This window comes from Diadema antillarum, unplaced genomic scaffold (genome assembly GCF_040938485.1).
Source record: "Diadema antillarum isolate AM-2024a unplaced genomic scaffold, OU_Dant_1.0 seq00000079_RagTag, whole genome shotgun sequence".
NCBI classification, from domain to species: Eukaryota; Metazoa; Echinodermata; class Echinoidea; order Diadematoida; family Diadematidae; genus Diadema; species Diadema antillarum.
Genome location: NW_027271172.1, coordinates 4,738,229 through 4,806,329, shown reverse-complemented (window position 1 = coordinate 4,806,329; position 68,101 = coordinate 4,738,229). Strand labels below are relative to the sequence as shown.

Sequence of the window (68,101 nt, the reverse complement as noted above, 5' to 3'; positions counted from 1 at the left end):
GGTGTCCTACGGCGTGAAAGTCGGAAGGAAATGTGTCCTTTATCACCGTTAATAGCAGTCGTTTCGTCTAAAGCACGTTCCACTGAGGGTCCGTCAAGACGATGTCGGGCAGGCCGGTCTCGAGCCCCAAGGCCCTGTAGACCACTCTCACAGCGGCCTCTATCCCCTCCACGTGTCTCCCTATGTTGACTCTTCTTTGTTCCAGCTGTTGTTGAGTCTCTCCCCTCAGAATAAATTTGATGTACTCCAGGAAAAAACCGCACTCGACGAGATCTGGTCTCATCCAGAGCACCCTGCCAACGTAAGGGTACACTCTCTCCACAGTCATTGGGTCCAAATGATGAACCGCCTGGAACACTTTGCGCTGTGGATCTTCGGGAGTACCGTCTATTGGAGAATCTGGCACGTTTTGCACCCGTTTCAAGACTTCGATGAGAGTTAGATACTCCGTCAACATCAGCAAGTCCACCTTCTCCACCGTCCTCTGCATTTCGGGACACCAGGTGTTGGCGATGTTCGGCTGAGACATTCTGTAACATGTGATGCTCTCGGAAGGTTTCAAATTGAAATGTGTCCCTCTCGCATGTTCTTCGAGTTTTTATTCTTTTGCTTTCCAAAGGACGCCACCATCTCTTTGAATATGTATGAGGCATTTATTGTTTTATGCAGGACGAGTCCGAACCCGTCACTGGCTCCAGGTCCAGTTTATGTATTTCTTTATTTAAAAATTCTTTTGTCTTCGCTCGCGTACAAGCGTGGGTCAGAGGACAAGTCCGAACTTATCGTGAACTTGAGGTCCAGTCTTATGTATTTCTTTGTTTTTCTAGTCTTTTGTCTTTGAGTGTGCGAGCGTCGGTCTGAGGACAAGTCCGAACTTATCGTGAACTTGAGGTCCAGTCTTATGTATTTCTTTGTTTTTCCAGTCTTTTGTCCCCGAGCGTTGGTCAGTGGACACGCCCTCGTTTTTTAAAGTTCTTTTGTTTTCGATCGGGCGAGCGTCGGTCAGAGGACAGGTCCGAACTTGTCGGAGTGACGTCATCAAATCAAACAAATGTCATGCATACGATTGCAATCGTCATTATGACCATTTCGACCATTGCCTTCGAAAATATCTCTCGATGTGAGAACAAAAGAATATGATGAAACAATGACGCGGATTCTTAAAACAATAGCATATTTTTCATAATTCATTCTTCATATTTCATATCGATCCATAAATATTCATATTTCATAATCATCATCCATCGTCAATATCTATAATTCATATCTCATGAATATTCATCTTTCATTTTTCATATTTCATACATTCTTTTGTTCTTTCCTATTTCTATTGTTATGCAAATATCCATAATTCATATCTATTATCATAATTCATCGATTTATCATAATCCATATCATAATCCATCTTTTTATCATAAATCATATCATAATCCATATTTTTATCATAAATCATGCCATAATCCTTCTTTTTATCATAAATCATATCATAATCCATATTTCATAATTCATAATTCTTTTGTCTTTTCATATTTCTTTTGTTCTAGAACAATAGAAATATGAATCATATTTTTATGACGCTATACGTACACCTATACTACTAATATACTCTTCAATAATGAGACTCTATATCTATGCTATCAGTATTCAAATGTACGTTATGAAAACTTACCGAAATTGATCATCATATCCAGCATGTCCACACGGTACACAATCTTTCACGCCAGGCCAAGTTTAGATATCGGGTGGTCACGTGATGTGAATGCCCTTTCAAAAGGTCTCGCTGTCGACCGTGCTGCTACACAAAACAAATTATCTTATGCAGATGCGGTCCAGCACGTACGGAACTCAGCACAATCTGCCCATAACTCTCCTCCCGAAAACACAGCTTCTCAAGTCATCTCAGACCCCGTCACTCTCCCCATGCCGATTAACCAAGAACCCTCTTCTTCCCATACGAACCCATCACTTACTGCTACATCGTCAGCCACCCCTCATCCTCAACACTTTCCCGCTACAGCCAATCACCCATCTCGAGTCCTCCCAACCCCAAACCCTCCCCCCAAAAGACCTTCGACTTCAGACGCCTCAACACAAGTAGACAAGGTCAACCAGTCTTCGCAATGCTCTCCAGGTTCTCCACTTACAGTCGAAAACCTGGTTACCTTCCTTGTTTTTGTTATCAATAACCTAGAGACCGCCAACTCGAAGAGCAACAGGATAAAGTTAACAGTACAGGCCGCCAACACCTGATTTGGCACAATAGTACCACCTGAAAAAATCCATGAGCTGTTAACATCCATTACTCAATAATGGATATACTGCTACTCTGTCTTATACTGTGTTCCCCTGCCCTGTTCAATATGCAGTTTACCCTCAGCAGTGGAACGCCCGTGGAATATCGTCCAACGGGCATGAACTAGTCCACCACATTAACACCTCTACCGACCCCCCCCCCCCCCCCCCACACACACACACATCATTTTGATTCAAGAGACTTGGGGTCATAAACACACTGATTTTTTCATTCCTCGTTTCCATCTGGCATCACCGTCCCAACTCCCGTAGAGGAGGATGCGCCATCTTTTTACGCTCCGGTATCACATACGACATCATTAACTGCGCCCCCTCGCTCGAGGTGCAACAAGTAAATGTCTTGTTAGGCACCGCTAAACTGTCTGTTGTTAATTCTTACAATCCACTTAAAAAACTCACTTTAGATAATCTCAAAGCACTAACCTCCACTTGTCTCCCAAACTTTATATTAGCAGGTGATTTTAACGCTCACCACCCTATGTGGGGCGGAACCACTGAAGATCATAACGGGAGATTAATAGTTGATTATATATTAACCAACAGCATATCTATATTGAATGATTCTTCCCCCACACGAATCGACATTTCACGCGGGACATCGTCTTCCATAGATTTAACTCTTTCAAGTCCCTCTCTAGCCGCACGATGCAACTGGTCTGTCTCTACTACCACTATGGGAAGTGATCACTTCCTGATCAATTAATGTGATATAGCACTTAATGCACCTGTACCTAAAGTAGTGCACTATGTGCCCTTTCTAGGTGAATTGCGGCTTTTTTTTTCCTGTGGTTATGCCGCTGAAACAATAGAATAATCCCCCGAGAACAAAAGACTTGGAGGACGAGAACAATAGGTGGCGTCATTTTCAGCGGTTATGTGGGATGAAGAGAACAATAGAAAACGATGAGAGAACAATAGGCGGCTTTCCATTTGGTGGTTATATCCAGGACTAGCATCCTAGCATATCATGACAAGTCTGGATAGGTGTATCCGCGTGGCTGCGAAAAAGGTGATGCGTACACAGTTTGAGTGTTGTTAAATACATTTTGCAGATGACACAAAAACCCAGCTTGTGCTTCAAAATGGTTCTTGAATGTGAGAAAGGGATATTAAAAAAATATATATATATACAAATTGTAATCATGAGGCCTATTATCAGCATTAAGTATTGTTAAATATATACAGTGTGAAGAATAGTTATGATGAAACTATTTGTAGACCAAACCATCTTAATTTATGATTTAGTGAGAATAGTGATATCTCCCTATATTCTAGGTATTGTTGTATTGATTGTATTGTATTGTATCTTTTAGTGATACAACTGACCTACACATATGCATCGAATGTGACAACTCGAGCATATTTTTGAATCACTGCTCCCATTGGCGTATTAAATCGCAATACTGGTTTATTGTCAAGCTCTGACACTGGTCAATGTATTCTATCAGGGCATGGAAGTTTTCTCTCTTGGCATTGGTAGGTCGAGCGATACCATTCTAGCTCCTTACTTGGTGTGATGCACGTAAGGTGCTAATGTTGTATTATCGATCTATACACATGTACCAGTCCAACAAAACGACTGGTGAATGTAATAATAATAATCAATGCGAGCTCAAAGTCCCTGTCAACATCATTTTGTTTTCTTCAACAAACAGAAATCACGTGATTATGAAAGTGGGTTCGACAGTATTAGAAAGTGAGATTTGGTTCTTCCTACGTGGTGTTCTTTTTGCAGTAACAGTCTGGTTGCGCACTAAGAAAACAAGAACATCTGAGTATGAGCAGCATGGTTTTTTAGGTGTAGAGTAACTATTTGGCCTACAGTAATGATGTAATCCAATGCATGATAACATAAATCATTTTATACAGATGAAACATCTTTGGCAGCAGCATATTGCTCCAGCGTTACGTCTCACATTAATTTTGTTGTGTTTGATAAGTTTGATCCTACACACTTTCAAAAACAATTGTTTTCGTCCCATATAAGATTCAGCGGTCTGTGGCAATATGAATAGTTTCTATGCTCCAAGCTACATGAACTTCCGTTACGTTAGGTAAGACATGGCACAACACCCATCCTGGTGCATATCTTCAAGGCATAGGAGACAATAGTCATGTACAGAGGCTATAAACTTTGCTATTTCTAGGGCAGTGTAGGTGAAAGTATTAGCTGACAGAAATTTTACAACAGAAACGATATACATGCTTGAGTTTTTGGTCCGGACAACTAATTCTAGTGTATGGATCACCCGATGGAGTAAAATGTCAGGACAAATCTATATCCATTGTTCCGCTCTGTAATATAGATGTATCTTCTAATGTTCTTATGCAGTAGGCGTGCAGCAAATGTAGGGAAACAACCACTTTTAGTCTACCAGTTTGCCGTTCATGTTGGTACAAGATTTTTTACAGGTGGAATACCTGAAATGGTAAGTTAAATAAGTGAACGTTATTTGCGGATGCTATTGTTACAGCGATGTAAAGGAATGTGTATGCCAACAAAGCAGACAGACAGACAGACAGACAGACAGACACGAAGAGAAAGAGAGAGAGAGTGAGAGAGAGAGAGAGAGAGAGAGTGAAGTTACTGATAATGATCTTTGAAGGACTGCGCTCAAAGAATATCAAGTTGGATACTTACTATAGGTTTGAATGAATTTTGTAACTGTCAGCTTATATTTCTTTTCCAACATACAGTAATTTTCCAGTATACGTCCATTTGAAACATTATAGATTCCTATAAACGAAATATAGTTCATGTTCTCTTAGAATTCTCTCTTAGAAAGAGATATAGTGGTCAACATGTATCTATTGTAAGGCGCCGAACAGTTATTAAACACTATGTCCATATTAGAGGCTACACACTATACCAGGAACACCTCCCTGCCTCTACAAACCACATAGAGAATAAGGAAGTCCAATCGCGCACAAATGCTTGAGTGAGCGCGAACAATGGGTGCGATGATGTAATGTTATTAGCATAACAGTACATTAATTTGCATAGGAGGTCACGTAGAAAGGTCATGGACGTCTCTGGTAACTAGGTAACGGGTAAACAAACAAATCGGGTGTTGATCGGTCGTCACAGCAACAAGCAAACACACCTCAAGATGAAAAAAGGTTTTTGCGTGTCTCTGCTAACTAAGCAGCGGCTAAACAAACAATATGGCGGTTGATTTTAGGCGGGAAATATATGTTCTTCGAATATTGGTGGGCTTTGAGAGTTCACAACAAGAGTACAGCGGTTGATGTATGGTGGGAAAAATGCTTGAGTGAGCGCGAACAATGGGTGCGATGATGTAATGTTATTAGCATAACAGTACATTAATTTGCATAGGAGGTCACGTAGAAAGGTCATGGACGTCTCTGGTAACTAGGCAACGGGTAAACAAACAAATCGGGTGTTGATCGGTCGTCATAGCAACAAGCAAACACCTCAAGATGAAAAAAGGTTTTTGCGTGTCTCTGCTAACTAAGCAGCGGTTAAACAAACAATATGGCGGTTGATTTTTGGCGGGAAATATGTTCTTCGAATATTGGTGGGCTTTGAGAGTTCACACCAAGAGTACAGCGGTTGATGTATGGTGGGAAAAATGTTCTTCGAATAATACAGCTACCTTTGAGATATCGGTAGACAAGTGTGCAGACGTAGAGGATATGCTTACATGACAGAATTTAGTATCCTAGCCAGCCATTAGATACGACTAATATTACGTAAGCGTCAGCTGCTTTGTCAAAAGATATTACTCTACATGATTGTGAAGATATGTTTTTGTGGAGCTGTTGAAATGTATTGTTTGTTAAAGGGGACTCATATCTCGACACATATCTACACCTATAAGTTAAAGGAGAACCTAACTCTGACACGAGTTATCCGTAGACAAGAGATGTAGCTATGATTTAAAGGAAGTTTCCACGTTGTAGAGCGTATGTTTCCATGGCAATGAGACGTCTTCGTGGCATGGTCAGCATGAAACTGGTTGCACCGACGTCACTATCTGCCGAACAACCTGTAGTGCTCTTTACTGTGTCAGGCATATGGAGCAGTTAAGAGCTTCTTGCGAAATAGCTTTCAGATAGATATGCAGGTAGCTTCTGGTGTATAAACCCCTCCGAAGTGATAGATATGTAGTTTGTATCTAAATATCTCTGTATCATAAAACTCGATATCCTTATTGCGAACAGGTTCGCCTTATTAAAGCAACGTACACACGATACACGCACATACACACCTACAGACATAGGCATAAGCTTGCACACACACACGCACACAATCATCACACAGTCACACTCAATCACGCAAGCATACCACACACAAGCGTCTTCATGATGTTATTCACTTTGCCGAGTAAATCGCATTATCACTTTCCTTTCACACTTCCACCAATTACAATTCACAAAACACACGGTGAATTGCCGTTTCCTGTGCTCAAGTTTATTTATTGATTTTGCTCGGGTCAACGCAATAATGATCATCAAAAGGTACATAACAAGGACGACATATTTATGTACAGAATATATATTATAATAGTACTGCAATGGGTACGTATGAATTATATCATCTGTCATATATCGCAGTTATCAGTGACTTTGGTAAATTTGGTCACGTACACAATAAATCAGTTTCAGAGACACAGCTCTGTGATCGTCATAACAGAACGTTAACTGATCCGCCCATTCAGAATAGTGGGTTAGAGCGCGATTTGTCAAATTGAAATTGAAATGACAGATACTACACAAACAACGGTCAATTATTGCAGTAGCGTGTTTTCTTTCGGTAAAGTTGTTTTAGAAGCAAGAAAAATATGAAAGAAGCTGTCGAGTAATAAATAAAAGACAAATGCGAATGACAGATGACGAATCCAGAGAACCTCCTCTGTAAATATATGTAAACTTTGTAACTATAAAGGCGCCTCCCCTTTATGGAAGCTCTGGATCCACGCCAATTTGCACGAATGAGATTACGTCCAGTGCGATAAGTTAACGCTTGGATTAACTTCTTTAGGTCGCCAACCATTACTGTACCAAACCTTTAAACTAAATACACTGCAACATATTGCTACTATGTTTATCCTACGACAGTTAAGAACACAGCGAGCATATGGCAATATTTTACGTCATTATCAATCTGATGTCAAACTACGATAAATTCATCATCGTTAATCTTGGAATACCAAATAAAACATAAATCCAAATTATCAAACTGTCGTTGATGCAATTGTTGAACAAATTGGACATCATGCTCACTAGTCACACCATCACACGAGTTTTAAATGTCCAAATAAGTTGTTGACACTCCGTCCTCGAGGACTTTTCGTTTGGGATAAAAGTATGAGAAACCTTCTCTCATCTGGTTATACGTGAAGACGACATTATTTTTGATGATGAAACCGCGATTTGTTCGTGAGGCAGCTTCTCCTTTCTGCAAGACGTCGAGGTACAGTTGTTTGCTAATGTCGTTCTGGCGTTTGTTGATACCTTTACAACTGTATTTATCACCATCTCCATCTTTGAAACAGTAGTAGGTTTTGCTACAAAGTCCAATGATACCATCTCCTACCCACTCAACCTTGAACAGACCGGGTGTTCGTTTGTCGTAACGAGCATGTTCTTGAGTGTCATCTCGCGGTAACCAGTTGCACTTGTCTCGTTCAAATTCCTCTCGCATGTCTGGTTTGATGAGGGTTTCGATGGAATTCCCGGCTAGAGCCACGTACGCCGAGTCCGTGTCCATCTGACACATCTGAAAATCACAAAGATCCAAGTACTTGACCAGAAAGCTGTAGTAAAAATCCAACATGCGGAGCTTCGCGTATTGATATACAAAGAGACCGATCTGTATGGGTAAATTCTCCGTGATAGTCTTCTTCGCCATCTCAATTTCGTAACAGTCGTCACTGTTAGGAACAGCATCCCTAAAGTTGATATCTTGCACACACTTTGATGCGTCCATGAAATTGCCAACTTTCACGGTGCGATGCCTCTCCTTGTTGGTAATGGTTTTACCATACGACGAATTGCCGATCAATTTCATGGTGTCTGCGATAATAGCTTTGTCTTTATCCCGATCACCGTCGCGTCGAGCATTTGAGACCGCCTCGCCAAAGTCTTGGAAACATCGCTGTGGGGTGTATTCGACGATTTGGTGGATCTTCGATACTACAAGTCCGTGCTGTAGGTACCACTTCAGGAGAGGACTTATGATCATGGCTTGAGTAGCGAACATACTCCCGATGAGGCTCCTTCTAGGCGACATCATAATATCACGGTCTTCGGCAAACGCCTTCATGAATTCCCCGATGTCATCTCTGGCGATGTTTGCGTTCTTGCATATAGGACACATCTCAGAGAATATATCCTTGAGATGATCAGGAACATAGATGTCGCATTCTATGATTCCGAAAAACGTATCGGTTTTAACAGCGTCCAATATAGCACGTTCAGTCATTTTGTATTTCTTGTCAAGTGGTCTGTTGTAGTGAGAGAGAAAGTCACGCAGGTCCGCATCATTTTGACGTTTCTCCCGGTAATCGCACTCCCAAATTTCAACAAGGTTGTAACCAGACTCCTTGATGTAATCGCTGGTAGCCTTCGTCTCGGTAAGAAGATCGGTCATACGTCGTTTTCGCCTTTCGTTGAAATCTTTTCCTTGCGTCAGGTGGCAATTGTGGCCGTGCCACCAGCATCCGTGGAATTGGTAGACAGTGTTTGACGAAGCGTTGAAACCATCCACGGGTATGTTTCTTGGTCCAATCCTCTTTTCACGATTAATCCCGACATGTTGAATGTAAATTCCCTTAGAAAACGCCGTATAGTCTAGCCATTCTTGGGCAACTCGACGTCGAGATTCTCGTTTAAACTGATGCTGAGACTGACGCCTCGTATATGGTCCAGTAGGCATCTCCTGCATAATAGCCCACAAATACAACGCATTAGCATCGTACCCTACCACCTTCTGACATGTTTTGCCACCGCGTATTTTGGGGACACCTTTCTCGTGGTATCTGTGAAACACAATGGATGGACCACCAACGAGATTTGCCTTCATGGTTCGGAACAGGTCTGCATCGTTGTTGTGAATCAGGCTGAAGTTGGTTGCGGAGGGAGTGGATGCCATGAGGTACTTTAGCGTCAAACCTGGAACGGATATCCCATCCTTGAACATGTCGATAGCCCTCTCTTTGTAGAAATTCATCATCTTTTCCACAGCTTCGACAAAAGGTTGTGTATCTCGGTTATTGTACCATACGAGAAAATCTCGCATGGTGCGCATATGACACTGGTCCCAAACGTGTTGACAGTAGGCATACTCGTCAGATGTTATGTTAGTACCTTTTAGACGAGAGTAGAAAGCTTCATGCGGTGGTAAGCTAGGGTGGTCAAGTTTTTCAGGGGAGTCGAACCATTCATAAGGAAAATATCCCTTCGTCTGCGAACAGTGGTAAGCTTTCAGAAATACATCGTAGGAGAAGCCGGGTGCCAGATAGTTGACAATGTCAAGGAAGAGTAGACTCTCTGTCTTGATGACCATGTGGTTGTTGTTCTTCTTGACAACAAAGGAAATAGTATCTGTAGACAGGAGCTCGGGGTATAGATATCTCTTCACGACGTTAATGTCATACTTGCCGCTGTTGAAGCCTATGACGGGAAGTTCGCTAATATACGCAAGTAGTCGTTGTTTTAGTCGCATGAGATATTTAATTTGAGGAATGGGTTTATCAGAAGGATACTTATGGTTTGATGAGTCAGCCAGCTTTTTGATGAGATCGATTTTTTCATCGATTTCATTGAATGTGGAGGAGAATCGATCAGCCAAGATCTCTCTACTTTTGTGACTAATTTCGTGGAGATATGCAGTCATGTCGGTGAGGAGATCATGCGGGTCGGAGGAGACGAAGCACTGGGGAGATGCGTAACCCATCACATTGCTGGTGACTGACACACTCACGGGAACGTGTTCCTGCGCAAATTCCATCATCGGGGTGTCTTGAACGTTGTCACAGTGCTGTAGGTAGCACTCAAAGTCATGCACAGCGAAGAAAGGAAAGTATCTCTTTTCAGCAGGTACGTGGATCCCTTCACCGTCTAAGTCTTCGAAGACAGTGGGCGGAGTGACGTAATTACCGCCAGAATACACGGTGCGTGTTCCACCTCCTTCGCATCGAGACTCGTGACGTGTCAGTTGTTTAGCGCGCTTCCAGAGTTTGCCACATTTTCTACATTCATAGCGCTTACAGTATAGTTTGATGTTGGCAATGTAAGCAAAGTGATTTCCATGTAAGTTCAGGTACATCGTGTCAGAGTATTTGTTTAGGCTCCTTCTGACGAGGCGTGCAACGATTGGTTTTTTCTCGCGTTCAGCTGGTTCGTCTTCTCTAGGGACCAACTCATAGACCACAATGTTTAGTCGAAATGTTTCCTCAATCTCATCCAGCTGTTGAAGTTTCACACCGCGGAAAGTCGATGGATTTTCGGAAGAGTATCTACGGAAATTTTCCAAAGTCCTTCTTTCCAAGTATTTGCGGTTGGTGGTAATGTGAGTGGCGAGCCATCGGAAAAGACATAGATTATCCATCGAGTTTGTATGGGCATGATTCACGATGGCTCTGTTCTTGGTGATGTAGTCAGGAAGATCGGTTGAAGATGCGCCAATGGGGAATTCTCGCAGAGGGTAAACGTAGAAGGAAACATTGGTCACGCGCTGGACTGTCCATTTCGAATTGGGTCGTTCGTGTCTGGCATACTCCAGATAGTCCGCTCGCTGGAGTTCCTTTATAAATGACTTGTGTGAGCCGTAGTCCGTGACTTGGTGGGGTGACGAAAACAGACGATTGTTGGTGGAGGCATAATGGTACCATAGTTCCTGCGTTTCGTTGTGTCTTAAAATGAAGCCAAATGCCACGTTGATTTTGTACGACGTCTTCTGTCTTTCGAAGATTTCATTAGCGAAAGCTATCACTTCGTTCGGATGAGTGGATTGCAATTCAAAGTTATAAAGGTGCCGCACTTTGTTATTTAGTCTGGAATGCGTCTGTATGAGTTTCCGGTGTTTGTCGTAGATATCGGCCATGGTCAGTGCTTGGTTTGAATTTGATGGTGGGATAACGGGGGCCTCCGGCGGTGTTTGGTTCTCTTCAGTTGGAACTCCAGCATCGTCTTTCTTGCCACCTTCGTAGTCATTACGTTGTCTTTCCTCATGTGTTTTGAGATGCCGTTGCAGGCTATTTCTCCTGGTATATTCCTTGCCACACACTTCAAAGATATGCGCCAACTGCTCGTGAGTGGATTTCTCATGGCGCCGTAGGTCGTGAGTGTGCTGAAACACACGCCCACAATATTCACAGGTAAAGTCTCTATTCTGTGTCTGCAAGTCGCTCTCCTTGTTATCCACGTGCTGTTTGATTTGTCTTTTCAAACTATCTCGACGAGTGAACGCTTTACCACATTGATCGCAGAGGAACAACTCGTGGCTTGTGTGATGACAGCGCTTATGACGATAAAGCCCCGCCCATTGCTGAAACGTTTCTCCACAGGTATGACACTGGATGGTCTTAGTGATTGCAGGCATGTTGTTCACTTAATCTATGATACAGCCAAATCTTGTATGTATATCTGAAAATAATAAAAAGAAAAGTATACATCAGCATTGATGTAACCCGAAATCTTTGATAGTATTCAATTTAAAATTACCAGATTTCTGATGACAACATTGACAAATTTTCATGAGAAACAAAATGAAATAAACACGAGGAAATACACCGTTATTACGTAATGTATTTCATATTTGCTCGATATATATAGTTTTACGTGTCAGTCAATATTGTTTTCTGTTTCTGTGGCTTACCTTGTCGTCGTAATAGGTCTTCTGCTCTACCAGGGTATCAAGCAGTGTTTCAATGGTCAATAGAGAGCCGGAATCCTGAGGAAGAGATGCGAGTAGTTCGATGATGAGAGCAAAAATGATTTGACCATATAGCCGCTTCTTCTTTTATATCAAAGCGTGTGTTTATTTCTCCTAGCAACAAACCAAACAAAGGAGATCGCGTTGCTATGACCATCAGTTTCGCTACATTATACAAGGAATGGTATGACAAGTATACCGGTTGAAACCGGTTTATGGTGTCTACCAGCTGGGTCTTCCAAACTCATTTTTGTTCCGAGTTTTCTTGAGAGAATCCCAGATACAAGCCCTATTATTTATTATCATTTTAATATTTTATCATTATCATTATTATCACAATTATTCGACAAGGTAAAGAATACAAGATACGGATCACAAACATTACAAACATGAAACAAAAACTAGAATGAACATTACAAAGAAATACATTATACCGTACACGTTACACAACATGAAAATGAAATAAATGGAGACAACACGAGGGTCAGGGCATACAAAAGTAAAGACATTTACTATTGCCCATGGTTTAGGGTTTCACGCATTTTTCGTACATGACATAATTTTCGTGCGCGTAATTTCTGGTTTCTTGCGTTATGATAACATTTTACTACATGAAGTATTATGTTTTATCTTTCTCGCAATGTTCTTTATTCAATTCAATTCAAGTTTATTTCCGTTCTACATAAAAGCGTCAAACAATTCATACAATGAAAACACATAGATACAAATATAAGAATATCAAAAGGAATACACACACACGTACACAAAACAACAACAAGAACAAAAACCGATGCGTTAATTCATGTGAATGGGGGATCAGCACAGAAAAGTACAGGTAATAAGCTTGTAAATCGCTGACCCCTAGAAAACATAAATACTGTGTACGGGAGTATAGAAAAGAACTAAAAGAGGAAAAGAAGAGGACAGAACAAAAGAACAAATCAAAAGACATAATAGGGGCAAAAATTTATAATTCCTTTTAAAACTATTCAATGACGGTTTCATTTTCAAATCATATGGTATTTCGACCCATAATAATGGACCTTTATTAAAAAAAACTGTATTCTTAGAAATATTTCGTCTCACGTAACATAAATTATATTCATTAATATAACGGGTGTTATAACATAAACATTACGATTCAATAAAGATTTAGAAGAAATACTGGAATAATAATAATGATAATAAATCATTTATTAAGCGCAGAAACTATGTCTATATATTCTACTGCGCTACAAGAACTTTTAAATTCCTATTTGCACAATGCTGCATAGGAATTTAAAAAAAGAAATAGGTCCACGCTAAAACAAACAAACAAAATAGTTTTCACCTTTTGATTTAAAACTGTCTAAAGTCTTACATTTCCGAATGTCTAACGGTAATCTATTCCACAATCTAGGGGCTGCACAAGAAAATGATCGGTCACCTAAGGTAACTTTTGTTTTGATTTGGGGTATCTGCAATATCAATCTATCATTTGTATTGCGGAGATTATAACCATGAGTCTGAAATTTAAAGTTTAATAATTCACTGATATAACTAGGGGTCTGACCAGTCAGGGCTTTATGAACCAGCATCAATATCTTGAAATCAATTCTTTGGCGAATGGGCAGCCAGTACAATTTCCTTAAAAGTGGTGTAACATGAGAAAATCTTGGGAGATTACAAATCAATCTTGCACGTGTGTTTTAAACCCGGTGCAACTTAACTATCTATGAATCCGGCAATCCGTATACAACAGACTTTTACAATAGTCTAATTTGCTTGTAACACATGCGTGGACAACAGTCTTCATGCTTTCCTGATCGAAATATTTACGGATGCGTCTCAAATTATATATCATATAGTATGCTGATTTACATACACTAGTAACCTGAGATTCGATATTCAAATGGGTATCAAAAACACCCCAAAATTTCTCACATTATTGGATGGTTTTATAACAGTATCAGCGAGTGATATGCCATTTGATTCGAATTTAGAGACTTGCCGTGGAGTGCCAATGACTATAGCAATTCCGTTTTCTCATCATTCAACATCATTTTGTTTTGTAATGTCCAGGTTCTTGTGTACTCGATACATGACTCTAACACAGTTATGTAGTAGTCTTCGTTTGGTGTGTTAGGGCAGAATGACAAATATATTTGTGTGTCATCTGCATAACAGTGACAAGTGATAGCAGGAAACTCCTTTTGAATATTTGTGAGGAGTCTACTTGTGTACAATGTAAGCACTAGGGGACCTAAACGTGACCCCTGCGGGACACCAAAAGGTACCATGAACACATGTATCAGAGACAATATCTTCCATTTCAATTATCTGTTTTCTACCAGAAAAATAAGACTTAATCAATTCCAGAACTTTACCGTTAATCCAAAAATGGGTTTTCCGTGTTTTTCGATGGGCAGGAATGATCAATAGTGTCAAAAGCAATACTGAGATCAACTAAGAACAGTAAGTTGATCTTCTGGTCACACATTGCCATCAGAAGATCATTTTATTTATTTGTACAAGTGCTGTCTCAGTGCTATGAAAATTTCGGTAAGCAGATTGATAATGGAAGAAGTGAGTTAGACTCAAGGTGTTCAAGGATTTGTTGGGTAGCAGCGCCTTCTACTAACTTTGAAATATTAAAGATTGCTAACATACCTCACATACCTTACTGAATTCTGCTTCAACACCAGACTTCTTCAACAGTGTATATGTAATAAACCTTTTAAACACATACATGTATACATACAAATTGCAAGAAAGAAATTTATACGAAAGAGAGAAATGACTGTTGTTATGATACATTGCTGATACATAATAACAAACAAAATTTGAACTAAAATCTGACACTGTACGGATGAGCTATTTGACTGAAAATAATATGTAAATATATATATATATATATATATATATATATACATAGACATCTATAGACATACACTACACATGTATGTATCGTCATCTCATACAACAGAGATTCATAGTTCTCTTGCGTTCCGTTGTACAATTTGTTTTCTGTGTGTGCAGATGGTATATTGTATCGTATACTTTTGTCATTAATGAAATAAAAAATACTAAATGTCTTGTATTGTTACGCAATGTGAAATTCTCAGTGTTTCGTGTTTTGATAATAGTAAAATAATCGTAGGCCTACTTGTATCCATATAACTCTTATAATACATATGTACGTTCCCAATCGCATTAGACGGGTAATGAAACAAATTAAAATTGAAAACATCAGGGCAATACAGTATGATTAGGGAACCTAAAAAGGGGGACATCCCTGATGTGAGTTGGGAGTTTATTCCGTAACTAGTTTGGATGTAATAATGGAGAAAGCATTGTAACCATGGTAACAAGGATTTGTTCGATCGTTGCCCGGTGGAAATTCACAGTTATTTGTTTTTGTTTACGCTTTAGTTTTTCTTTTTATTGTCTATAAGACTACTTTTGAAAATTATCTCTCCTAAAAAGGACTACCAACGCACTATTAACGTGGAAATGCTACCAACGGACACAAAGGTAACGTTTTGATCAAGGTATTCGTTGAGCCATGATATTTGACAGAGATAACTGGTGATCATCGAGATGATAAACCCAACTGGAATGTCTGATTATGGCTACGGGCAGCAGTTATAGCTCTCTGTAGTTGTGATTGAAATTCTTGAAGTAATTGTTTCCACATTTTGATATTGCAATACTGAAGAATGTCAACAGTTATATCACTTTAACTCTGATCCTTATGCTTTATTGAAATTATTTTGTATGATATGAATTAGACAGTCAGGTTAACATGATGCCAGCTAGCTAGGTCATATTATTGTAGGAAATTATTGCGACTATGGTTGTCCGTTTTTAGCGGAAAACACCTAATCTACATATATATACCAGGAGTAAATAGACAACACAGAAAACGAAAGAACAGCTCAATTTTGAACAAAACAAGCGCATTTTGACGTATAACGTAATTCAAGATTAGGAAGAAGCACCGAAACAGTCGCTGATATAACAGGATTTGTGTCCACTTTACACCGCTTTGCCACGATGAACTTTGATGTTTATGGCATGACTTTCATAAATAGCGTATGTGAGATTATACTGAAGAGCAGATCTGAAGAAAGCGTGGAACCCGAATATGTCTATAACATGTCAGTTCGAATTGTCTTATGTCCTGTGATACCAGGTGAACTGACAAACACATCATTGCTAGACTGTGGTACATAACCCCTGAATGTATAGCACTCCGTGTTAGATGTGATGATACAGGATATAATGATAATGGCGACGAAAACTAATTGTTGGTATACTGTGATACTTACTATATTCTCCGAAATGCATTGTTACATCTCCTGAGCAGATGATGAGGTGAAGAAGCTCCCGCAGTGGTGTGGTGCATTCAAATGCACTAAGTTCTTCGGATGTTTAGGCTCGAAAACACCATTTACCCTCTTCGTCTTCATAGGAACTTTCATCACAGCCATACATTTCTTGACAAGTTGCTTCTGTCTGAAACATGCACTTAAGGCTTATGCCCCGTATTAACAACAAATACAGGGAGCAATCATTGCATGCATGCTCTCCTTTGTAAGCGATTTAAGGATTAGGGCCTATTGATGATCGCTCTCTGCTACACAAAAAACTCTGCCCTCCATGTTATTTACACAGAAACCCTTTGCCGACCGATGTCTGTGTTCGTCCCTATGATCCCTTCAGGAATTTAATAGAGACTATTTGCGATATTGATTACTTTCTCCTTGGTCATTGCTATTTCGCAAGAAGCTCTTAATTGCTCCATATGCCTGACACAGTAAAGCGCACTGCAGGTTGTTCGGCAGATAGTGACGTCGGTGCAACCAGTTTCATGCTGACCATGCCACGAAGACGTCTCATTGCCATGGAAACATACGCTCTACAACGTGGAAACTTCCTTTAAATCATAGCTACATCTCTTGTCTACGGATAGAGTTAGGTTCTCCTTTAACTTATAGGTTTAGATATGTGTCGAGATATGTGTCCCCTTTAACAAACAATACATTTCAACAGCTCCACAAAAACATATCTTCACAATCATGTAGAGTAATATCTTTTGACAAAGCAGCTGACGCTTACGTAATATTAGTCGTATCTAATGGCTGGCTAGGATACTAAATTCTGTCATGTAAGCATATCCTCTACGTCTGCACACTTGTCTACCGATATCTCAAAGGTAGCTGTATTATTCGAAGAACATTTTTCCCACCATACATCAACCGCTGTACTCTTGTGAACTCTCAAAGCCCACCAATATTCGAAGAACATATATTTCCCGCCTAAAATCAACCGCCATATTGTTTGTTTAGCCGCTGCTTAGTTAGCAGAGACACGCAAAAACCTTTTTTCATCTTGAGGTGTGTTTGCTTGTTGCTGTGACGACCGATCAACACCCGATTTGTTTGTTTACCCGTTACCTAGTTACCAGAGACGTCCATGACCTTTCTACGTGACCTCCTATGCAAATTAATGTACTGTTATGCTAATAACATTACATCATCGCACCCATTGTTCGCGCTCACTCAAGCATTTGTGCGCGATTGGACTTCCAACCGCTGTACTCTTGGTGTGAACTCTCAAAGCCCACCAATATTCGAAGAACATATTTCCCGCCAAAAATCAACCGCCATATTGTTTGTTTAGCCGCTGCTTAGTTAGCAGAGACACGCAAAAACCTTTTTTCATCTTGAGGTGTTTGCTTGTTGCTATGACGACCGATCAACACCCGATTTGTTTGTTTACCCGTTGCCTAGTTACCAGAGACGTCCATGACCTTTCTACGTGACCTCCTATGCAAATTAATGTACTGTTATGCTAATAACATTACATCATCGCACCCATTGTTCGCGCTCACTCAAGCATTTGTGCGCGATTGGACTTCCTTATTCTCTATGTGGTTTGTAGAGGCAGGGAGGTGTTCCTGGTATAGTGTGAAGCCTCTAATATGGACATAGTGTTTAATAACTGTTCGGCGCCTTACAATAGATACATGTTGACCACTATATCTCTTTCTAAGAGAGAATTCTAAGAGAACATGAACTATATTGCGTTTATAGGAATCTATAATGTTTCAAATGGACGTATACTGGAAAATTACTGTATGTTGGAAAAGAAATATAAGCTGACAGTTACAAAATTCATTCAAACCTATAGTAAGTATCCAACTTGATATTCTTTGAGCGCAGTCCTTCAAAGATCATTATCAGTAACTTCACCTCTCTCTCTCTCTCTCTCTCTCTCTCACTCTCTCTCTCTCTTTCTCTTCGTGTCTGTCTGTCTGTTTTGTTGGCATACACATTCCTTTACATCGCTGTAACAATAGCATCCGCAAATAACGTTCACTTATTTAACTTACCATTTCAGGTATTCCACCTGTAAAAAATCTTGTACCAACATGAACGGCAAACTGGTAGACTAAAAGTGGTTGTTTCCCTACATTTGCTGCACGCCTACTGCATAAGAACATTAGAAGATACATCTATATTACAGAGCGGAACAATGGATATAGATTTGTCCTGACATTTTACTCCATCGGGTGATCCATACACTAGAATTAGTTGTCCGGACCAAAAACTCAAGCATGTATATCGTTTCTGTTGTAAAATTTCTGTCAGCTAATACTTTCACCTACACTGCCCTAGAAATGGCAAAGTTTATAGCCTCTGTACATGACTATTGTCTCCTATGCCTTGAAGATATGCACCAGGATGGGTATTGTGCCATGTCTTACCTAACGTAACGGAAGTTCATGTAGCTTGGAGCATAGAAACTATTCATATTGCCACAGACCGCTGAATCTTAGATGGGACGAAAACAATTGTTTTTGAAAGTGTGTAGGATCAAACTTATCAAACACAACAAAATTACTGTTAGACGTAACGCTGGAGCAATATGCTACTGCCAAAGATGTTTCATCTGTATAAAATGATTTATGTTATCATGCATTGGATTACATCATTACTGTAGGCCAAATAGTTACTCTACACCTAAAAAACCATGCTGCTCATACTCAGATGTTCTTGTTTTCTTAGTGCGCAACCAGACTGTTACTGCAAAAAGAACACCACGTAGGAAGAACCAAATCTCACTTTCTAATACTGTCGAACCCACTTTCATAATCACGTGATTTCTGTTTGTTGAAGAAAACAAAATGATGTAGACAGGGACTTTGAGCTCGCATTGATTATTATTATTACATTCACCAGTCGTTTTGTTGGACTGGTACATGTGTATAGATCGATAATACAACATTAGCACCTTACGTGCATCACACCAGGTAAGGAGCTAGAATGGGTGCACGTCACGAGACCGACACCCACGAGTCATACAGCCCACAAGTTATACAGCTCACAAGTCATTAAGCCCACGAGTCATACAGCTCACAAGTCATACAGCCCACCAGTTATACAGCCCACGAGTTCGACACTGAGTAAATAAAGCCCACGAGTTCGACATCAAGTAAAATAAGCCCAGGCGTTATACGGCTCACGAGACCGACACTATACGCACAAAAGGCTCATGAGACCGACATTAAGCAATCAAAGCCCACGAGACCGACACTACACTTAAAAGGTCCACGAGACCGACGCTACGCATACAAGGCTCACGAGACCGACATTACGCAAAAGAGGTTCACGAGACCGACATTAAGCAAAGAAGGCCCACGAGACCGACAGGATGAACAGCGCCACCTATAGACCAATAAATTGTATAGGGTGTCCTGATAATAGCATAGGAAGATATGAGAGATGGAAAAGAAGAGTTGCCATCTCCGGCAGGGTGTGACCCCATCAGTTGCCCCCCCCCCCCCCCCCCCCCCCCCCCCCGAAATGATCAGGATCTTTAATTGTGTTTGCATGGGTGTTTGTTTGTGAAAAAAAAATGAACAAAGTACAGTAAAAGTGTGTAACAGATCTTTCCACAGTAAACCTGCGAGGGTGTTGAATTAGTATTAATTAAAAATAAAAAAATAATGTAATCGTCTATTAAGGTACCGTAAGGGATTCGGGAAAAATTAGATGCATCCAGGAAAGCAGCTATTGTATTTCACGAAAAAATGTACTGTTTGGAGGAGAGCCACAAATTGAATTGAATCCCTGCGATACAAAACGTTTTAATCAGTAGCATTACACTATAGTTACAGAGAAAATTACAAATAGATCTTACTGCAAAACTTCCAAGCAGGAGGGTAGAATATCTGAAATAGAATAAGTACAAAAATGTAACTAGTGAATCGGGAAAGAGAAGAGGTAAAAATTATATCCTGTCCATCTTCTAGCGAAAACCTGGGAAAGCCTAGTAAAATAGCACGATGGCATTATTAAAGCCCTAAAATTAATCCATACATCGTTCTTGCCCTCTTTTTAATTCATTTGTGGGTTTTTTTTTTCTCTTTTTTTTTTGGGGGGGGGATGAAGAATACTAATTCTTCTATTTTTTTTTTTTGGGGGGGGGCATGAAGAATACAATTCTATTTTTCTACTTGATAACAATGTCGCTCCCTGACACACTCCCCCCCCCCCAGAAGTATGTAGAAATACATGTTTGATGTCGTTCATAATTATGTAGATGGTCACCATCTTTCAATTGATAGCGTGACGAAATTACAACCGCCAGTATGTTATTTTTCCGTTCATGGAACACCCTGTACAGGTGATTGACATGACGTAGATGGCGCTGTTTATCCTGTCGGTCTCGTGGGCCTTCTCTGCCTACTGTCGGTCTCGTGGGCTTTCTTTGCTTAGTGTCGGTCTCGTGAGCCTTTTTAGCTTAGTGTCGGTCTCGTGGGCCTTTTTTGCCTACTGTCGGTCTCGTGGGCTTTCTTTGCTTAGTGTCGGTCTCATGATCCTTTATTGCTTAGTGTCGGTCTCGTGGGCTATGTTTGCTTAGTGTCGGTCTCATGAGCCTTTTGTGCGTAGTGTCGAACTCATGGGCTGTATGACTCCTGAGCCGTATAACTCGTGGGCTGTATGACTCATGGACCTATTATTGATGTCGGTCTCGTGGACCGTATGACTCGTGGGTGTCGGTCTCGTGGGATGCCCCCGCTAGAATGGTATCGCTCGACCTACCAATGCCAAGAGAGAAAACTTCCATGCCCTGATAGAATACATTGACCAGTGTCAGAGCTTGACAATAAACCAGTATTGCGATTTAATACGCCAATGGGAGCAGTGATTCAAAAATATGCTTGAGTTGTCACATTCGATGCATATGTGTAGGTCAGTTGTATCACTAAAAGATACAACACAATACAATCAATACAACAATACCTAGAATATAGGGAGATATCACTATTCTCACTAAATCATAAATTAAGATGGTTTGGTCTACAAATAGTTTCATCATAACTATTCTTCACACTGTATATATTTAACAATACTTAATGCTGATAATAGGCCTCATGATTACAATTTGTATATATATATATTTTTGATATCCCTTTCTCACATTCAAGAACCATTTTGAAGCACAAGCTGGGTTTTTGTGTCATCTGCAAAATGTATTTAACAACACTCAAACTGTGTACGCATCACCTTTTTCGCAGCCACGCGGATACACCTATCCAGACTTGTCATGATATGCTAGGATGCTAGTCCTGGATATAACCACCAAATGGAAAGCCGCTTATTGTTCTCTCATCGTTTTCTATTGTTCTCTTCATCCCGCATAACCGCTGAAAATGACGCCACCTATTGTTCTCGTCCTCAAGTCTTTTGTTCTCGGGGGATTATTCTATTGTTTCCGCGGCATAACCACAGGAAAAAAAAGCCGCAATTCACCTAGAAAGGGCACATAGTGCACTACTACCTAACATCACTCTCACTGATTTTAGATCAGCTAAACCATCCCGATCCTTTCACAGGGCCAATTGGGAGCTGTTTGAAAAGGAATTACGCAATACCTATAAGATGAAAAATGTTGACATTGAAAATATTTATGATTTCTACAACTTTTTTATCCTGTGCATCCAGAAAGGAGCGGAAACCGCCATCCCAACTAATAAAATCAAAAATGTTCCTCCTAATCCGTGGTGGAATTCAACATGCACCCAGGTCACCAAGGCTAAACACACAGAGCCAAAAGAAGATGGAAAGCTCATATTTATATACTGATCTCTGCGAATACCTCAAAGCCTCCGCTCTGGCGAGGAAAACGATTACTAAATCTGCCAACGTGCTCATTTTGAACAGTTTTGTAATACATTAAACCGTTTTACTCCCCTCTCTACAATATGGCGTAAGATTAAAATACTTTCCAATAACCGCCAACATGGCACTATACTTTCCCTCCCTCTCCATATAATGGTTCTCTTTTTTCTGACCCTCTAACTATAGCCAAACGCTTTAGCAGCCTCCTTCTGTGAGAAGTCCGCCTCTTCACCCTTCTCAACACGTGAACTACCCACTTTGGCTACACCGAATATTATTTTTGATAACAACTCCCCATTAAACTCCCCCTTTACACTCAGGGAACTGAAAAGAGCCATCCGCATAGCCAAAAATTCCTCACCTGGAGATGACGGGATCAAGAAAGCTCTCATATCCCACCTGACTGATAGCATGATTCATTCGCTGTTACGAATGATAAATCACATATGGGACACTTCTACCCTACCACCCCAATGGAAGCACTCTATTATTATACCCATTCTGAAACCCGGCAAGGATAAGCACGACATACATTCTTATCGTCCTATCTCTCTGACTCCCTTTCTGTGCAAGACCATGGAACGAATGATATCCAGCAGATTAACTTATGTTATAAACAAAACACCATCTGGTGTCTCACACTCAGTCCGCTTTCTTACCTCACCGCAGAATAACCAACAACCGTCTTCTTCTTGAATCAGATGTCCGTAAATCCCTAATCATTAAACATTACACCGCAGCTATTTTTTTTTAGACCTCAGCCAAGCATTCGACACTGTCGACCACATTGCCCTCATTGCTAAACTCAAATCCATCGGACTACAAGGTAGATTCCTTGACTGGATTCGCAACTTTTTAGACTCGCGGACTCTACAAGTACGCGTTGATTCCTCTCTGTCAGACACTTATCACCAAAATAGCGGTCTTCCTCAAGGAAGCGTTATTAGTCCAATTCTCTTTACTCTTTTCATCAACGACGTCTCTTACTGCAGCAGATCCAATATATCTCTTTACGCAGATGATATAGCTATCTGGCGCACTTCCACCAACCTACGATACATCAACTTCAAATTACAAGTGGACATCGACAACATCGCCTCTTGGCTGAAACAATGGGGCCTCACCTTATCAAGCAATAAATCCAAAGTAATGATTTTTTATCCTCGATCAGCTGCCGCCAGAGATTTCAAAATACATGTATCTGATACTCCTTTAGAAATTGTGCAAAATTACAAGTACCTCGGTGTCATTTTTGACTCCTCGTTAACGTGGTCATCTCATGTAAATTACATACTGAATAAATGTAATAGACGTCTTAATCTTCTTTGGTCGGTCTATATCCGGCACGTCCTGGGGTGCTGATACTAAAATCTTGCTATTGTTATATCGTTCATTAATTCGTCCCCACCTTGATTACTCATGTGAAATCTACAATTCCATCTCCCCAACGCTCGCCAAGAAGCTGGACTCTATCCAAGGCCACGCCCTACGTATTGCCACTGGTGCTCTCCCCTCCACCCCACTACACTCTTTAGTGGAATGCCATGAAGCTCCTTTAGACATACGCCGTGAGAGGGCCGCTTTCAACTACTGTGCATATTTTGTTTACTCTCTCCACCACTCACCAAGCCCGGGTCGCCATCTCGGACTGCTGGCAGTTTTGCCACAGTCAAATGGCCTGAACACAAAAAAACCGTTTGCCCTCCGTACCTCATATTTATTTTCCCACTTTCAGCAAACTCATCCCGTTAGCTGACTGCCCGTGTCCGCCATGGTCAATATCATTTCCAACAATTGATCTCTCTATTCATGACCACTGCACAAAGACTTCCCACCCTGAAATGCAAAAAACAAACTGCTCTCCAGATAATCAACACTATTTATGCTAATCATCTTCATCTCTACACAGACGGCTCGTACGACCCCACCAGCAACAGGGTTGGTAATGGGATTTATATCCCCCGCCATGAAATCAAAATTTATGAAAGAATCTCCCGGATATCAATATGCCGTGCTGAACTCACTGCAATTTTAGAAGCGCTCATCTGGCTAGAAACTATTTCCCCGCAGAAAGCTGCGATATTCTCAGACTCCCTCAACGCTCTGTCTTTATTAGAAAATTACTCTTCAAATAAACTCGACCTAACATGCGATTATTTTTATTGAAATGTTCAAATTTATTATCAAATGGATTTTCTCTTTCCTTAGTCTGGATCCCCTTACATTGTGGTCTAAAAGGTAATGACTGTGCAGACTTTTTGGTGAAGCAAAGCTTAAAAAAAGATTACATAACCATTATGATTCCTCCTACCGTCTCTGAAATTAGACAATAATCTCGACAAAATGTTTGGACGCCTGGAACGAGGCCTGGCGCACATCCACCCATGGTCGTCATCTATACTTTATTCATAGTAATGTCAAACAGCTTTTCTCCATCGATTGCACTTGCCGCCGAGACGAAATTATCATTCACCGACTCAGAATGGGTCGTGCTCGACTCTCTGCTTTTTTACATTTCATTCACAAACACCCCACTGGCCTTTGTTATACCTGCAACTCTGCACACGATTCCTAAAACAACGTACAACATTAGCACAAAGACTACATAAATCCACCCTGCAGCTGTCTGATCTTTTCTCGAACCAGCAGTCCATGGACTACCTGCCTCAATAAAAGACACAAACCAGTATTTAAATATTTGATGCTTCTTTCCTTCTTTCTCTATTCCACAACCTACATAATATACATAGGCCTGCGGTTCGTAGAGGTCTATAATCGACTGAATGCCTTTTAGTCAGAGAGCTAGCGACCACTCAATTTACCCTCCTCATTCACAAAATGCACGTCAGCCTGATCCCTGAGGGCGGGTTCGGCCCCCAGGGACCCCCCTAAGAGGGCCCTTGGCGGGTGTAATTTTACCCCATGGAGCCCATGGACCAAACTTGGTGTAAAAGAATGTCCTATGGGTGTACATCATAAAAATATAAAAACTGACAAAATATCTGGTTGGGAAAGGGGTTGCCAGACGGGGGCATCCCACGAGACCGACACCCACGAGTCATACGGTCCACGAGACCGACATCAATAATAGGTCCATGAGTCATACAGCCCACGAGTTATACGGCTCAGGAGTCATACAGCCCATGAGTTCGACACTACGCACAAAAGGCTCATGAGACCGACACTGAGCAAACATAGCCCACGAGACCGACACTAAGCAATAAAGGCTCATGAGACCGACACTAAGCAAAGAAAGCCCACGAGACCGACAGTAGGCAAAGAAGGCCCACGAGACCGACAATAAGCTAAAAAGGCTCACGAGACCGACACTAAGCAAAGAAAGCCCACGAGACCGACAGTAGGCAAAGAAGGTCCACGAGACCGACAGGATAAACAGCGCCATCTACAGGTCAATCACCTGTACAGGGTGTTCCATGAACGGAAAAATAACATGCTGGCGGGTGTAATTTCGTAACGCTATCAATTGAAAGATGGTGACCATCTACATGATTATGAACGTCATCAAATATGTATTTCTACATACTTGGGGGGGGGGGGGGCAAGTGTGTCAGGGAGCGACATTGTTATCAAGTAGACACATTGAATTGTATTCTTCATGCCCCCGCTCCCCCCCCCCCCAAACAAAAAAAAAAATAGAAGAATTAGTGTTCTTCATCCCACCCCAAAAAAGAGACAAATAACACAAATGAATTTAAAAGAGGACAATAACAATGTATGGATTAATTTAGAGCATTGATAATGCCATCGTGCTATTTTTTAATAGGCTTTACCAGTTTTCAGCTAGAAAATGGACAAGATCATATACATTTTACCTCTTCTCTTTCCCGATTCACTAGTTACTTATTCAATTTAAATATTCTACCCTCCTGCTTTGACGTTTTGCAGTAAGATCTATTTGTGATTTTTTTCTGTAACTATATTGTATGTCGCAGGGATTCACCTCAATTTTGTGGCTTGTGTTATTCTCTTCCGAACAGTACATTTTATCATGAAATACAATAGCTGTTTTCATGGATGCATCTGGGTTTTTTTTCCGAATCCCTAACGCTACCTTAATAGACGATTACGTTATTTTTAATTTTTAATTGATACTAAATCAACACCCTCGCAGGTTTATTGTAGAAAGATCTGTTACACACTTTTACTATACTTTGTTCATTTTTTTTTTCACAAACACACCCCCATGCAAAACACAATTAAAGATCCTGATCATTTCGGGGGGGGGGGGGGGGGCGCAACTGATGGGGTAACACCCTGCCGGAGATGGCAACTCTTCTTTTCCATCTCTCATATCTTCCTATGCTATTATCAGGACACCCTATACAATTTATTGGTCTATAGGTGGCGCTGTTCATCCTGTCGGTCTCGTGGGCCTTCTTTGCTTAGTGTCGGTCTCGTGAACCTCTTTTGCGTAATGTCGGTCTCGTGAGCCTTGTATGCGTAGCGTCGGTCTCGTGGACCTTTTAAGTGTAGTGTCGGTCTCGTGGGCTTTGTTTGCTTACTGTCGGTCTCATGAGCCTTTTGTGCGCAGTGTCGGTCTCGTGAGCCTTATAACTCCTGGGCTTATTTTACTTGATGTCGAACTCGTGGGCTTTATTTACTCAGTGTCGAACTCGTGGGCTGTATAACTGGTGGGCTATATGACTTGTGAGCTGTATGACTCGTGGGCTGTATGACTTGTGAGCTGTATAACTTGTGGGGCTGTATGACTCGTGGGTGTCGGTCTCGTGACGTGCACCCTTGCCAGACCGCTAGTTTGCAGGCACAAACCCTTGTTGGTGGTGAATGAGTCTGCGCCAAGACTACACTTTCCCATAGGTTCTGTACTGTAGCGTCTCCCAACAGTCTGAGGGACAGTGCCAGTTTAGTGCATGTAGTAGTCTTGGCGCAGATCCCTATACTCCTAACAAGGGTTTTGGCCTATATCCTGGGACCCAGGGTAGTTTGCAGGCACAAATTGACCAGGCACAATAGAACACACACACACACACACACACACACACACACACACACACACACACACACACACACACACACACACACACACACGCACATACGTTCACATATTTCTTCATGTACCTACATACCTTTACACAAAAACACGTCTCACAGGTCTTTACAGCCATGATACCTTGCACATGTATAATAAATGTCAGACCTATAGGAAATTCACTATTTTTTGAATGTTTTACATGGATGCTATTAATGTACATTCAAGCAGGAACACTTAAGAGAATTTAGAATTTGTGTGAAGTTGTATTATGTTATACTGGCCCTACCATCTATTATGTATTCACCTCATGAGACACCATAGCTTTTCAGAAAATGCTGAAATAAACCCTGTGTTGTGAGTAGAGACTTCAGTTTCAGACCAACCACAAAAGCACTAAAGACCAGTTATATAGCACATTGAAGTAAACCATATTATCAACAGTGTTCAATATAACTTTTATAAAGTTCGTGTCAACAAAAGAAAGTCAGATATAGCTTGGAGTACTTTTTTTTTCCTCATGATTTTATGTTTAAAATGCAAAAAACCAAGTCTCAATCCTTACATTTTTTTTTTTTGGAAAACCTCCAAAAAAAAATATTTTTTTTTGAAGGTTTTGGCTAATGGATATCACCATTTACGTACGAAAAATGGCAAGGATTACAACATTTATGCCAGTATTTCCTTTATTTGATTTTGATAAATTCCAAATCAGATGTATTCCTGAACTTCCTTGAAACATTAAATAACAAGGTTTACTATAGAACGCTTATTTCAGCACTTTTGTCGACTTTTTGTTCCTGGAGATACTTTATAATGGAGATACATTATAACTGTATGATAATTCTGGAGATACATTACAACTTTATAATAATTCCCAGCCCCACACAAATGAAACTCAATTGTATCACATACTGCAAACTGCACTGCCATTGACCCTGGCCAGTAATACGGGTGCACGTCACGAGACCGACACCCACGAGTCATACAGCCCACAAGTTATACAGCTCACAAGTCATACAGCCCACGAGTCATACAGCTCACAAGTCATACAGCCCACCAGTTATACAGCCCACAAGTTCGACACTGAGTAAATAAAGCCCACGAGTTCGACATCAAGTAAAATAAGCCCAGGAGTTATACGGCTCACGAGACCGACACTACGCACAAAGGGCTCATGAGACCGACAGTAAGCAAACAAAGCCCACGAGACCGACACTACACTTAAAAGGTCCACGAGACCGACGCTACGCATACAAGGCTCACGAGACCGACATTACGCAAAAGAGGTTCACGAGACCGACACTAAGCAAAGAAGGCCCACGAGACCGACAGGATGAACAGCGCCACCTATAGACCAATAAATTGTATAGGGTGTCCTGATAATAGCATAGGAAGATATGAGAGAGATGGAAAAGAAGAGTTGCCATCTCCGGCAGGGTGTTACCCCATCAGTTCCCCCCCCCCCCCCCGAAATGATCAGGATCTTTAATTGTGTTTCCATGGGTGTGTGTTAGTGAATAAAATGAACAAAGTACAGTAAAAGTGTGTAACAGATCTTTCTACAATAAACCTGCGAGGGTGTTGATTTAGTATCAATTAAAAATAAAATATAACGTAATCGTCTATTAAGGTAGCGTTAGGGATTCGGAAAAAAAACCAGATGCATCCATGAAAACAGCTATTGTATTTCACGATAAAATGTACTGTTCGGAGGAGAATAACACAAGCCACAAAATTGAGGTGAATCCCTGCGACATAAAACGTTTTAATCAGTAGAATTACGTCATAGTTACAGAGAAAATTACAAATAGATCTTACTGTAAAACGTCAAAGCAGGAGGGTAGAATATCTAAAATAGAATAAGTAACTAGTGAATTGGGAAAGAGAAGAGGTAAAATTTACATCTTGTCCATTTTGTAGCTAAAAACTGGGAAAGCCTATTAAAAATAGCACAATGGCATTATCAATGCTCTAAAATTAATTCATACATCGTTATTGTCCTCTGTTAAATTCATTTGTGTTTTTGTCTCTTTTTTTGGGGGGTGAAGAATACTAATTCTTCTATTTTTTTTTAGGGGGGGAGCGGGGGCATGAAGAATACAATTCAATTTTTCTACTTGATAACAATGTCGCTCCCTGACACACTTGCCCCCCCCCCCCCCCCAAGTATGTGGAAATACATATTTGATGACGTTCATAATTATGTATAGATGGTCACCATCTTTCAATTGTTAGCTTTACGAAATTACACCCGCCAGTATGTTATTTTTCCGTTCATGGAACACCCTGTACAGGTGACTGACATGTACATGGCGCTGTTTATCCTGTCGGTCTCGTGGGCCTTCTTTGCCTACTGTCGGTCTCGTGGGCTTTCTTTGCTTAGTGTCGGTCTCGTGAGCCTTTTTAGCTTATTGTCGGTCTCGTGGGCCTTTTTTTGCCTACTGTCGGTCTCGTGGGCTTTCTTTGCTTAGTGTCGGTCTCATGAGCCTTTTGTGCGTAGTGTCGAACTCATGGGCTGTATGACTCCTGAGCCGTATAACTCGTGGGCTGTATGACTCATGGACCTATTATTGATGTCGGTCTCGTGGACCGTATTACTCGTGGGTGTCGGTCTCGTGGGATGCCCCCGTTTTATAGTTGAAGCTTCTTGACTATACAGTCAAACTTGACTTAGCGGTCACCTGTCTATAGCTACCACCTGTCTAAAGCGGCCACTGAAAAATCCCCCCGGAGAGAAAAGCCCTGTTAAAGACCCTGTGTATAGCGGTCACCTGTCTAACGCGGCCAAAGACCGTACAAGTACATACCAACTTTTCCAGGTCATATACAGTACATGGCATATGACACCATTTGCTGGACTATTGTACACTGTACATACATAATATGCTATTTATGTAATTATGCTAATCATGAAGACAGTGACATAGTTTTGAAGTACAAACTAGAGCTACAGATGAATTCCTGGTCTTAAAAAAACCCTTGAAAATAGTATTATACGTGTGTTTTCGGGATTTCTGCAGTGAAATTAAGGACATATGATATGTTGGGCTAATTAGCTGAATATGCTAATGAGACTAATAAAAATAATTGTTAAAGGTTGCCAAGGTACCAAGCAAGCTCAGATAACTTCAGTACCCATCTTAAGAATGAATCAACCACAACACCAACAAAACCTTGGGCTTAACAGCATTTCAGGTCGTATCAATGATATATACTGCCATATACTTCACTATTATACGTATGCAAATACGCTCATTATGCTAATTACGGTATTTAAGACACTTACATAATTTGAAATTGAAAATGAATGTAATGATTTTCTCGGTATAGAAAATCCTTAAAAAGCTTTATTTCCCATGTTTTCTGGTTCCCTGTATCAAAATTAGTAATATATTACATATTTCATATATGCTAGTTACGTAATTATGCTAATTAGGCTAATAAAAAAGTTGCCCAAGGTTGCCCAGGTGGTAACCAAGCAAACTTTACTCCAATACCCTTCTAGAACACGAATCAACAACAGCAACAACAAACACCTTGTCCTTAAAAACTTTTCCAGGTCATGTATAGTCTATGACATCGTCTACCGGACTAATACTACTGTGCAACAATTTCATATACACCGCCATGGTTAAATGCATGAAACACACGGTGTGTGCATACGTACACACATACGTACATGTAAGGATACAACGATGATACATGTACATGTAAGGAATGTACACAAAGTTAATTACCTGTCTATAGCGGCCACTTTTTCCGTCTCCCTTGGGTGGCCGCTATAGACAGGTTTGACTGTGGTTTTACGTGTATTGTATATACAATTAATGTGATGAATATTTTGTTTCGTAGTGTAGCTTTCTTGCGTGTGTTCTGTCTGTTACTACTTATGTTTTGTCGCACGGGACGGGGGGATTACATAACATTTGCACATTGCATTTGCACCGATTTTTATCTTTTTAAAGTCATTGTCATTATTTAGCTAAAGTTCATTTGGTAAATTTTGCTGTAAGGCGCATAACGTTTATTTTACACAAAATGGATGTTTATCAAGGTACTCATGCGCACAATTACACAGATACATTATGACAACTATGATGTATATCACAACAACAACAACAAAATCAGATCTTCAGCAAACTTTTATAATGCTTGTGGTTACTAAACGCAGACATACACGCACGCACACGCCACACATGTATGCATTTAATATTTGTTTAATATCATTGAGAAGTGATCACTTTTCAGATATAAAGGGGAAGGTGCTTAAAGGACAAGTTAACCTTCATATTTATATGGGTTGAGAGAATGGAGCAATATTAGTAACGCACATCAGTGAAAACTTGGGGAAAATCCGACAATCTGTTCAAAAGTTATGAATTTTTAAAGTATCTACGCAGTCATTGCTGCTCGAGTGAGTATATATAGGCTATCAGGCAATGTCAGGGGGGAAACAGCCATTTTAACAATATTAAAGGGATGAGAAGGGGCTTCAGGTTTTCAACGGTTTTTATGTTTGTTTGTTTTTTAGATTATGCGAAACCTCTTATGAACCATGAAAGAGCATATATTTTACAACAGATTAAAACTTTATTTGGTGAAAATTGGTTTTGAAATGGCTGAGATATCCCAAAACAAAGCAATCCTTATAAAAGGTGGGACCCACATATGAAGTCGTTAATCTTGTTGTCATGGACAGGAACATGGATAGCGCCAACTATCGGGAACTTCTGGACTCTCACTTTCTCCATCCATTGCTAAACACGTTTGTTTCCAGGATGCAGTCAGTCGTCACGCCGTATGCAAATTAGGCATAATGAGGTTCCGTGTGCCAGTGTTTACTCGATGCGCATGACCGTCTCGCGAATTTGAGGTTTCACGGGATTTTGCGAGACTCTGTACAAGCTCCAATACAGTTGCCATGCAGTTAGCGCTAGTGTATACGATTTCGACATGGTGGGGTGAGTCCAATTACCCGTTTCGTACTCTTCATTTTGATATAAAATTTGTCCATACTTAAAAATATTTTCAATGTTTAATCTCTCGTTAAATTTACCTTATATTTTGCTCGTAGTTTTGATGTATTCGAAACATAAACCTCTATTTTGCTGGATCCTGACTGGTATAAAACTTTTCATACTCTATTTTTTTTTTAATTCGGCGGAGGAAGCATGTACCGATACTTGCTTGAAAAATCGAAAAGATGCATTATCTGTAAACTACTTAAAAATTCGTTCAAAAACTGACTAAAAAGAAACTTGCACCGGAAGTTGCGATCGCCGAAGTCAAGATATTCACATTATTTACACCTTGATGGATGAATTGCACATGGTTTGTGCACATTGTGTACCTCTTTTACATTCCATATATTCCTGTGTACTTCTGTGGTGGTATTGTCCACAAATAGAAAACTTTTTTTTTTCTAAACTCTGCCTCACAAGTTTATTATCATATTTAGGTTTCTTCCTCTTTAGCCTGATTGTGTAGTCAAATATATTCACTAATGTTTGTTGCTGTGTGAGGGGAGTGTTTGTTCATGTTCCTTCTCCCTTTCTCTCTCTCTGAGATGTGTGTGTGTGTTTGTGTTTGTGTTTTTTTTTTTTTTTTTTGGGGGGGGGGGGTGTTTGCATTCATAATATAGAGCTGCCAACATTGAAATGCAATCATCAGGGAGATTGTTCAATGACATGCTTCTGATTCTATGCTGGTTCGTAATTGTTCATTTCCAGAGAGTCTTCTGTGGAATCGGGAGTCCCCCCCCCCCCCCCCACAAAAAAAAAAAAAAAAAAGAAGGGGAAATTAACATGTTAAATAATCACCCTGAAAAGAAAACGAAACTGCTTGCTTCATGAATCCAGGCCTTCGGGCTCTAGAATAATAATAATAATAATAATAATAATAATAATAACAACAATTATAATATTAATAATAATAATAATAATAATAATAATAATAATACAATAATAGTAGTAATAAAAACATGTGGCATGATTAATAGTTCATCAGATTATTTAAGATGAAGATTCATGCAAATAACCAGCAGTCCCCAGCTGCAGCTTCCAAGTTCCAGTTTAAAAAAACAATCAAAATAAAAAAATAAATGGATAAATCATAATCTAGCGGACATAATGTAAAATTGAGAAATTGGGACTTCATATTTTAGTGAATCATTTATTTAAAATCATAAAACAGAACAAACCTTATGTAGAATACAAGTGTTTCTTGATTGACCGGGTTAAGAATTTATCCCCATTTCCTGCCCAATCATTCTGTCTAAATATAAGATCAGCCCAATCCAAAACCCTGCGTACACTTCCCAGTTTTATAGTCTCCTGTCCTTTTATAAACAAGACCATCAAACCTCCAATTACACTTCCATTCAGAACCCAACCATCTTTGTTATTACTTTGGTTAATCTCTACTGAATAGTTAATCCTTCCCTGTGTCCCCAATCAAGTTTAAGTAAATTCAGACTAACTGTGTTTACAATTCCCACAGCCAGTCCCTTACTCAGTACTGTTCAATAAAACTATAATCTCCACATCAGATCGGAATCATTGTAATGTTCAACCTACTGTTCCTGATTATTATACTTAATAAACAATTGTATATTTTGGAACTACCACCTTGTCTCCTGCATGGACTAATATTCGACTGTGGCTTGACATCATATACTATAGTTAAGAGTGCGAGGATAACAATTGCAAGTGCAATTGAACGGATATAACCAGAATCAAGTGATTTTACAGTGGTGAAAGGTAAAAGTGCGAGGATAATTGCAAGTGCAATTGAACGGATATAACCAGAATCAAGTGATTTTACAGTGGTGAAAGGTAACGTGATTATGGCTGCCCCAGCTACAACTAGTTGCTGGGGAGTTTCAGTTCACTGTGATATGCCCTGTATCGTTATTGCAAGATGCAACAGATGACACTGGAAACATAAGTTACAGCTAAATTCGGTTTAATTCTTGAATCCATACTTGTCATCGATCTTGAGATAACAATCTGTAATAATAGAAACAATATACAGACTCAATGCATACTTGTTTACACTCATATAACAAGGTAATAAGACAGTAATATCAAAATCTGCATGTATATTGGTCTACTAACTTCATTATGTGTGAACATACACCTGTGATAACTCATATTTAACTTTATATTTCCATAAATAACCAAATACAATATCAGATAATTTATATTTTGTGTCACAGCTTTCAAACTTTGTTATCGTGAACAGCATTGCGAAGACTAATTTAATTTCACTCTACGTAGAGAGCATAATAATAACATATGAATATGCTATCAAATACCATTTGAACACACCCTTAATCAAAAGGTAATATAACTCTTGACTATAATGATTTACTGAGATGTAATAAATCATGAAAACTGTTCTGAGTTCCTATTGGGATGTAAATACACACTAATGCTGGTGCATAAATATATATACACTGTATATATATATATATATATATTTATATATATATATATATATATTTCTCTCACTTATCTAACTAACTTCCTTTATCTGTTTGTGAGTTAATATGTTTATTTACTGATCAAGTAATATCACTATGTCACCCATTGTAGATGTGAAGGTTACACTTTTCATCACACAAGTATATAATGTGTCACTCTCGAATACTAATATTATAATCTAATTACACAGTGCATATAACTAGCTCTCTTTCATACCACAAAGGATGAACAACCTCTATATGACACTATATGTCACTAATATATTACAAGCATAGAAATGACTGAGGATATGGAATATCACCTATTTCTCCCAGTGTATTCTACTCTGAAATCTGTGATTATGAATGTTACTAGGTCATGCACATAATAATCACTGACATCTATACTAATTACTTATAAAAGTTTGAACACCACAATTCACACAGCAACAGTATTCACCTGGGGCCTGTCTTATAAAGACTGGTGATAGAAATCAATCACAAGTTTCATGTGAGCTTCAATGCAAGTTGCGATTGATTGGGAGACTTGTGATTGATTTGAAGGCTTTATAAGACGGGGCCCTGATCTCCACACACTACTCATATGCATGCACTACTCACACACAAACAAAGACAAGCACTTATGGGAGCATATACATCCACCTGAATCACAACTCCTTTGTCTACTATAGTCAGTATCTTACATAGGTAGCATCATCTAACTAGTTTTCCTACAACATAGAAAGCACACATGGAATATATACAATGACTATACCCAAGTACATAGTGAGGAATTGTTTCTTACCGCATTCGGGCCTTACTGGCATCACAGAATTTGCCTTCTTTTTCTGGACACAACTGCACTTCACAGAGTCCTTGGCTGTACTGAACTTTCTATACACTGTTACACAGGGGGCTACTTCCAAACACCGACCACCTCTTAAACTTGGGATGAAACAAAGAGGTCTTTATGTAATGTTTACGTTAACTCCGGAAGGAGAGGGGGCTTATCTTGACATTGGGGTTCTTGTATAGCCTAGTCAATTCAGACCTGTTTCACACACAGTTAGTCTTGACTTGTTACATAACAAAGACCTTGAACTTATATCTCACTACACATAGCTGTAGTGACATGGCTCCTTTAAATGGTAATACCATTTACCACACATTAATGTTAATATACATATTTCAAAAATATCATGCCGACCAATTTTGGATCTTTCAAACCTATGTAAAGAAACAACACACTCTGCTAGCACATAAAACAAAGGCTTAATCAAGTAAAGTATGAATGCTGCTAGCATCCAAAAATACAAAACCATCATTTTGTAATTCATTCAACTACTGATGCAAAGTGCATCTCGCTTGTGCATTATTTTCATCAACTGTATTGAAACACAATTTGGTTTAAATATTACGAGCCTCATAGCATTAATCAATTGTGTCAAAATAGTCTGGCTCCTTGTAGGGGAATCCCTTGGTCTTCTGTGTGACTTACTTATCTTCAGCAGGAAGAAGCAAAATTAATTTACTGACCGGTCTGTCCAGTTCAGTTGGTTGGCGTTGTCGCTTTCCTTCATTGTCCAACGACCTGTCAGCCATCAAGATCTTTACCTTACGCACACACCCATCCTTGCTAGGATAGACGTCAATGACACGTGCGAGGGGCCACCAGCAGCGAGCTTCGTTGCCTTTCTTCGCGATCACGATGTCACCAACAGCCAGGTTTCTCTCGGTGCGGACCCACTTCAGTCGAGACTGCAACTCCTGCAGGTACTCCTTCTTCCACCTAGCCCAGAACTCATTGGCTGCATACTGGACTCTTCGCCACCATTTGCGAGCGTAGCTGTCCTCGCGCTGGAACCACCAGGATGTGGTTCGGGGCAGTGGTTCGGGGTTAGAGGATCTGATGCGCCATGGTCGCTCAGGTTACCAGTCGTCAGAGGCCTTGAGTTGATGATTGCCTCTGCCTCGGTCATGAAGGTCCGCAGCGCCTCGTCGTCGAGCTGACTTCCAAGTGACTTCAGGAGAGGTTCCAGAACATGCCGAACAGTCTTTATTTTTCTCTCCCAGACACCACCCATGTGAGAAGCATGGGGTACATTCATTACAAATGGGACCCAGTCACACCCATTCTGAAGGAGGTACTCCTGCACCTCAGTCTGGTTCATCTCTGCCAGGGCATCTCGCAGTTCATGCTGAGCTCCTACGAATGTGGTACCACGATCAGATCTCAGCTGCCTCACAGCTCCTCGCCTGTTCATGAGCGTCTCAGGGCATTGATGAACGAGCTTACACTGAGACTATTGGCAGTTTCGATATGGATGCTCCTCGAAGACATACATGTAAAGAGCACACCATATCTCTTGACCTGGCTTCTCTTTTCCTTCACTAGGAATGGTCAAAAATAGTCGACGGCAGAGTAGGTAAATGGGGGAGATGGTTCGAGTCTGTCTTTGGGAAGTTCCGACATCTTTTGCTGCAGCATGCTTCGTCTCATCTTTCTGCAGGCCACACACTGTGTGATGAAATGAGATACCACAGACGAGCCACCTATTATCCAATAACCTCTCTGGCGGATTTCATTATGAGTCATTCCACGACCCATGTGATCGACTCTGTTGTGACTGTCCTGTATCAGCAGTGACGTGATGTGACCCTTTTGTGGCAGGATCACTGGGTGCCTCACATCCCTAGACATGCTGGCTCTGTCTAATAGTCCTCCGACGCGTAGAAGTCCATCTTCATCGATGAATGGGTCGAGCCTGTACAAAGCACTTACTTTCTTGATCTCATTGTTTCGGATGCGAGCGTTCTGTCTGTCAGTGATTTCTCCTGTGAGATTCATTTTCCTGAGTACGAGCATCTCTTTCTGGAAGTTCTCTTCCTGGACACTGCGGAGAATCAACTTCTCAGCTTCTTGAAGCAGTCCAACAGAGACTGGAGTGGTCATCACTGCTTTGCTATCTCCTGCTGGATCGGGTGACACTTCCTTGGCTTGCTTCCGAAATGACGATTTCAGCTGCAAACAGCGGGCAACAGCCTTCTTTGCCCAATGCCAAGAAGAAATGCTAGCCAGCCTACAAGTCTCAAAGTGATCTGGAAATGCTCTACATTTCTCTGATGCAGCAGTCGTCATTGTAACCGCTATTTTGACTTCTGGATCATTGTTGCTCACCTGGACAGATTCTACTGGTTCCCCGTGGAAGACGCCATCCCTCCAAATGAACTCTGGACCCTTCAGCCAGCGATCATCTGTTGTGAGCTGCTTCGTTGACAATCCACGTGAAGCATCGTCTGCTGGGTTGTTGGCAGTTTCCACATGGAACCATGCATCTGGATCTGTCAGGTTCCTTATCTGCAGGACTCGGTTAGCCACGAACACATGAAAACGCTTCGCCTCATTCTTGAAGTAGCCCAAGACTACCTGGCTACCTGTCCGGTAGTACTCTTGTATCCCGTGATACTTCAGCTCATCTCTCAGAAAGGCACTCATTTGAGCAGACAGTGTTGCAGCAGTCAGCTCTAGCCTTGGTATGGTGACTTGCTTCAGGGGGCACACTCTGGACTTGCCAATGACGAAGGAACAGTGAGCTTTGTCTTGCTCGTTGATGAAGCGGATGTAAGAGCACTGTCCATAACCTTCCTGACTGGCATCGGAGAAGTATTGGAGTTTTATTGCCTTCACTTTGCCAAATCCACTTGGCTTGTAACACCTTGGCAGCTGAAGGTGTTCCACACATCGAATGTCATCCAGCCACTTCCTCCATTCTGCTTGCAACACATCTGGCATTGGACTATCCCAGTCAAGTTTGAGACGACATATCTCTTGAAGGATGACTTTTCCTTTCAGCAGGACTGGACCCAGGAATCCACTTGGATCATATATTGAGCTGATCGTTGACAGCACTCCTCTCCGGGTCAATGGTCTGTCCTGCACTTGGAATTTGAACTGGAATGTGTCAGACTCCGTACACCATGCTATACCAAGTGCTCTTTCGAGGGCCAGGGGATCTTCATCAAGGTTAAGCTCATGAAAGCTCTTGCCTCTCTCTTCTGCTGGAAAGCTTTTCAGGACATCTCGGCTGTTAGACACTATCTTGTGCAACTTGAGTCCTGCTTTTCCACAGATGGCTTTGCTGCCCTCCAAGAGCTTGACAGCTTCTGCAGCAGATGACCTCGAGCTCAGACCATCATCCACGTAGAAGTCATTCCTGATGAAGTCAGCAGCATCTGATCCAAACTCTTGTTCTCCATCGTCTGCTGCTTTCTTCAGTCCGAAGTTAGCACAACCCGGCGAACTGACGGCACCGAACAGGTGTACCTTCATACGGTACTCTATCACTGGTTTCTTAGGATCGTTGTCATCGAATCCAGGAACCTCAGCAGATCTCTGTCCTCCTTGGGAACTTGAAACTGGTGGAACATACTCTTCACATCAGTTGCGAAGGTAATCTCCTCCTTGCGAAACCTACACAGAACCCCCAGGAGATTGTTCATCAGGTTCGGGCCTTGCAAGAGGTGGTCGTTCAAAGAAACACCTCGATATGAAGCTGAGCAATCGAACACAACTCTAATCTTCTTTGGCTTGCGTGGATGGTACACACCCGTGTGGGGTATGTAATTCACATGTTTGTTCTCCATGCTCTCCACAGGGACCTTCTCGGCATAATCATGGATGACTTCCTCCATGAACTTGAGATAATCAGCGAAGAACTGTGGCTTCTTTCTGAACCTTGCAGACAGCTGGTTCCATCGCTTTTCCACCATCGGTCTGTCGTTAGGGATGGAAGTGTGGCTACCTTTCAGAGGAAGGGGTATTGTAGTGACCATCTTGTAGCTTGGTTACCCCTTTGTTGAGGATGTCCATGAACCGCTTCTCATCCATTGAGTAAGAGCCTCGTCCATCCGTAGTGTTTCTGAAATCCTTCTCAAGGATGTTGAGAATGTCTTGTGGGTTGAGAATCTCCTTAGCCTTTAAGGGTTGTACGAGGTGAGATGCCTGGATGCGGTTGCACACTGCATCATCATTCCGAGATGGTGTTTGGCACACTCTTCCAACGACTCCCCATCCGAGCGATGTCCTCAGGGCATAAGGGTCATCATCACCACCTGCTACCACTTCCTTTGGTCTTATGGCACGAGGACAGTCGTTTCCAATGAGCAAGGAAACTTCAACATTCTTGCTGTATGGCATCAACTTGTGAGCCACTGACTCTAGATGCGGCCAATGCTTCACTACTTCCGACTTTGGTATTTGTGATCTGCTTGCTGGTACGGCATCTCTTGTAAACAAGGGTGGCAGGTCGATCACTTGATCTCTGTTGAAGTCCAGGACTTGAACTCCAGACACCTTTGTTGTTTTGATGATGGAAGTACTCTGCATTGTAGTGAGTTGCAGATCAGTTTCAGGACCTTTGACCCCCATTTTGTCGCACAGTTCCCTGGTGATGAATCCCACATTGGATTGGTCATCCATGATAGCGTATTGCGGGAACTCCCTACCCGGGTCATCGGTATGTCGCACCCACACAGCACGATCATTGCGTGATCCTTTCCTTCCTGATCTGGAAGGTGACAAACACTGGTGCAGTTTGAAGACACCTTCTCCTTTGGCAACTGGACTGGACGATGGAGTGATGTCAGGTGACTGCCCTTGCACACCTGGCATGTCCTGCGCTGAGGACAGTCCTTGACTCGATGTCTGTCGTCCATACCGTATCCCATGCACAGCCGTCTTTCAAAGAAGAACTTCTTCCTGTCGGAGTACTCCTTTCTTTCAAATTCTTGGCACTCGTCAAGATGGTGATTCTTCTTGCAGAGAAGACAAGAGGAATACTCTCCATGTTGGCTCACCTTTGAACCTGTTGTCAACATTGTTCTCCCTGAAGGCTTCATCTTGTTCTCTCCAGAAGTGGCTGGCTTAATTCTGGATTCTCTTTTCAAATTTTCAAGTTCTGGAATGTTGGCATTGCAAGCTGCATTTCTCACAAAGTCAGCAAACCTTGCATAGGGTGGGTAGTGGCCGTATCCGCGTCCTCTACACTTCAAAACCTCCTCCCGCCACTGCCGTTCAAGGTATGCTGGCAGCTTCTCCAGCAACTTGACATTCTCTTGCGGGAAGTCGAGGATATTCAGGGTAGGAATTGTAAGCTTTATTGCTGCAACCTGATCGAGGAAATCGGAGAACTTGGACAACCCAGACGCATCTCTGTCACCAACTCTTGGCCATGTCTTGAGTTTATCCAAGAACGCAGAGGAGACAACGCTTGGACTTCCATAACGCCCCGCAAGTGTAGCACATGCCCTTTCATAGGCATCCTCTGTTTCCAAGAGTAGGTAGCGCTCAACTGCTCTCTTTGGTGTCCCAGCCACTGACTTGCTGAGGTAATGTAACTTCATTGTGAGTGGAAGCGGTTTGCTGTCTACTAGACTACCAAAAGCGTTTCTCCAGAGAGGGTAGAGCAGAGGAACTCCACTGACGACAGGAAGGTCGATTCCTGGAAGTTGACTTGTCATTGCGACCTGCTGCGCACTGGCATTCTGCATGGCAATCGACTTGGCGACTTCAACCAAGGACTCAGCGACTCTCTCTAGACCACATGGTGAAGATCCTCGATTGACATCAGTAGGTTTGTTTTCCATTGTCTCAACACGAGGAATAGGAGTGGCTGCTGAGTCCTTCTTTTCCTCCTGGGAATCGAGAAACCTCTGGATTGATTCACTTTTATTCTCCTCAGGAAGCTGAATATCTGCATCTGCAGAATGAGAAAGATCATCTTCCTCTTCTAACTGAGCCAATCTCTCCTTGTGATCCTTGATCAGTCTCAACTTTCTTAGCTTACGCTCTGCTGCCTGCATCTTCTGAGCATACTCATGTTCAGCTTTGATGCGTGCTTATTCCTCCTCCTAATCCATAACCTCCATCTCCGCATTGAAGGCGTCAACCAATTTTTCACTTTTTACTGAGCGTCTTGATCCTGCAGCACTTGCCACCTTGACACTCTTGACACTCGTCTGTTCTGTGACTACTGGAACATTTTCCGCACTAGTAACACTGGTAGCCATTGTCACGTTACCTTTCACCACTGTAAAATCACTTGATTCTGGTTATATCCGTTAAATTGCACTTACAGCACTCTTACAGTGGTAGCAGCGGTTTAAACTGATGGCCATCGAAACCGCTCGGACTTCAATTTCAATTTCACTTCGCTGATAATTTGTTCCTGGCTGCCTTGGCTTGCAGCATCACTACATGATGACTCGATGTCGCCTCGTCCTGAGATGTCTTCATCTTCCTGACCTGTGCTTTGTTTAGCCAATGTGTATGTTTCTGCATGGAAGACTCTACAACTGAATCCTTAGTGTGTTCCTGCTGTCCTTAGACTGGATACAAGTTTCTATATTGCTTTGTGGATGCCTGCACGCGCTTTGAGGTTGCCTGCACGCTTCCTTTACCAGTTCCTCTGGCATTCTTCATACCTGCACTACCTCTGCCCTCTTCTTTTTCTTGGAACGTCCATCGCTGGTGGCCTGCCCAGTCATATTTGCTTTGTCACCGTATCCTGTGCTGGTGTGTGCTGCCTCATCCTATCTGATGATCCTACCCTATTTCATCTTCTGTCTCGCTGACGGCCTGTCTTCAGCTCATTGGCGGATCTACCTGGTCGGGATCTCCGCTATAATCTCCATATCTTTTATCAGACGGCGTCCATGCTGGTTCCTTCTAAACGTGTCCTCCAGATTCTCCACATCCTTGCATAATAATTCCAGTTCTTGATGGTCGCAGCTAAGTTCACTGATTGATTAATTTTTTTTTTAACCTTTGGACTCTGAACACTTTCATTCCCACCCCTTGTTTGCATTCGAATTGCATTGGAATTTTCTTGAACCATGATATGTTGATCTGAATCGATTTATTTAGACAACACACTTTTTGGTAGATACACTTAATAATTGTAACATTTTTTTGTACTTCCTTAATGTAACGTGGCCTCATTGACATTTTTTTTTTACCATTTTGTAAATAGTATTTAGCTATTTTTTGGGGGGGTCATCTTAATTGTAGTTGGTGTTCTTATCTTTAGTTGACTGTTTTTTCCCCTCATTGTTACTGTAAACATTTGGTCATATTGATATTGTACATTGATATTCCTTCTTTTCCCCATACTTTTTTTCTCAACACAATGTATTCTTCCCAGGATCATATTTACTCTCGAGATCGATCTCACAGTTTTCGACCCCATTCACCCTCTTATCATTCTTATCGATCCCGCTATCACTCCCGTTCTCCCTCCCCGGAGCGCCATTCATCCTACTCCCATTCTCGTTCACACTATCGCCGTCGTTCTCCTTCTCCTGGCTATAGTTCTTCCTATTCCCGACATCATCACTATCACTCGCGTTCTCCTTCCCCTGATCGTTACTCTAACTAACTCTAACCACTCCATCTCTTCAACCAGTCGGTATGGTTACGATCATCGTTACGATGTTTCAAGTCATTATCGATATGGCCCCCACACGCTCTCTCCTGGGGTTTCATCTCAAACCACTGGTTCACAGTCTCATGTATATCCCCGAAATCGTGAGCATTCCCATCGCCCTCGTACCCCTTCATTTCTTGACACATCATATTCTCGGGATGATTCCTCCCCTCCTCGGTCACCTCAACCAACTTCCACCAGACTTCATTCTCCACCCCCACCTCCACATGATACCCCCGATATGAGAAAGCTTTCTTCTCCACCCCCGCCTCCTTCTCCTGGTGGTCATTACAAAGGTGGCCATGACGATTTACCTGTATCTTCATCTTTCCCTTCAACAATAGACAGAGGTCATAATCCATCCCCTCCTTCATCTCCATCACCAGCTATACCGATTGAAGTAGCTTCACTTCCGTCATCGGCATCAGCATGTGCCAATTCATCGTCAATTCATCTCCTCCCTCTCCTCCCGCACCTCCTACTAACCTGTCCTCCTTTTTTAGTGTTCTGTTAGAACATGGTGTACGCCTTCATCAGGTTCAGCACCAGAATCTAATCATCCGGCAGGTCACTGCCTTGATCCGTTCTGGATATGTACCCCCAAAATCGGCCATCCCTCATTACGAGGAATGCTTGTTCAAGTTCCGGCATCAGTTTGAGCGTTTCGTAATTCGTGATGGATTGTTGCGTCGGCGGAAGAGACATCCCTCTGGGATAATGATAGAACAGGTTGTCATTCTCTATTCTGTGATCCCTACTGTCCTGTCTGTCATGCATACTTCCATGTCAGCTCTTCACTTCGGTACAGCCAAGACAATTGAGCTTATCGAAGGGCTCTGCTACTGGCATGGGATGCGCAAAGACATTGCGGACCTCTGCTCTCACTGTGAGGCCTGTAATTCATATCGCACCTCAGTTTTCCCGCCTCCCTCACTACCACAAACATGTGCAGTGATTTCCCACCCTTCATCCCCATCTCCCCCAACTTCATTCCGATCTCTGAAGTGCACTCTTCCCATCTCTAGCCCACTTTCTCCTCTTTCTATTGACTGCGACATTCCTCCCCTTGCCTCTGACTCCGACGCCCCTACATCATCTTCCACTGGGACTGAGTCGGACAGTTCCACCCCTTTCTCCACCTCTTCTCCTCCTGATTTGCCCGACTACCAACCCCCTCTTCAAGCTCACTGTACTGTTTCCTCGCAAACCCACACATTTCAGCCCCTTCCCCCATCTCTGCCCCATTCTCACTATCCTCATCCGTCGCCCAGCCACTTCATGAATAGGGACTCTGTGGTCCCCTCTCACATGTCCATTGCCTCATCACACCTCTTTTACGATGCACACGCTGTGATCCATGCCAATAGTGTTCGGACACACGGCGGTCAGCTTCCTAATCCCCCAACTGATTATGATCCATCATAATTTCTGATGAAATACACGATGTAATGAAGGCTGTTTTTTCTTTTATTCCCAAATTTCAAATTTTTAGATTAGTATGGTTGTAACTTTTGATGTCTTTTTGTGAGAAATGTTGTTTTTCTGAATAATTGCTTTTGTATAGAAAAAAAAGAAATTGTACAATTAGTAAACTTGTACTAGTCTGATTATATGCACATTTTCACCACGTATAAATGTCCTGTGGTTTGCCCAACTCTTTTCTTATAAATACATTTGCACAATTACTCTTGATTCTAAATATTTTTTTTTTGCATGTTGTTCTTCAATATTATTATTCACAAGTTTCTTGCATGGTGCATTTCAAAGAGACCAACTCATAATTTAGGTCATTTACTATAAATGCTTCATTCTCCTTTCTCCTCTGTCTCTTCTTCTTCTTTTGCCCTTTTTATGATTATCTTGTTCAATTTTCAACATATTTGCTGTGCACAAGGCTAGATGTATACAATTAGTGTATTCTTCCAGTTTGTAGTTTTTTCATTTATGTTAAGTGTTTTTAATGTACGGTAATATAATTAAGTCAATTCTTGGACCTCTGATTGTTCTTTGAGTTTTACATACAGTTTGTGGATTACTATGATAATCTTTTGTTTTTCTCTCCCTTCTGTTTTCATTCTGCATTTCATATAAATTGTTATGTCAGTATGCATTGGTTACCATGCAGTGTGTAGGCCATGCTCTTTCCCGTACACCTCTCAAGACAATGATATGTCCCCTGGAAAATGGGTTTCTTTGGTGATTTTTTTTTTTGTTACCTCAACTGCAAGATTTATGTACACATCAATTTTTTTTATTTATTTTACTATTGTGTTAGTTATTATATGCTACTCAGTTTTACTATGTTTTGTGTAGCAATCGTCTCTATATTGCATTTACATGTCAATAGTGTTTTCTTATATTTTTTTTCTCTCCGTTATTGTATTACAATTTCTTCATATATCAATCTTTTGAATTCCTTAAATATTGCAGTATATAATTATGAAACGAGGACGTTCCTTTTTGAAAGATGAGACGAATGTAAGATGGAGAAATTGGGACTTCATACTTTAGCGAATCATTAATTTAAAATCATAAAACAGAACAAACCTTATGTAGAATACAAGTGTTTCTTGATTGACCGGGTTAAGAATTTATCCCCATTTCCTGCCCAATCATTCTGTCTAAATATAAGATCAGCTCAATCCAAAACCCTGCGTACACTTCCCAGTTTTATAGTCTCCTGTCCTTTTATAAACAAGACCATCAAACCTCCAATTAAACTTCCATTCCGCACCCAACCATCTTTGTTATTACTTTGGTTAATCTCTACTCAATAGTTAATCTTTCCCTTTGTCCCCAATCAAGTTTAAGTAAATTCAGACTAACTGTGTTTACAATTCCCACAGCCAGTCCCTTACTCAGTACTGTTCAATAAAACTATAATCCCCACATCAGATACCCTCTCCTATCCATGCTCATATATATCTTGTGCTCCTGGTGTTGAAAAGGGAATCTGACTCCGGCCCCGACTCTGTTCGGTCATGAGCCAAGAAGGAGTAAACAGCATTCTTTCCATTTAGTACTTACAATGTTCCCTCGTCAATATTATTCATCATTCTTGAATTCGGAATCATTGTAATGTTCAACCTACTGTTCCTGATTATTATACTTAATAAGCAATTGTATATCTTGGAACTACCACCTTGTCTCCTGCATGGACTAATGTTCGACTGTGGCTTGACATCATATACTATAGTTAAGAGTGCACACCACGCTACCGACACATACAACCAGCACTCTTACAATATCATCAAAACCAGAAATATAATTTGAAGGAGTGAGAATGTCCAAGGAAAAAAACAGACACAAGGTTATTTTGTTTATTAAACCGTAACTTTGAAGACAACTTGATGTAAAACTAAACATGAAAAGAAAATCACAATGGAACATTTCAGAAAAGAAAAGGCATGAGAAACATCGTAACACAAATATGAGTATACGGGACTAAACCCAAGTGGTTTTTTTTTTTTTTTTTTACAACGTGTGAAATTGCTGACGTGCTCGTATCTGCAAGTAGTCAAACAAACGACAAATCCATACGAACACAAAGTGGCGATAACGAATCCTTAAATAATTATCTACGAAATTTTGACAGAATATAACAGAATAAACCTATTATATACACGTTTAAGCCGAGTTTCAGTCTTCGAGACCCGACACAGGAAGTTAAAAAAAACACAGTAGCAGACGATGTGATGATGTGATGCGACCTTCGGTTCTGACCAATCACGATCCAGCATTGTACGAATGCGCTAATGGACGATTTCGAACAAAGAGTGATGTGACATACTGTTGTAGTTTGCTGGATCCCATGAGGTATAAAAGATAGAGTGACTTGATTTTTCCATATTTTGAAAATAATATAATCAAGTATCCTACTTATTTAGTTTGAAAGAGATGCAAGGTGGTTAAGAACGTATTTGACCCACTTCTTTCGGGTTTAAATTTTATATTTTCAACGCGTGAAATTACTCGTATTTTTACCCTAATTCCCTTTCCAGTATTATCAAATCATTGTCATTAAATTAGACCTTGAGCTTTCTTCTTTCATTTAATGTAAAAATGAGCTGTAAATGTTATGCTGGGGCTGCACAACGATAGTTTAAAAAGAACACCACACAGCAATTATGTATTCATGACCGCTCCGAGCGTGCATACGTCCTCCGCGCTCTTTCGAGATTCGCACGCCGTGACGACTGACTGGATGCCAACGCACAACACGGCACACCGCGGGATGCGTATTTTTTATTTACACGCAAGCCTGTGGTTTTTCGCAATTTAATTCAATGAAACCGCTCGTGATGCGTCTATGCTTACTCCGCTCGGGTTGCGAAGAGTTCTGTGGGTTACTTGTACTTGTACAGTGCCTCCGCTCGCGACGATTCGATTCGTACACGTGCATCAGCGAGTGTTTGTACGCGCTGTGAAAGTTTTGCTTGCGGTGGTAGACCTGCGTCCAATAATGTAAACGAGTGAGAGTGCGAAAAACAAAACAATACAAAACAAAAAATCTGAAAGTTATGGAATAGGCTGGTACATGTGCATGTAGATGTATCAGAGAGTTGTGAAATAACATGATCGCTTAAATCTAATGACACCTGAATGGAATGAAATACATTGGAAAATCTTTGCCATTTTTCTCACTTTAAAATCAATACATTGTATCAAAAGTAATGTATTTGTCTTTCAGACCCCCCTCACTCTCTTATTTCTTAAACGTCTCTCTCTCTTCTCCCGTCTCTCCATACATCATACGTATTTTTGTTCCAAATACAAGCTGTCTCTATCTGTCTTGACTCCCTCTCATATCACATGATTTCTGTTTCTAAGACCCCCTCTATATACATTGTATTGACATGTATTAATTTTATTTCTCAGACCCCAACCCCCCTCTGTTAAATCTGTTGCTATTAAAGGCCCTAAATCTATCTTCATACTGATGGTATATTATTTTGTTTCTCAAACCTGCCCCTCTTTTCTTCATACTAGTTTCAAAGACTCACTATCTGCATATTCATTTTTCCGACCTCTCTCGACCCCTCTTTTTTCAAATGCATTACTCGTGTATTCCTCCCTCGATCACTGCTTAAATTAGCCTATCATATATACAATTTATTTGTTTCTCATACTCGAGTCTCTGTCTCTCCCCCTTCTCTCTTTCTGATTCTTAAACTTAACAATGTTTGTTTACAAGACCACTTTCTACTCTCTACATTGATCAGTTTGTCTAGAAACATGTACATAAGCAGTCACATGTAATGAAGGAAAATTACACCACTATTGCATGAAGTCATTATTATGCACTTTATTCACTTCTTTATATTCAAGCACTTTTTTCATGAAGGTACAGATGTAATCTGATCCTCCAATATCCAAGAAGTACTGTAATACGAACTAGAAGTATCACCTATGTGATTAATACCCCAAACTAAACACTGAGGCAGTTAGCTCAACTAGCAATGATTACTTTGTATGCTTTTCTTGGAAAAAAAAAACCATATGACAATGCATTGTTTAACATTGAATAAAATTAACAGTACAGTAATGTGTTATTTTGCTCACTCACAATAATGTGCCATATCTCAAGTCAAGTGCTCAAAACCTGAGTGAGTAAAGGAAATAAATCAGCAATTTCTACGATTTTCATTAAAATATTGTTATCATGAAAACACAATGTTTGACATTAAGAAAAAATGAAGTTTGCAAAACTATAATAGCTGTCACATGTGCCAAATTTCAAGTCAGATGCTCAAAAGCTGAGGGAGTTAGGTGAATTCACAATATCATTGTATGATTTTCTTTCAAAATATGCTGTCACCATGTATTGTGTAGAGCCCACTAATGTCAACAATAATCGACCAGTAGAGTCATAACAACCACTAATGTGGCTGTCGCATCTTCAAGCTATATGCTTATTTGACGACAGTCTTCTGAATTTACACTCTCAATTCATGTGCCATAATGCAGTCAGATCATTCGATTTTCTTTATTCCGAGTGGGTCAATCGACGTGTTCTCTTTTCTTTAATCTGTACACGTTTATCTATATGTCTCGTAAACAAAAAGAAATGACTGTATTTCATTTTTGTAATATCATGATCGATGCAGAAAATCCTTCATAAATTCATTTGAATTTGGATCATGCAATATCATAACAACCTCTAATGTCATAACACGTTGACGACAAATGTCATAGTGACCACAAATGTCCTAACACGTCGACGACAAATGCCAAAATCGAATTAACCACAAAGTCATAACACGTCGACCACTAATGTCAAAATTTCAAAATTTACTGCAAATGTTATAACTCGTCACAGGGGAGGATCCAGGAATTCCGTAAAGGGGAGGCGCCTTTGCAAAATCAAAGGCTGGCGCGACCCCCCCCCCCCCCATTTTCTTCTTTTTATTTCTGTTGCTTTAACAAAATATATCAGAGAGGGGGCACGCAGAGAGGGATGCGCCCCCTCTCGATCCGCGATTGCGTCAACCACAAATGTCAAAATCGAATTAACCACAAATGCCATAACACGTCGACCAGAAATGTCAAAATTTCCAAATTTACTGCAAATGTCATAAGGCGTCACAGGGGATGATCCAGGAATTCTGTTAAGGGGATGCGCCTTTACAAAATCAAAGGTTGGCGCAACTCCCTCCCTTTTTTTTCATTTTATTTCTTCTGTTTTAAGAAAAATAGAAACGGGGAGGGGCGCCGCGCCCCACTCTATAGATCCGCGACTGCGTCAACCACAAGTTAATGGCAAAACCCATTGCTTGCACTACAGGGATTGGTCCAGGAATTATTCCGTATAAAGAAGGGAGGCGCCTTTACAAAATTATTAAAGGCTGCCAACCCTCCCCCCCCCCCCGTTTTTTCTTTTTATTTCTGTTGTTTAAACAAAAAAAAATAAATAACAGAGGGGGATGCGCCGCCCCCCCCCCCCCCCGATCCGCGATTTCGTCAACCACAAAATTATGTCAAAAACGGATTAACCACCAATGTCATAACACGTCGACCAGAAAAGTCAAAATTTCCGAATTTACTGCAAATGTCATAACGCGGAGGGGGAGGCGCCTTTACAAAAGTAAAGACTGCCGCACCCCCTCCTCCATTTTCTTTCTCTTTCTTTTTATTCGTTTAAACAAAAGAAATAAAACGAAAAAAAAATAAGGGGGAGGGGGTTGCGCCAGCCTTTCATTTTGAAAGGTGTCTTCCCTTTACGGAATTCTTGGATCCGCCCCTGAAATGCAAGCAATGAGTTTTGACATTTGTGGATGACGCAATCGCGAATCGAGAGGGAGCGCCCCCTCTGGTGCCCCCTTTCTATTTTTGTTAAAACAACAGAAGTAAAAAGAAAACTAGAACCGGAATTTGTCAACACTGACAAATTAGGTGATCCGATCTCTTCGAAAATCAATGATTTGAGTCCTGATCCAAATATTCATGACCATACAGGTTTCATCTGTGTTGACGGGACATTGGCCGTGTGATGTTTGGATTCTCATTTAGAAAAGGGAGTGAGACCTGCCATCTTTGGTACCGAATTCCGTATACACTAACGGAAATACAGAATGAAGTATATTTGACCTTTGACCTCACTTTGCACACCCAAGATGGCGTCCAAGCAAAAAGTGATTATTTTATGAAATGATTCTTGTAACATGGTCTTTGAGTGTGCAAAATATGGGAAAGATAGGACATGTACACTGTATTCACCAAGATACAGGATGAAACATTTATGACCTTTGACTCTAATTTACATACCCAAGATGGTGTCCGATCAAGTAGTTGTTATTTTATGAAATAATGTACGTGACATGTACTAAACATGTGCAAAATATGGGATTGATAGCCATTGTTGTTGTTCATCTATTTCACAGAAAGTAGTAGAAAGAAAGAAAAATAAAGAAAAAATTATGCTATTTTATAGAAATTTGAAGGAGAAGCATTAAAAAATCAGAAAAAGATAAAGTAAGGAAAGGGAGATTAAGATTAACTAAAGAAAAAGAAGAAAAAAGTGTTTAAAAAATTTAAAAAAAAAATTGGCAGGGGTGAGCCTCGAACCAGGGACCTAATAGGATTACGAGTCGGATGCGCTACGCAATGACCTATTTCATTCTCCATAGGCCCTGTGTATTAAGCAAAATGACGCTGCATCGAAGCCTCGTGCCATTTTCAACCAAGTTTTTCGACGTGATGCCGACATCGTATGAAAAAATGGAGGGCACATGTACAATAGCCCAAAGTCTCAGCTACAACATACTAAAATCTGGGAGAAATTCACTGAAGCATTAGTGAGCTAGTGCTCGAAAAAGAGAGTCATGTCAATTTTCACTGCCAGAAAAACTGCTGTCCCATAGAGATAACACGTAAACAGGTCAAATTTGACAATATTACTTTCAATCCATTTTTACGAGGTGATGCCGTCATCCTATCAAAATGTTGTAATAATATTAATGAAAGATCATTTAAAAAGCTACAACATACTGAAATCTGGGTGTAAATTGGCAAAGGATAAGTGAGATACGCTCGAGTGAACTTGAAATTTGATGACGTCATTTTGAAAATTTACCTTTTTTACTTTATTAAGAAATTTGATATCTTTTAATCATTTTACCAGCATCGTCAACCCATGAAATAACATGTCCAACTCATCAGCTTTCAGAATATGTAAAGAAAATGGGGGGTTACTGTCCATCCTGACGAGTAAAATCGGATTTAAAATTGGCGTTTTTTTGGCATCGTTGCACTGTATATCGCCATTGACGCGCGCGCGGAATATCAACTTTGACGGGCCCGTATGACGTCATATTGAGTCAGATTGACTGGAAACTTGGTAGAAATATTCCTTGACATTTTAGGCATCCGATAAGTGTAAAAAAACGGGAAATTTCCATTGCATATGAGCTGTGTGTGCGAATATGTGCACGCGCGTACGTCCGTCCAATTTTTTCAATTTTTCAAAAAATGTTCCAAATGGTCTGAAACGTGTGCAAAAAAAATTTGAGCTCGATTTGAGCATACGAATATTTGAACGCGCGCGTACGCGCGCGTTTTAAAATAAATATGAATTTTGAGAATATGAGTAGAATTCGCTTGACTTGAAATATATGTGACGTAAATTTCATTGAAATATTCCATTCCATTAATGAGATATGCATGAAAATGTGTTTTCATATAATGACGTCATAGTGACGTCACGGTTGACTGATCACTATGATTTTACTTGCGCTGTCGTCTTTGCGACATGATACATATATGGTATAAGTTTGACATTGATAGGCAATGCACTTTCTGAACTAACCTCTGCACAACTTTTGTCCAGAAATAAAGAAAGAAAGAATCCGTACAGATACAATAGGTGATCCGAGAGGATACTCGGATCACCTAAAAAATGGGGGGGGGGGGGGGGCGGGTTGCGCCAGCTTGTATAGTTTTGAAAAGTCGCCTCCCTGTAATGCAAGGACTGGGTTTTGTGGTTGACGCAGTCGCGGTTCTAGAGGGGCGGCGCGGCGCCCCTCTCCTTCTCTATTTTTGTTAAAACAAAAAGAAATAAAATGAAATAAAAAGGAAGCTGGTTGCGCCAGCTTTTGATTTTGTAAAGGCGCCTCCCCTTTACGGAATTCCTGGATCTTCCCCTGTGACGCGTTATGACATTATTGCAGTAAATTTGGAAATTTTGACATTTCTGGTCGAGGTGTTATGACATTTGTGGTTAATCCGATTTTGACATTTGTGGTTGACGCAATCGCGGATCGAGAGGGGGCGCTTCCCTCTCTTGTGCCCCCTCTCTATATTTTGTTAAAACAACAGAAATAAAAAGAAGAAAATGGGGGGGGGGGGTCGCGCCAGTCTGTGATTTTGTAAAGGCGCCTCCTTTACGGAATTCCTAGATCCTCCCCTGTGACGCGTTATGACATTTGCAGTAAATTTGAAAAAAATTGACATTTGTGGTCGACATTTTGTGATTAATTCGATTTTAACATTTGTCGTCGACGTGTTATGACATTTGCAGTTATATGGAAATTTTGACATTTGTCGTCGACGTGTTATGACATTTGTGGTTAATCCGATTTTGACAGTTGTCGTCGACGTGTTATGACATTAGTGTTATGGCCATTATGACATTTGTCGTCGACATGTTATGATGATATTAGTGGTTGTTATGACATTACACGATCCAAATACAAATGAATCTATTTTATTTATTTATTTTATTTTATTTATTTCAACATATTTTGACAGGATAACAAGATCAGCAAGTGAATGCTGTTTTACATCAAGGTCCTGTACAATCCAACCGTATATAAATACAAAAATCATGTTACATAAATAAGCATAAAAACCACTACAATTAAACAAGCAATCAGAGCTGAAAGGAGCAATACGTTAAATTGAAATCAGTAGTAACCAGTCTAAGTATGATATAATGAAACAATATGATACAAAAGAATATATTAAAACAGTGAATAAAATGATGCAAGATTATATACACAATCATACCATTTGGTGTACAAAAGGAATGTAAAAACTCTGCCAGAAAGGACTTGAATCAACAAGTCCACGATCATAAAAAGCAGATAGAAATTCTATGTAAAAATCTACACTAATAAATAGATTACATGCAATCTGGCAGTCATGCCCGTTTAACCTAAACAGTCGAATGCATGTATACCCATAACACACATTCAGGGATCCATGCACACATAATTTGCACCAGGCAAGTGTGGGTAACACAGTGTGACAAAAAATAATATGGTACATATTATGTAAAAACAGGGCGTTTGATAAAATCAGTGAAAATACATTTTCTTATATAACAACTTAAAAGCTGACAATGACTTTGATTTCTTTAAAACATTTGGTAGTGAGTTCCATACCTTTCCTCCTGCATATCTAAAACAGCTTTTAAAACACTCTACATTCGGTTTAGGTGGTACCACATTCAAAGAATCAGCTGCTCTTGTATTAAACCCATGCCTGTCAAAAGTCATCTCAATATTATTGCACATTCGGGTGGGGGCAAGTCCAGGGATGCATTTATACATGAGCGTTGACAAAAAATAATTCCTTCTATTTTCAAATGCTTGCAAATTCAAAACCTTGATTATGTCATTCCCATTTGCAGTTTCGTAATCAAAATTTGATGTGATGATTCGTGCTGCCCTCTTTTGTAATCGATATAGAATATTTCTATTTTTAGCAGAGCAATTTCCCCAAACGGAGCATGAATAATCAATACACAGTTGAACAACTGCAGTATACAAAAGTTTAAGTGAATCTTTATCCAAAAATTGGTTCATTTTTCGTAACATAAATAATTTCATAGAAATAGATTTGGCTAAATTTTGTACGTGTGCATCCCAATGAAGATGGTCGTCTATTATAACACCCAAATACCTAAAATCATGAACCTGTTCAATCCTTTTTCCATCAAGAAAAATGTTCAAACTTTTGGAGCACCGTGGACTTAATAACATTACCTTAGTCTTATCTAAATTAATACTTAATCTGTTTCTCTTGTACCATCTATATATCGAGTTCAGATCATTTTGCAACATTGATGTAACTCTATCAGTATCTTTGTGCGAACAATAAATTACTACATCATCTGCGAATACATTACAGGAACATGAATATACAGATTCGGAAATATCATTAATAAATATGAGGAAAAGTATAGGCCCAAGTACACTCCCTTGTGGTACCCCTGTCGTAATACTTTCAGATGTTGAGAGATGACCATGACAAAAAAACATTTTGACTCCTACCAGTTAAATAGTCAGAAAACCATTTCAATTGTTTGCCCTTGATGCCATAACATTCCAACTTATGCAATAATAACGTATGATCAATTGTATCGAAACACTTAGAAATATCAAGGAAACATGCTGCAACTACTTCACGATCGTTAAAAGACTCCAACCAATCATCAACAGCTCGATGGAGACAAGTGTTAGTTGAGTGATGGGGCAAGAATGCAGCTTGATCTATGTTAATCAAATCATTTTGCTGAAGATATGCCAATAACTGATCTTTAATCTGCTTTTCAAAAATTTTTGATACATGACAAGCGACAGAAATTGGTCTATAATTTGAAGGATCATTTTTACTTCCTTTGCCCTTGTATATAGGCGTCGTTTTAGCCCTTTTCCATTCAGTGGGAACAATTCCATCAGTCAAACTCTTATTATATATAATACAAAGTGTTTCAGAAATGACAGGAGCAGCTATACATAACAACTTAGAATCAAAACTCAGAATGTCAAGGTTGCTATCTTTACCAAGATTTATGAGAGAATTACGAATGCTATCGACAGAGACACAATCAAAAATAAACTCATAAATACATTCAGAATGATTCCATTGAAAAGTACTTTTACCACCTTCTACTATTTGTTTACCGACATTAACAAAATATTCATTCAATTTATCGGCAGTCAATTCCATCGGTAAGTTATCTTCTTTACGTTTTCTACCCGTGACTCTATTCAGTTCTCTCCACACTCTCTTACTGTCATTTTTACATTTATCTAACATAACATTCATATACTTCTTTTTACTACTGCGTCTAAGTTTTGTAATACTGTTTCTAACTCTTTGATATTCCTTCTTAAAAAGAGGTTGGGATTCACATTTTTTCTTTAAATAGTCTCTTTTATAAATCAGCTTTACAATATCTTTTGTGATCCATGGACAACATCTCTGTTTAACTCTTACCCTTTTTAAAGGGGCGTGCATATCACATACTTGTAAAAATATAGTTTTCCATTTTATCCATTTTTCACTAACTCCTTCTGCCTCATCCGTGAAATCATTCATTGAAAAAACTCTCTTAAGATCATCCAAGAACCTAATCTCATCAAACGCATTAAAATCACGGAAGACAATTTCTATATGTTTCCTATCAGTACTTATCCTCATGTCAACACATGTGATATAAGATAATGATCGCTGATTGAAATCTTAGCTACATTACAGACAGTATGTTTATGAGGGAAACTGGTAAGTATATGATCTAAACACTTTGATGATTTATCTGTTACCCTCGTCGGCTTGTGAACGATTTGTGTTAACAAAAACAAATTTTCAATCAAATTGATAGGATTATTACACAAATTTTCATCAAACTTATAATCATAATTCAAATCTCCCAAAATCACATTCTCTTTATTTTCATCTGTTATTTTCTCAAGAATATCCAAAAAACAATCAAAATACAACCTATCTGCATTAGGTGGTCTATATACACAACCAACGATTAAATTTTCCATCCTAGTTTGTAACAATTCAATCCATACAGCTTCCAGAGAGTCTGAAAAAAGGTCCTGTCTTATAATGAAAGATAGCGTTTTATGAATGTATATACAAACTCCTCCACCACGTCTTTTTTCTACTCTATCTTTGCGTACAAGTACATAATCATCAATTGATATCAAATCATCACTAATCAATTCGTGAAGCCATGTTTCAGATAAGCATAATAAATCAAAGTGAATCCTGTTCAGTAATAATCGAATTTCATCAATCTTATCAATAAGGCTCCTGACATTAAGATGAGCGATTTTTAAACCTTTAATACGTGATAATATAGAAGAACATTTCGAATACTCATTTCTTGGCAAAACATTAGCAGGAGGGTTTACGGAGCTTACTTCTGTGTCTTTGGCACACTCTTCGTGGCCAGCTACCTAATAGGGGCAAACTTTTGCTTTGTGACCGTATTGAGAGCAACGTCTGCATTGAAGTTGGATACCATGACGGCATGATCACGCCCGATGATTAGGCTCACCACACAGTTCGCAGACGTTGGGATAGGGGGACATAGCATTATTTGTTCCGCGAACTACTGAAGCAAAGGATGGACGTAACATGGGTTGAGGCGTGATGGTGGGGGGTATTCCATAGTGTGACGGATGAGTGAACTGGGTATATCGAGGAGGGCGGACTCGCGTATTGAATGAATGGGTCGTTGCTGCAGGTTGTTGAAGAGTTGGGCGTTGTCGTGATGGAGGGGCTGCGAAATTGGGAGGGGGTACATTGAATTTTCTGCATAGATCATGACATTACAAAAATGAAGTACAGTCATTTCTTTTTGTTTACAAGAGAATGAAACATGCAGTGTGTACATCCGAATATGAAATTGAGATATACGTGTACAGATTACAGAAAAGAGTAAGAGAACGCGTCGATTGGGAACCACTCGGAATAAAGAAAATCAAATGATCTGACTGAATTAAGGGAGTGTAAATGCAGAAGACTGTCGTCAAGTAAGCATATAGCTTGTAGATATGACAGTCACATTAGTGGTTGTTATGACTCTACTGGTCGATTATTGTTGACATTAGTGGGCTCTACACAATACATGGTGACAGCATATTTTGAAAGAAAATCATACAATGATATTGTGAATTCACCTAACTCCCTCAGATTTTTGAGCATTTGACTTGAAATTTGGCACATGTGACAGCTATGACATATAGTTGTGCAAACTTCATTTTTTCTTAATGTCAAACATTGTGTTGACATGGTAACAATATTTTTAAATGAAAATCATAGAAATTGCTGATTTACTTACTTTACTCACTCACGTTTTGAGCACTTGACTTGAAATATGGCACATGTGACTATCAGTGAGCAAAATAACACATTACTGTTAATTTCATTCAATGTTGAACAATACGTTGTCATGGTTTTTTTTTTTTTTCAAAGAGAAGCATACAAAGTAATCATTGCCTGTTGAGCTAACTGCCTCAGTGTTTAGTTTTGGGGGTATTAATCACATTGAGTAATAGTTCTAGTTTGTATTACAATACTTCTTGGATATTGGATGATCAGATTACATCTGTACCTTCATGAAAAAAAAGTGCTTGAACATAAAGAAGTGAATAAAGTGCATAATGACTTCATGCAATAGTGGTGTAATTGTCCTTCATACATGTGACGTACTGTACATGTTTCTAGACAAACTGATCAATGTAGAGAGTAGAAAGTAGTCTTGTAAACAAACATTGTAAAGTTTAAGAATCAGAAAGAGAGAAGGGGAGAGACAGAGACTCGAGTATGAGAAACAAATAAATTGTATGATAGGCTAATTCAAGCAGTGATCGAGGAAGGAATACACGAGTAATGCATTTGAAAAAGGAGGGGGTCGAGAGAGGTCGGAAAATGAATATGCAGAGTGAGTCTTTGAAACTAGTACGAAGAAAAAAGGGACAGGCTTGAGAAACCAAATAATATACCATCAGTATGAAGATAGATTTAGGGGCCTTTAATAGCAACAGATATAACAAAGGGGGTTGGGGTCTGAGAAATAAAATTAATACATGTACATACAATGTATATATAGAGAGGGGGTCTTAGAAACAGAAATCATGTGATATGAGAGAGAGTCAAGAGATATTGAGAGAGCTTGTATTTGGAACAAATACTTGTGGCGTATGGAGAGACGGGAGAAGAGAAAGAGACGTTTTAGAAATAAGAGAGTGAGGGGGGTCTGAAAGAGAAATACAGTACTTTTGATACAATGTACTAATTTTAAAATGAGAAAAATGGCAAACATTTTCCAATGTATATAATATTATAATGTTTATTCCATTCAGGTGTCATTAGATTTAAGCGATCATGTTATTTCACAACTCTCTGATACATACATGCACATGTACCAGCTAGCCTATTCCACAACTTTCAACTACAGTGTACTTTCCCTTCAAGCTTTACATCCATGCTCTTCCTCTCCACTCCTTTTCCCTTCAATCTTTCCTGTCAATATTTTAATCATCAATCAACGGAGATGGAAAAAGTGTTATATTATACTTACATTCTGTTAGATTACTAGTACTCGTCATGTGTAGGCCTATTGTGTCGATATGCGTTTCAATATCGGGGGGGGGGGGGGCAGGATTCGCTTCACCTTCAGTCCCCCCCCCCACATATCAGTAAACGCAAACGTGTAGGCCTACAAAGGCACGAAAAATGACCATCTAAATGTAATTCTTTGGGAGCATGCTCAGCGCCCCTACCATCCCTTTAAAAAACACTCCAACCTGTATATATATTATATATACATATATATAATATATATATATATATATATATATATATATATATATATATATATATAGTGTGAGTCGTGTGTCTTCAGCTAATGATGAACCCCTGGGTCGTCGCATCTTTTTGGAGTGTGTATGTAAACGAGAATAAGGAGGCGGTAGACGTTGCTTAATCTTCACAAGTGATTTTACTCAAGCTTTCGGGCTTCCTGCCCTTTGTTAAGACTGGGGACAAAATACAAAACATGGATATCATAACACAAATAGAAAATAATAGTGATGATCAAAACAATAGCGGAACTGATAACTACAGTGAAAGAGGCAGAGACGGCAGGGAATAATTACACAGGTGGGAGTGTATAATGTATCAATCTTGCATAATATAATTTGCAGATATACAATCACAAACAAGCATACAAAATATAAGCATTTACAAATACGTATGACTAAACATCTGCACACACACAATGGATACGGATGTGTGCGCACAAACACAAATGTGAAACTCCTCGCGTATGTCAAAGCAGGCAACCATATAAACAATAACGGCAATTAATGAAATCATAATAGTAATTAGATCAAGGAGTGTATGTATGAATAAGCGGAACATAGGTACATACAAAAAGAGCACATAAGTAGCGTTCTTAACCGGGAATGAGTGTATAATAATGTGACGGCAGGGAATAATTACACAGGTGGGAGTGTATATATGCATAAATCTTGCATAATACAACTTGCAGATATACAATCACAAACAAGCATACAAAATATAAGCATTTACAAATACAGTGTACGTATAAATGACTAAACATCTGCACACACACAGTGGATACGGATGCGTGCGCACAAACACACATGTGAAACTCCTCGCGTATGTCAAAGCAGGCAGCCATATAAACAATAACGGCAGTTAATGAAATCATAATAGTAATTAAATCAAGGAGTGTATGTATGAATAAGCGGAACATAGGTACACACAAAAAGAGCACATAAGTAGCGTTCTTAACCGGGAATGAGTGTATAATAATGTGTTTAACAGCATTCAAGGTTACAGGATCTATAAATACCGTACGTATAGATCCTGTAACCTTGAATGCTGTTAAACACATTATCTGTATAATATTTGGTCAGTGTAGCCCATTATACACCCCCATCATACACCAATAAAGTATAGGCAGCCTAGTGGTCTTCCATGGAATGTACCCGCAATAATATTGATCACTTTTGTGCGGGTTTGATGAGATATCACAGAATATTCATTGCTTTTTTTTTTTAATCTCCTTCCGTATGATTCTCTCTCTCCCCCTTTCCTCCAGGTCAGATTTTTTTGTTTTGTATTGTTTTCTTTTTCGCACTCTCACTCGTTTACATACATGCATGTACTAATTGGATGCAGGTCTACCACGGCGAGCAAAACTTTCACAGCGCGTACACACACTCACTGATGAACGTGTACGAATCGAATCTTCGCGAACGGAGGGTACAGTACTCACAGAACTCTTCGCAACAAACAACCCTCGTGGAGTAAGCATAGACGCATCACGAGCGGTTTCACTGAATTAGATTGCGAAAAGCCACAGGCTTGCGTGTAAATAAAAAATATGCGCCCCGCTTCTACATGCGAGCGCGCGCAGAGATTATAGAACCTATTTGTTCGTGCCTCATTATCGCACGCGCTGCGGACTGTTTAGCCCGCGCTGCGGACTGACTGAAAACTACTTCATGGTCACACGAAGCCGCTCATAAATATAGCGCCCTGTGCGGAGAAATCTATGGTTATAAAGTATGTATTGACTCAGTTCGAAGATCACCAGGGAGCACAAGTAAACAACGGTCGTCTGGTCGTATTCGCTCACACACTGTGCAAACATAATAGTGGAAAGTCCATGAAGCTATGACCGTCTTAATCTATCTTATGTCCATTGAGCATTTCGGCAGCACTCGTCAGAACACGAGAACGAGCGAGGATAGCAACACGCCAATTATTCAGACATCGTAAGTACACTTAAGGATACAAAAAAGCTAAGATATGTGATTTTGCTTTAGATTCTTCCTTTTTCCGTATCACAAAAAGATGACGTGAGCATGCTCTAGGCCGTGCGTTCTATACTTGAATGTCCATGAATGTACGTGTTTTTACCGAGGCGAAGGATGCGTAATACCAGGGAGGTGACCTCACCTCCCTGGTAATACACAATAGTGATGGACTCACGTCTTTGTTATCGGATATACTGCGAATTATGAAGTATGCCCTGAACGGAGCCTACTCGACTCGCTGCTCGAATGTCAGTGCCTAGAGACTTTCTTTTTCTTTTTCTTTAGTTCTTTTTCGTTTCGTGAGCTTGAACATGTGCCAAATCGTTGGTACATTTTCTGGTGAATGCACCGCGGCATATCATCTTCTTTCCGTGGCAAAGGTTAATGATAATGATAATGATAATGAATCACATTTATATATCGCTTAATACTGATGTTTCTAAGCGCATCAATCCGGGGGAAAATAATATATATATATATATATATATATATATATATAACGTAAAAATAGAATACAACATTATGTACATATTATGATAACGACAGCAACAACAACAACAGCAGAATTAAAGTTGTGTAAACAGATGAGTTTTCAACAATGACTTAAACCTATCAACATTTTCAGCGTTACGAATATAAAAAGGGAGTTTATTCCAAAGAAGTGGGGAAATAACAGAAAAGGCCCTATCACCATAACGGGTACAGGTGCGGGGACCACGTGATAATTGGAGAGTGGAGGAAGAACGGAGAAAACGGGTTGAAGTGGACGAGTGGAAGGAAATTAAATCTTTAAAGGGACGCAGTCCTCACGAAATTAAATATATATATATATGTTGTTGGTACCTCCAATGAACTACTTTCATCAAAAAACAAACTTTCAAATCACCAAATAAGCTCGTACATTTCGGTTAAAAAAGTGTGACTCTGCAAATGAGCAAGTCTTGGCGGAGAGTCATACGTCAGCATCGATGCACAACTCTTTCCAGCGGTGTTCTGCTCGTCATCCCTAGTTATTTATAAATACATGTTTACTATTTATTTTTATATTGATTGTATATATAAATAAGCTTGAAATATTTTGTTTGAGATAATAAAACCACATATTGTCACATTTTATGAAAAAAATCAGATATGATCATTTTGAACACTTAAATTGGTTTTCTGAGGCACGGCTGTCAACTTGAGAGTAGGGCATCAATGACGTTGCACCTTTTGGCAGGCTCTTACACGATCGCTTACAGGAATTATTTTTTAAAAATCGCGTATACGGAGACAATTTTGGATGTCCACGCGTATGAATTGGTGAAAGGTTATATTTTTTGCTCTTCTTAATTATCAGTACAGTGAAAATCTCAGGACTGCTTCCCTTTAAGATAAGATGGGGCAAGATTATTGCATATCTTGTAAACAATAAGGAGGATTTTAAAAGTGATACGTTGATGGATGGGGAGCCAGTGGAGGGATTGGAGAACTGGAGTAATGTGGTCAGATCTTTTTGTAAGGGTCACAAGCCTAGCAGCTGTATTTTGAATTCTTTGAAGTGGTGCAGTACTTGAAGCAGGGAGACCAACAAGAAGGGAATTGCAGTAGTCAAGATGAGAGGAAACAAATGCGTGAATGAGACGTTCAGTGGAAGACTGATCCAATAATTTACGTATTTTACCAATTTTACCAATCTTTACCAGGTTACATACATTGTATATAAACAACATGTTTCTTGTTGATGTATCCATACGAATACAACTCTGGGCATAAGGTAATGGAAATATGTATGCACACTCGAATTCATATTGTGAGGTATTTAGCATTGTTTTGATCTTATCATCACATCAATAGTTACTTGTTCCCACAATAGCAGGAAACCGGCAACCAAAGACGTGCACATACAAATGGACACTTACAAGCGCTCACTTGCAAGCAAGCTGATTACAGCCAAGCTCTTATATTGTGATCGCGTGGTGGAATTCTGCTTTGTGAAATGCATGTTCACCCATGGCGTGCTTCATAGAGACCGTATTTATGGCGGTGACGTTAATTAGGGCAAGTAACATGTATGCAGCATTTCTGTATAGTATTGATGGTCTTCTTTTTTTTATACTCTCCTTAGTTTCAGTGCTTGCACACCAAAGCTTGATACATTATGCATGCATGGATATACATGTGTCCCATGCGTGTTCCAATATGTGATCAATGCACTTGATGAGACAGGCAGCTAATTGCTATGATAACAGCTAGTATATCTTGGCGCTCATTCTCTGAGTAGTATAGGCCTGCGTACAGGACTGGGCAGTCATCGGAATATAAATAGAGTAATGTCGAGAGACTCAAAAGGGTATAACGCATGATTCTACCTGTATTACGAGATTAACCGATTATGTAACGGTCCAATAGCCCGTGACTTTTGTATCTCAGAATAACAGAGCCTTATCTTCGTGATCAGTCGAGGGTATCCAGATCTGCATAAGACCGAAAGTTAGTGTTATAGTGCAATGGCCAATCCTCGTCAGCTGGAGAACTAACACGCTTTGGTCTGGCCAGGGCCCCAAAACAGAAATATGCCTTAAAAGAAAAGGTTTCCGCGGCCAACGGAAAAACAAGTAGATTGGGTCGCTATACACGAAAAGTGCTAGGCCTATTAATCCTTTCTTCTTTTTTTTCACAAAGAAATATAATTCACATAATCATAAACATTCAACAACAAGCAGTCTACATAATATGAATTACATCCCAGCTAATTTGGGAGACAAAACCTTTGATTTTTGCTGCTATGACAAAATGAGAAAAAAAGCTAACGACGAAGGCTAATAATGAGAATTAATAATAAATGGGGCATTATAGTTTGGATCTTGGTAACTCTAGAGGGTGTCGAATGAAGATATTTAAAGGGGATGGCTAGTAACTGATCAGTGGGAATCAGTTGGAATGCAGGGGATGATTGTTCCAATCCTTGTGAGATTCATTTAAAAGTACATTATATATATATTGTTGTGTGAAAATTATTTGCTTCAGAACTGTCTCATATTCAAGTAATGTGCAGTTTAATGCCCCGTCACTGTACAGGCATGCTAACCTGGAAACATTAAACTGCACAAATGACTAAGATCAATATTCTACCTACTGTCAGTGGTGAGCTGGACTATAGATATAATTGTTATGAGCTAGACATCTCGAGTTCTTTTTTACTCCCTCATGTCACTCGTGGACATGCTAACAGCCAAAGTTGTCCTCTGAAAAAAAAAAAGGCGAACTGTCTGTCTCGCTGAGGCAGATAATATTCTCAACAATTAAAGCTCATGCTCACCTCATTTTAATACTCGTTTATTTTGATAAACAGCTATAGATGAAACTAACAGAACGATGACAGTTTCATCAAAATTTCACGCGATACAAGTATGAGATAGTTGTGGGATTTTTCCCCTTGAAATGTTTCCAAAAACATGCTGAAAGAATAACATCCGTGGTAACAATTTTTGCAAATTGACAAATAAGCTAAAGGGAATGAAGTAACGATAAACGTATTGTCTTAAGACTGTAAACGATTACATTTTTATGCCTCCGCCACGAAGTGGTGCCGGAGGCATTATGTTTTCGGGTTGTCCGTCCGTCCGTCCGTCCGTCCTTCCGTCCGTCCGTCCGTCCGTCCTTCCGTCCGTCCGTCCTTCCGTCCGTCCTTCCGTCCGTCCGTAATGAATTTTGTGGACAGGGTAACTATCAAAACCTTTTGAGGTATCCTAATGAAACTTGGCATGTATGTGTATTAGGGGGTAAAGTTGTGCCTATCAACTTTTGGGTGCACATGCTCAAGGTCAAAGGTCAAAAGGTCAAGGTCAAATGCTTAAGATTGCACTATTTCCCCCATATCTATGCATTGCCTGAAGATATTTTCTTGAAACTTAGTGTATACATGTATTACCCAATTAAGATTCTTTAGTGAAAGTTTGGGGTCATAAGGTCAAAAGGTCAAAGGTCAAAAGGTCGAGTAAAATGTTAAAATTTCACTTTTTTCTCTGTATCTTGGAAATTGTTCAAAGTATCTTTATGGAACAAAGTATACATGCATGTACTGACTGGCAGTAGTTAGCTAGGGAATTGGGGGTTCATGGGGTCAAAGGTCAGGGGTCAAAGGTCAAGGGCAATACTTCGAAATTTTACTATTTCCCTTATATTTATGCAATGCCAGCAGGATTATTTTTTTTTAACTTAATGTATGCATGTATATTACCCACTAGAGATTCTCTGGGATTTTTTTTTTTGCCAAGAAGGTCAAAGGTCAAAAGGTCAAAGATCAAGTGAAAGTGCTGAACTTACTACTTTCTCCATATCTCGGAAGCGGCTCAAGTAATTTTTAAACTTAGTACATATTTATGTATGTTCTGCCTGACAGTGATTCTCTTATGAATCAAAGACCAGATGAAAATGATAACAATTTACTGTTCAATACAGAAATTGCACTTTTTCTCCATACCTTGAAAATTACTCAAGTGCGTAAACTTATGAAAGGGTCAAAGTCGAAGTTAAAGTACATGCTCTCCTATTCATCCAATTAAACATAGGTCAAGGAAGGTAAACATTCGATACATTTGTGACAAACATGTAATTTTAATATTTTGCCAATTTTGTGAAAATGTAATCACACATTGTCCACATGTACTATAGACCTATTAGGAAAATCATGCATTATGGCGGAGGCATACCAGTCGCCATAGCGACATTTCTAGTTATTATTTTTTTTTATCTTGAGGCTTGAAGACACGTTCGAATAGTTATTGTCACTCGACGGTTTTTATCGCAGATTATCGCATTTACGACACCCCGACTCCTCTCATAAAAATCTTACCGCTGGTTAATAGTGTGGATAAATTAAATTTCAAAGTACAAGATACTACATACCTCCAAGATTACCTTGAGTGACTTCGTAGGGACCAGGTGTATGGAAGAGATTGATAGTGTCAGATTAGCTCCAAAATGATATTGTTTTGTGTACAACTCAAGAAGTGGCTAAGACGCCAGCTGTCCGAAGATCAGGATGTCGTAGATTCGAGTACTTCCTGACTATGCACAATGTATGCCCATAATTTTTCTTTCATCATGGCTACCACTAAAACACTGATCAATTCAGTGCTTATCTTAGTCGATGTAAGGCAATTTGTTAATCAGTTGCAATAAAAACAACTTGACGGAAGAATTTCATGAATTTGAACAACTCAACGAGAGTTGATTAGTAAAATCACATTGAGTTTAGATATTGACTATATAACTTGTCGTTTACCGAAACAGTTAGTTTCAAAGGTTGTTAGAGATAACAAATTTGAAACCTGCCCATAGAATATCATTAAAGGGAAGATAAACCCCAAGAACAATGTGGATTGAGTGAAAGCAGCAACATTAGTAGAACACATCAGTGAAGGTTTGAAGAAAATCGGACAATCGATGCAAAAGTTATGAATTTTTTAAGTTTTGGTGTTGGAACCGCTGGATGAGGAGACTACTAGAGGTTATGACGTATGAGTGGACAACAATACCAAGAAAATATAAAGAAAATATTACAAAAATCCATTTTTCATGAAAATGACAAATTCCATCAACTTGATATTGACATATGTTAAGGGTAGCAATTATTCCCCGTGCTTTCTGAAAGCGGTTGGTCCACTGCTCTTTCATAATTCTAGAAAAGTGAATTTTTGTTGAATTTCCCTTATATCTTGTTTGTATTGTTGTCCACTCATACGTCATATCCTCTAGTAGTCTCCTCATCCAGCGGTTCCAACACCAAAACTTTAAAAATTCATAACTTTTGCATCGATTGTCCGATTTTCCTCAAACTTTCACTGATGTGTTCTACTAATGTTACTGCTTTCACTCAATCCACATTGCTCTTGGGGTTTACCTTCCCTTTAAGTCAAGCAATGACGTCATAAAATCTGTTACGACTACCCGCCTTGATCGGCTGTTGTTTATCGTAATCGAGCTAACAATTTTTTTTTTTTTGCCGGAAAAAAAAAGAAAGCAAACACAACGTTGATGTTGTTTTGTGTGCACAAAATGTTAATAAGTTAGAAAACAGGCCAGTCGGTTTTCATGAGAGACAAAATGTCTCTCATGAAAACGCATAAGTGCTACTATAGAATTGTACAAGTTTCGAAAACATCGGGATGCCTTCTCCCAAATTTAAGACAAATTATTATTGGCATAAATGTGGATACAATGTGCATAATTTCGAAGTCGCCGGAAGAGGCCGTGCTAGATTTCATGAGTAGCTTCTGATAATCTTTCGTTACTTTCTAGATGCATGTTCGCTCCCACACTTGTTTCTCTGTTTGTTTGTTTGTCTTCTTCGATTATGTCAGATGCCTACCACATTCACTTTCAGATAACTCTTCCTAGAAACGCCCACCTGTGAGAGGGATCCAAACTTCGAGCCGGTCGTCCGAGACTTCTGTCATGGCGAACGGGACGGAGCACGCGCCCGAGCGCGCAACAGCGTCGATCACCAAATTGGGAGGGCGTGCGTGGGTGGTCATCGTCGCCTTCTTCTTTCTCAGCCTGATCGAGATGGGCGTCATCAAAAGCTTCGGCGTGCTCGTCGACGACATCACTCTACAGCTAGACAAAGATCCGGGCATGATCGGGCTCAGCATAGGACTCTATCATGGCATCGCCTACGCAC

General features: G+C 40.0%; 5 protein-coding genes across 5 annotated transcripts in view; 1 reads left to right on the top strand and 4 right to left on the bottom strand.

Annotated features, from left to right (window-relative positions):
• Positions 1 to 7,582: 7,582 nt before the first annotated feature.
• On the bottom strand, positions 7,583 to 36,464 carry LOC139726118 (uncharacterized). The gene is made up of 3 exons (XM_071637196.1): positions 36,399 to 36,464; positions 12,158 to 12,232; positions 7,583 to 11,629 (listed from the first exon to the last, which is right to left on the bottom strand). Exons 1-3 carry the CDS (start codon positions 36,462 to 36,464, stop codon positions 7,583 to 7,585), a joined length of 4,188 nt encoding a protein of 1,395 aa, XP_071493297.1.
• Positions 36,465 to 37,263: 799 nt separating this feature from the next.
• Positions 37,264 to 39,192, bottom strand: LOC139726117 (uncharacterized). Its single transcript, XM_071637195.1, has one exon. The coding sequence runs from the start codon at positions 39,190 to 39,192 to the stop codon at positions 37,264 to 37,266; it is 1,929 nt and encodes a 642-aa protein (XP_071493296.1).
• Positions 39,193 to 39,203: 11 nt separating this feature from the next.
• LOC139726116 (uncharacterized) lies at positions 39,204 to 39,632 on the bottom strand. The gene has a single exon (XM_071637194.1). It carries the CDS (start codon positions 39,630 to 39,632, stop codon positions 39,204 to 39,206), a length of 429 nt encoding a protein of 142 aa, XP_071493295.1.
• Positions 39,633 to 39,660: 28 nt separating this feature from the next.
• LOC139726114 (uncharacterized) lies at positions 39,661 to 41,723 on the bottom strand. Its single transcript, XM_071637193.1, has 2 exons — positions 40,368 to 41,723; positions 39,661 to 40,242 (listed from the first exon to the last, which is right to left on the bottom strand). The coding sequence occupies exons 1-2, from the start codon at positions 41,721 to 41,723 to the stop codon at positions 39,661 to 39,663; spliced, it is 1,938 nt and encodes a 645-aa protein (XP_071493294.1).
• A 26,087-nt stretch (positions 41,724 to 67,810) lies between these two features.
• The window catches only part of LOC139726113 (monocarboxylate transporter 7-like), a 23,202-nt gene continuing 22,911 nt past the window's right edge, over positions 67,811 to 68,101 (top strand). Inside the window, exon 1 of the mRNA XM_071637192.1 lies at positions 67,811 to 68,101. This exon is cut by the window's right edge and continues 3 nt beyond it. Within this exon, the coding sequence (XP_071493293.1) occupies positions 67,876 to 68,101 (226 nt within the window). The 5' untranslated portion in view covers positions 67,811 to 67,875.

What these genes read in the sequence shown, in the direction of transcription:
- LOC139726118 (XM_071637196.1), bottom strand. Translation starts at nt 36,464, where the DNA reads ATGGCTGACAGGTCGTTGGACAATGAAGGAAAGCGACAACGCCAACCA. An exon ending in CAACTGAACTGGACAGACCG is followed by an intron (nt 12,233 to 36,398) that starts GTCAGTAAATTA and finishes TCTCTTCCTCAG; the next exon opens with GATTCCGGCTCTCTATTGAC. An exon ending in AGACCTATTACGACGACAAG is followed by an intron (nt 11,630 to 12,157) that starts GTAAGCCACAGA and finishes CGTGTGTTTCAG; the next exon opens with CACACTCACGACCTACGGCG.
- LOC139726117 (XM_071637195.1), bottom strand. Translation starts at nt 39,192, where the DNA reads ATGAAGGTACACCTGTTCGGTGCCGTCAGTTCGCCGGGTTGTGCTAAC.
- LOC139726116 (XM_071637194.1), bottom strand. Translation starts at nt 39,632, where the DNA reads ATGGTGGAAAAGCGATGGAACCAGCTGTCTGCAAGGTTCAGAAAGAAG.
- LOC139726114 (XM_071637193.1), bottom strand. Translation starts at nt 41,723, where the DNA reads ATGCAGGCAGCAGAGCGTAAGCTAAGAAAGTTGAGACTGATCAAGGAT. An exon ending in GCGACATACCGATGACCCGG is followed by an intron (nt 40,243 to 40,367) that starts GTAGGGAGTTCC and finishes ACTACAATGCAG; the next exon opens with AGTACTTCCATCATCAAAAC.